The following is a 72,089-nucleotide window of genomic DNA, read 5'->3' as shown; positions in this document are numbered from 1 at the left end:
ACGGTTGAATTTTTTCATCTATGTCTTAAGAGTATATAGCAGAAGTGTGAAGGCGATTGGTGAAAAGGGCGACGGAGCATCACTCTCCAAACAACGTGTGCGAAAACCACTAAATCACGCACTTGGACCAAAATGGCCGACTTCCTGTGCGACTTTGCACTTGGCTCCAAGAGACTTTTTTGTAGGTCCTGAGACACCACATTAGTGTACCACATTTCGTAATCCTCAGTCAAAGCATGGCTTGGGGCTGTCAGTTTTAATGGTCCTAGGGGGCGCTATTTCAGCAAATAGACCACGCCCACCGGAATGTCACATCAGATTTTTTGGGGGGCCGGACTAGGATCACTCACAAGAAGTTTCGTGGCGATATCTCTAGAAATGACGAAATGGGAGGCAAACGTAAGGCCTAAGTGGTACGCCTGAGTTCGCCGCGCCGCCACAGCCCCGCCTTCTGCATAAAACTCCCATAAAGTGACGCCAAGCAACCCCAACTTGTCTTCAGTTACCTGATACAAATTTGGGATGATTATTTGAAAGGGCAAATTTTGGAAAATTTCCCAGTAAAACTTGACCTTTTAAGTCCTGAAGGGGCGGGGCTTATGTGACATCATCAATTGACCATTCATTTGTCTTCGGGGGGCGATGATGATTGTCCATAGAAAGTTACTTTAACTGTAATTCTTTCATTTATGAAATTATAGCAATTTGAATTTTTTTGGCGAGTGCTCGAACTTTGAGGCCTGGTCCCGCCCCTTCAGTATTTACGAAAAGTCAATTTTATTGTCTCATTTTAATCGTCCGTCGCTTCTGTTCGATCGCACACTATTTTTGAGACGATCATGCGAAAAATGACCAAACTGTTCAACCAAATATAGACCCAAGAAATGGCCGAAACAGGGTCAAAATGGCCACTTTAGTCCAAAATGGCCGACTTCCTGTTTGATATTGACCATGGATGCAAGAGGCTTTTCTGTGCGTATTGTTGAGTTCTACAAGTGTACCAAATTTCATAACTGTACGATAAACTAAGCTTTATGGAGAGGGGTATTTTTCACTTTCTAGGGGGCGCTGTTCAGCCATTCTTTTATGAACTTTCACATTGCCAGTGAAATACGTAAATTTCACGCACTTTCAATATTGGGCCAGAATTTGGTGACTTTTTGGATATGCTAAGACCCCCTAAAGGCCAGTCAAAGACGCGGAAGAAAAAAGAAAGAAAGAAAGCGTAATAATAAACGGAGCAGATACAATAGGCCTTCGCAGCTTCACTGCTCGGGCCTAATTAAAGCTGCAAGCAGCGGCGTTCGGCCCTCGCAGCTCCGCGCCGCTCCGGCCTGGCCGGCAGCCCGGGGCACCAGGGCACGTCCGCAGAACACAAACGTCGACCACCCCAACACCAGAAACTGCTAACGGCCACCTTGTCCGCAACTCACCCTGACTCAGCATCCCCTTTGAGCCCACCATTATATTTTATGTCTCACCACTAGGGAATCCTCTATCTTTACCACACTGGTGGTGTGATGACAGTGACCAACTTTAATGCTATTCTGACCATGTTTTTTAAAGTTATCGAAGGATAACGTTATCTAGGTGGCGCTGTGACCAACTACAGAAAAGTCCCATTGAGGTCAGCTTTGGTGACATTATATAACATTCACCAACCGTTTGTGCCTCATTGGCTAAAGGGCATGATTGTTCATTGCCATATTCAGTTTCGGGCAAATCGGAGGCCGTTTGTGGAAGTTACAGTCAAATGTAAGGTCATGGCGTCACGCCAGCATTCACCATGACATCAAAGCCCCTCCCTTTCTGGAAAGCTATCAGATCTGAATGGTCTTTAAAACATCATGAAGACACTGTATGACCTGAGTGTCATTTTCATTAAATTAGAGGGGACAAATATGGGCATTTCACCATAAAACAATAGACTTCCTGTTGTCAGGGGGCGGGGCTTAGGTGATGTCAGCTGTCCACATTGTCTTTGTCTTGAGATGTGGTCAGTGATCACACAGACAAAGTTTGAATTAGATCTGATCATGCACATGGGAGTTATTAAGTCAAGTAATGTCATGGCGAAAGGTCAAAGTTTGAGGCTTAGCCACGCCCACACCTTTATACTTATTTAAAATCCGACGGTTGAATTTTTTCCCCTTTGACTTAAAAGTACATAGCATAAGTTTGAAGGTGATCGGTGTAAAGGGCAACGGGCCATCAATGTCCAAACAACGTGTGCGAAAACCACTAAATCGAGTACTTGGACCAAAATGGCCGACCTCCTGTGCGAAATTGCGCTTGGCTCCAAGAGACTTTTTTGTAGGGCCAGAGACCCTACATGAGTGTACCAATTTTCGTAATCCTCAGTCAAACCTTGTCTTGGGGCTGACAGTTTTAATGGTCCTAGGGGGCGCTATTTCAGAATATAGGCCACGCCCACAAATCTCAGATGCCCATTTCTATTGGGGGTCAGACTAGGATCACTCACCAGACATTTTGTGGCGATGTCACGATAATTGAAGAAATGAGAGGCAAACGTATTGCCATGGCGTGATGGCGAATTTCGCCATGCTCCCAAAGCCCCGCCTTTTTTCAAAACCTGCCAGTACTGTAGACCAAGTGACCTCAACTTGTCAGCTGCTATTTACCAGAGATTCCAGGTGATTGGGTAAAAGGAGTCCAATAGGGAGCTGTGAAAAAAAGAGTGGCGTGGCGAAAGGTCAAAGTTTGAGGCTTAGCCACGCCCACACCTTTATACTTATTTAAAATCCGACGGTTGAATTTTTTCCTCTATGTCTTAAGAGTATATAGCAGAAGCTCGAAGGCGATTGGTGAAAAGGGCGACGGAGCATCACTCTCCAAACAACGTGTGTGAAAACCACTAAATCGAGTACTTGGACCAAAATGGCCGACTTCCTGTGCGACTTTGCACTTGGCTCCAAGAGACTTTTTTGTAGGTCCTGAGACACCACATTAGTGTACCAAATTTCGTAATCCTCAGTCAAAGCATGGCTTGGGGCTGACAGTTTTAATGGTCCTAGGGGGCGCTAATACAGAAAATAGGCCACGCCCACAAACTTAAGCTGACCTTTTCTATTGGGGGTCAGACTAGGATCACTCACAACAATGGTCGAGGTGATATCACGATAAATGAAGAAATGAGAGGCAAACGTATTTCCATGGCGTGATGGCGAATTTCGCCATGCTCCCAAAGCCCCGCCTTTTTTCAAAACCTTCCAGTACTGGAGACCAAGTGACCTCAACTTGCCTGCTGCTATTTACCAGAGATTCCTGGTGATTGGGTAAAAGGAGTCCAATAAGGAGCTGTGAAAAAAAGAGTGGCGTGGCGAAAGGTCAAAGTTTGAGGCTTAGCCACGCCCACACCTTTATACTTATTTAAAATCCGACGGTTGATTTTTTTCCTCTATGTCTTAAGACTATATAGCAGAAGTTTGAAAGTGATTGGTGAAAAGGGCGACGGAGTATCACTCTCCAAACAACGTGTGTGAAAACCACTAAATCACGCACTTGGACCAAAATGGCCGACTTCCTGTGCGACTTTGCACTTGGCTTCAAGAGACTTTTTTGTAGGTCCTGAGACACCACATTAGTGTACCAAATTTCGTAATCCTCAGTCAAAGCATGGCTTGGGGCTGACAGTTTTAATGGTCCTAGGGGGCGCTATTTCAGAAAATAGGCCACGCCCACCAGATGTTCACATCAGATCTTTTGGGGGGCCGGACTAGGATCACTCACAAGAAGTTTCGTGACGATATCTTTGGAAATGACGAAATGGGAGGCAAACGTAAGGCCAAGGCGGTACGCCTGAATTCGCCGCGCCGCCACAGCCCCGCCCTCTGCCGAAAACTCCCATAAAGTGACGCCAAGCAACCCCCACTTGTCTTGAGTTACCAGCTATAAATTTGTGGTGATTAAGTGAAATGGGGCAATTTGGGACCTTTCACAGTAAAACTTGATCTTTTTGGTCCTGAGGGGGCGGGGCTTGTGTGATGTCATCATCCGACCATTCAATTTACTTTGTGGGTGGATGACGAATGACCACAGAAAGTTTGGTAACTCTATTCCATTCAGTTATGAAGTTATAGCAATTTAAATATTTTTGGCGAGTAGTCAAACTTCGAGGCCTGGCTCCGCCCCTTCAACATATACGAAAACTCAGAATCCTTATCTCATTTTGTTCGCCCATCCCTTCTGAGCAATTTTACACAATTTTTGAGACGATCGTGCGAAAAATGATCGAGCAATCCAATCAGAAACGGACCCTAAAAACGGCAAAAACGGCAAAAAATCGCCATTTCAACCCAAAATGGCCGACTTCCTGTTTGATATTGACCATGCTTGCAAGAGACTTTTCTGTGCGGACTGTTGAGTACTACAAGTGTACCAAATTTCATAACTGTACGATAAACTAAGCTTTATGGAGAGGGGTTTTTTTCACTTTGTAGGGGGCGCTGTTCAGCCATTTTCTTTGTGATTTTTTTGGGACCTTTAAAATATCAAATTTTTCACCAGGCCTGACAAGTGTGCAAAATATTGTGAGTTTTGGGGTATGTTAAGGTCCCCAAAAAGCCGTTCAAAGGGGCACGAGAATAATAAAAAAAAAGAAAGAATAATTAAAGCTGCAAGCAGCGTCGTTCGGCCCTCGCAGCTCCGCGCCGCTCCGGTCTGCCGTCGCACCAGTGCACGTCTGACAGAACAGAAACGTCAACCACCCCGACACCAGAAACCGCGAATGGCCTCCTAGTCTGCACCTCACCCTGACTCAGCATCCCCTCTGAGCTCACCATTAAATTGAATATTAAGATTACGGCGTTACGCCAGAATTCGCCATGGCATCAAAGCCCCTCCCTTTCTGGAAAGCTATCAGATCTGAATGGTCATTACAGCATCATGAAGACAGTGCATGACCTTAGGGTCATGTTGACTAAATTAGAGGGGACAAATATGGGCATTTCAGCATAAAAAATAAATTCCTGTAGTCAGGGGGCGGGGCTTAGGTGATGTCAGCTGTCCACATTGTCATTGTTTACAGATATGGTCAATGATCACACAGACAAAGTTCGAAAAAGATCTGATCATGCACATGGGAGTTATTAAGTCAAGTAAAGTAATGGCGAAAGGTCAACGTTTGAGGCTTAGCCACGCCCACACCTTTCAACTTTTGAAAAATCCGACGGTTGAATTTTTTCCCCTATGTCTTAAGAGTGTATTGCAGAAGTTTGAAGGTGATTGGTGAAAAGGGCGACGGAGCATCACTCTCCAAACAATGTGTGCGAAAACCACTAAATCACGTACTTGCACCAAAATGGCCGACTTCCTGTGCGACTTTACGCTTGGCTCCAAGAGACTTTTTTGTAGGTCCTGAGACCCCACATTAGTGTACCAAATTTCGTAATCCTCAGTCAAAGCATGGCTTGGGGCTGAAAGTTTTAATGGCTCTAGGGGGCGCTATTTAAGAATATAGGCCACGCCCACAAACTTCAGCTGTCTATTTCTCTTGGAGCTCAGACTAGGATCACTCACCAGAAGTTTCGTAGCAATATCACGATAACTGAAGAAATGAGACAAACGTATTTCCATGGCGTGATGGCGATTTTCGCCATGGTCCCAAAGCCCCGCCTTTTTTCAAAACCTGCCAGTACTGGAGACCAAGTAACCTCAACTTGTCTACTGCTGTTTGCCACAGAATCCTGGTGATTGGGTAAAAGGAGTCCAGTAGGGAGCTGTGAAAAAAAGAGTAGCGTGGCGACAGGTCAAAGTTTGAGGCTTAGCCACGCCCACACCTTTCAACTTTTGAAAAATCCGACGGTTAAATTTTTTCCCCTATGTCTTAAGGGTATATAGCAGAAGTTTGAAGGAGATTGGTGAAAAGGGCGACGGAGCATCACTCTCCAAACAACGTGTGCGAAAACCACTAAATCGCGTACTTGATCCAAAATGGCCGACTTCCTGTGCGACTTTGAACTTGACTCCAAGAGACTTTTTTGTAGGTCCTGAGACACCACATTAGTGTACCAAATTTCGTAATCCTCAGTCAAAGCATGGCTTGGGGCTAATAGTTTAAATGGTCCTAGGGGGCGCTATTTCAAAACATAGGCCACGCCCACAAAATTCAGCTGTCTATTTCTCTTGGAGCTCAGACTAGGATCACTCACCAGAAGTTTCGTAGCAATATCACGATAACTGAAGAAATGAGAGACAAACGTATTTCCATGGCGTGATGGCGATTTTCGCCATGGTCCCAAAGCCCCGCCTTTTTTCAAAACCTGCCAGTACTGGAGACCAAGTAACCTCAACTTGTCTACTGCTGTTTGCCACAGAATCCTGGTGATTGGGTAAAAGGAGTCCAGTAGGGAGCTGTGAAAAAAAGAGTAGCGTGGCGACAGGTCAAAGTTTGAGGCTTAGCCACGCCCACACCTTTCAACTTTTGAAAAATCCGACGGTTGAATTTTTTCCCCTATGTCTTAAGGGTATATAGCAGAAGTTTGAAGGAGATTGGTGAAAAGGGCGACGGAGCATCACTCTCCAAACAACGTGTGCGAAAACCACTAAATCGCGTACTTGATCCAAAATGGCCGACTTCCTGTGCGACTTTGAACTTGACTCCAAGAGACTTTTTTGTAGGTCCTGAGACACCACATTAGTGTACCAAATTTCGTAATCCTCAGTCAAAGCATGGCTTGGGGCTAATAGTTTTAATGGTCCTAGGGGGCGCTATTTCAGAAAATAGGCCACGCCCACCAGATGTTCACATCAGATCTTTTGGGGGGCCGGACTAGGATCACTCACAAGAAGTTTCGTGACGATATCTTTGGAAATGACGAAATGGGAGGCAAACGTAAGGCCAAGGCGGTACGCCTGAATTCGCCGCGCCACCACAGCCCCGCCCTCTGCCGAAAACTCCCATAAAGTGACGCCAAGCAACCCCCACTTGTCTTGAGTTACCAGCTACAAATTTGTGGTGATTAAGTGAAATGGGGCAATTTGGGACCTTTCACAGTAAAACTTGATCTTTTTGGTCCTGAGGGGGCGGGGCTTGTGTGATGTCATCATCCGACCTTTCAATTTACTTTGTGGGTGGATGACGAATGACCACAGAAAGTTTGGTAACTCTATTCCATTCAGTTATGAAGTTATAGCAATTTAAATATTTTTGGCGAGTAGTCAAACTTCGAGGCCTGGCTCCGCCCCTTCAACATATACGAAAACTCAGAATCCTTATCTCATTTTGTTCGCCCATCCCTTCTGAGCAATTTTACACAATTTTTGAGACGATCGTGCGAAAAATGATCGAGCAATCCAATCAGAAACGGACCCTAAAAACGGCAAAAACGGCAAAAAATCGCCATTTCAACCCAAAATGGCCGACTTCCTGTTTGATATTGACCATGGTTGCAAGAGACTTTTCTGTGCGGACTGTTGAGTACTACAAGTGTACCAAATTTCATAACTGTACGATAAACTAAGCTTTATGGAGAGGGGTTTTTTTCACTTTGTAGGGGGCGCTGTTCAGCCATTTTCTTTGCGATTTTTTTGGGACCTTTAAAATATCAAATTTTTCACCAGGCCTGACAAGTGTGCAAAATATTGTGAGTTTTGGGGTATGTTAAGGTCCCCAAAAAGCTGTTCAAAGGGGGCACGGAATAACAAAAAATAATAATAATCAGAGCAAAAACAAGAGGCCTTCGCAGCGCTTTCGCTGCTCGGGCCTAATAAACAGAGCAAAAACAAGAGGCCTTCGCAGCGCTTTCGCTGCTCGGGCCTAATAATAAGAAGAAACGGAGCAGATACAATAGGCCTTCGCAGCTTCACTGCTCGGGCCTAATAAACAGAGCAAAAACAAGAGGCCTTCGCAGCGCTTTCGCTGCTCGGGCCTAATTAAAGCTTGGCTAAAGGGCATGATTGTTCATTGCCATATTCAGTTTCGGGCAAATCGGAGGCCGTTTGTGGACGTTACAGTCAAATGTAAGGTCATGGCGTCACGCCAGCATTCACCATGGCATCAAAGCCCCTCCCTTTCTGGAAAGCTATCAGATCTGAATGGTCTTTAAAACATCATGAAGACACTGTATGACCTGAGTGTCATTTTCATTAAATTAGAGGGGACAAATATGGGCATTTCACCATAAAACAATAGACTTCCTGTTGTCAGGGGGCGGGGCTTAGGTGATGTCAGCTGTCCACATTGTCGTTGTCTTGAGATGTGGTCAGTGATCACACAGACAAAGTTTGAATTAGATCTGATCATGCACATGGGAGTTATTAAGTCAAGTAATGTCATGGCGAAAGGTCAAAGTTTGAGGCTTAGCCACGCCCACACCTTTATACTTATTTAAAATCCGACGGTTGAATTTTTTCCGCTTTGACTTAAAAGTACATAGCATAAGTTTGAAGGTGATCGGTGTAAAGGGCAACGGGCCATCAATGTCCAAACAACGTGTGCGAAAACCACTAAATCGAGTACTTGGACCAAAATGGCCGACCTCCTGTGCGAAATTGCGCTTGGCTCCAAGAGACTTTTTTGTAGGGCCAGAGACCCTACATGAGTGTACCAAATTTCGTAATCCTCAGTCAAACCTTGTCTTGGGGCTGACAGTTTTAATGGTCCTAGGGGGCGCTATTTCAGAATATAGGCCACGCCCACAAATCTCAGATGCCCATTTCTATTGGGGGTCAGACTAGGATCACTCACCAGACATTTTGTGGCGATGTCACGATAATTGAAGAAATGAGAGGCAAACGTATTGCCATGGCGTGATGGCGAATTTCGCCATGCTCCCAAAGCCCCGCCTTTTTTCAAAACCTGCCAGTACTGTAGACCAAGTGACCTCAACTTGTCAGCTGCTATTTACCAGAGATTCCAGGTGATTGGGTAAAAGGAGTCCAATAGGGAGCAGTGAAAAAAAGAGTGGCGTGGCGAAAGGTCAAAGTTTGAGGCTTAGCCACGCCCACACCTTTATACTTATTTAAAATCCGATGGTTGAATTTTTTCCTCTATGTCTTAAGAGTATATAGCAGAAGCTCGAAGGCGATTGGTGAAAAGGGCGACGGAGCATCACTCTCCAAACAACGTGTGTGAAAACCACTAAATCGCGCACTTGGACCAAAATGGCCGACTTCCTGTGTGACTTTGCACTTGGCTCCAAGAGACTTTTTTGTAGGTCCTGAGACACCACATTAGTGTACCAAATTTCGTAATCCTCAGTCAAAGCATGGCTTGGGGCTGACAGTTTTAATGGTCCTAGGGGGCGCTAATACAGAAAATAGGCCACGCCCACAAACTTAAGCTGACCTTTTCTATTGGGGGTCAGACTAGGATCACTCACAACAATGGTCGAGGTGATATCACGATAAATGAAGAAATGAGAGGCAAACGTATTTCCATGGCGTGATGGCGAATTTCGCCATGCTCCCAAAGCCCCGCCTTTTTGCAAAACCTTCCAGTACTGGAGACCAAGTGACCTCAACTTGCCTGCTGCTATTTACCAGAGATTCCTGGTGATTGGGTAAAAAGAGTCCAATAAGGAGCTGTGAAAAAAAGAGTGGCGTGGCGAAAGGTCAAAGTTTGAGGCTTAGCCACGCCCACACCTTTATACTTATTTAAAATCCGACGGTTGAATTTTTTCCTCTATGTCTTAAGACTATATAGCAGAAGTTTGAAAGTGATTGGTGAAAAGGGCGACGGAGTATCACTCTCCAAACAACGTGTGTGAAAACCACTAAATCGCGCACTTGGACCAAAATGGCCGACTTCCTGTGCGACTTTGCACTTGGCTTCAAGAGACTTTTTTGTAGGTCCTGAGACACCACATTAGTGTACCAAATTTCGTAATCCTCAGTCAAAGCATGGCTTGGGGCTGACAGTTTTAATGGTCCTAGGGGGCGCTATTTCAGAAAATAGGCCACGCCCACCAGATGTTCACATCAGATCTTTTGGGGCGCCGGACTAGGATCACTCACAAGAAGTTTCGTGACGATATCTTTGGAAATGACGAAATGGGAGGCAAACGTAAGGCCAAGGCGGTACGCCTGAATTCGCCGCGCCGCCACAGCCCCGCCCTCTGCCGAAAACTCCCATAAAGTGACGCCAAGCAACCCCCACTTGTCTTGAGTTACCAGCTACAAATTTGTGGTGATTAAGTGAAATGGGGCAATTTGGGACCTTTCACAGTAAAACTTGATCTTTTTGGTTTTGAGGGGGCGGGGCTTGTGTGATGTCATCATCCGACCATTCAATTTACTTTGTGGGTGGATGACGAATGACCACAGAAAGTTTGGTAACTCTATTCCATTCAGTTATGAAGTTATAGCAATTTAAATATTTTTGGCGAGTAGTCAAACTTCGAGGCCTGGCTCCTTCCCTTCAACATATACGAAAACTCAGAATCCTTATCTCATTTTGTTCGCCCATCCCTTCTGAGCAATTTTACACAATTTTTGAGACGATCGTGCGAAAAATGATCGAGCAATCCAATCAGAAACGGACCCTAAAAACGGCAAAAACGGCAAAAAATCGCCATTTCAACCCAAAATGGCCGACTTCCTGTTTGATATTGACCATGGTTGCAAGAGACTTTTCTGTGCGGACTGTTGAGTACTACAAGTGTACCAAATTTCATAACTGTACGATAAACTAAGCTTTATGGAGAGGGTTTTTTTTCACTTTGTAGGGGGCGCTGTTCAGCCATTTTCTTTGCGATTTTTTTGGGACCTTTAAAATATCAAATTTTTCACCAGGCCTGACAAGTGTGCAAAATATTGTGAGTTTTGGGGTATGTTAAGGTCCCCAAAAAGCTGTTCAAAGGGGGCACGGAATAACAAAAAATAATTAAAGCTGCAAGCAGCGTCATTCGGCCCTCGCAGCTCCGCGCCGCTCCGGCCTGGCCGGCAGCCCGGGGCAATAGGGCACGTCCACGGAACAGAAACGTCGACCACCCCGACACCAGAAACCGCAAACGATCACCTCGTCCGCACCTCACCCTGACTCAGCATCCCCTCTGAGGACACCATTATATTACACGTCTCACAACTAGGGCATACTCTACCTTTACGACTCTCGTGGATCTGATGACACAGACCAACTGTAATGCTTTTCTGACCACGTTGTTTGAAGTTATTGTAGGTTAAACTTATCTAGGGCCGCTGGAAAGCTTTCAGATCATGACAAATATGGGCATTTCACCATAAAACAATAGACTTCCTGTAGTAGAGGGCGGGACTTAGGGGATGTCAGCTGTCCACATTGGCATTGTCTTCAGATGTGGTCAGTGATCACACAGACAAAGTTTGATATAGATTAGATCATGCACATGGGAGTTATTAAGCCAAGAAATGTAATGGCGAAAGGTCAAAGTTTGAGGGTTAGCCACGCCCACACCTTTCAACTTTTGAAAAATCCGACGGTTGAATTTTTTCCCCTATGTCTTAAGAGGATATAGCAGGAGTTTGAAGGCAATTGGTGAAAAGGACGATGGGGCATAATACTCCAAACAATGTCTGCGAAAACCACTAAATTGAGTACTTGGACCAAAATGGCCGACTTCCTGTACGATTTTGCACTTGGCTCCAAGAGACTTTTTTTCCTGAGACAACACATTAGTGTACCAAATTTCGTAATCCTCAGTCAAAGCATGGCTTGGGGCTATTAGTTTAAAAGGTCCTAGGGGGCGCTATTTAAGGAAATAGGCCACGCCCACAAACTTCAGCTGTCTATTTCTCTTGGGGTCAGACTAGGATCACTCACCAGAAGTTTCGTAGTGATATCACGATAACTGAAGAAATGAGAGGCAAACGTATTTCCATGGCGTGATGGCGATTTTCGCCATGCTCCCAAAGCCCCGCCTTTTTTTGAAACCTGCCAGTACTGGAGACCAAGTGACCTCACGTTGTCTACTGCTATTTGCCAGAGATTCCTGCTGATTGGGTAAAAGGAGTCCAGTAGGGAGCTGTGAAAAAAGAGTGGCGTGGCGACAGGTCAAAGTTTGAGGCTTAGCCACGCCCACACCTTTCAACTTTTGAAAAATCCGACGGTTGAATTTTTTCCCCTACGTCTTAAGAGTATATAGCAGAAGTGTGAAAGCGATTGGTGAAAAAAGCAACGGAGCATCACTCTCCAAACAACGTGTACCAAAACAACTAAATCGCGTACTTGTACCAAAATGGCCGACTTCCTGTGCGACTTTGGACTTGGCTCCAAGAGACTTTTTTGTAGGTCCTGAGACTCCACATTAGTTTACCAAATTTCGTAATCCTCAGTCAAAGCATGGCTAGGGGCTGGCAGTTTTAATGGTCCTAGAGGGCGCTATTTCAGAAAATTGGCCACGCCCACAAATTTTAGCTGTCCATTTCTATTGGGGGTCAGACTAGGATCACTCACAACAAATTTCGAGGTGATATCTCGATAACTTAAGGAATGAGAGGCAAACGTATTTCCATGGCGTGATGGTGATTTTCGCCATGCTCCCAAAGCCCCGCCTTTTTTCAAAACCTGCCAGTACTGGAGACCAAGTAACCTCAAGTTGTCTACTGCTGTTTGCCACAGAATCCTGGTGTTTGGGTAAAAGGAGTCCAGTAGGGAGCTGTGAAAAAAAGAGTGGCGTGGCGACAGTTCAAAGTTTGAGGCTTAGCCACGCCCACACCTTTCAACTTTTGAAAAATCCGACGGTTGAATTTTTTCCCCTATGTCTTAAGAGTATATAGCAGAAGTTTGAAGGAGATTGGTGAAAAGGGCGACGGAGCATCACTCTCCAAACAACGTGTGCGAAAACAACTAAATCGCGCACTTGGACCAAAATGGCCGACTTCCTGTGCGACTTTGCACTTGGCTCCAAGAGACTTTTTTGTAGGTCCTGAGACACCACATTAGTGTACCAAATTTCGTAATCCTCAGTCAAAGCATGGCTTGGGGCTGACAGTTTTAATGGTCCTAGGGGGCGCTATTTCAGAAAATTGGCCACGCCCACCGGATTTTCACGTCAGATTTTTTGGGGGGCCAGACTAGGATCACTCACAAGAAGTTTCGTGACGACATCTTTAGAAATAAAGAAATGGGAGGCAAACGTAAGGCCACGGCGGTACGCCTTACTTCGCCGCGCCGCCACAGCCCCGCCCTCTGCCGAAAACTCCCATAAAGTGACGCCAAGCAACCCCCACTTGCCTTGAGTTACCAGCTCCAAATTTGTGGTGATTAAGTGAAATGGGGCAATTTGGGACCTTTCACAGTAAAACTTGACCTTTTTGGTCCTGAGGGGGCGGGGCTTGTGTGATGTCATCAACCGACCATTCAATTTACTTTGTGGGTCAATGACAAATGACCACAGAAAGTTTGGTAACGCTATTCCATTCAATTATGAAGTTATAGCAATTTAAATTTTTTTGGCGAGTAGTCAAACTTTGAGGCCTGGCTCCGCCCCTTCAACATATACGAAAACTCAGAATCCTTATCTCATTTTGTTCGCCCATCCCTTCTGAGCAATTTTACACAATTTTTGAGACGATCGTGCGAAAAATGATCGAGCAATCCAATCAGAGACGGACCCTAAAAACGGCAAAAACGGCAAAAAATCGCCATTTCAACCCAAAATGGCCGACTTCCTGTTTGATATTGACCATGGTTGCAAGAGACTTTTCTGTGCGGACTGTTGAGTACTACAAGTGTACCAAATTTCATAACTGTACGATAAACTAAGCTTTATGGAGAGGGTTTTTTTTCACTTTGTAGGGGGCGCTGTTCAGCCATTTTCTTTGCGATTTTTTTGGGACCTTTAAAATATCAAATTTTTCACCAGGCCTGACAAGTGTGCAAAATATTGTGAGTTTTGGGGTATGTTAAGGTCCCCAAAAAGCTGTTCAAAGGGGGCACGGAATAACAAAAAATAATTAAAGCTGCAAGCAGCGTCGTTCGGCCCTCGCAGCTCCGCGCCGCTCCGGCCTGACCGGCAGCCCGGGGCACCAAGGCACGTCTGGCAGAACAGAAACGTCAACCACCCCGACACTAGAATCCGCGAATGGCCTCCTAGTCCGCACCTCACCCTGACTCAGCATCCCCTCTGAGCTCACCATTAAAATGATTTGTAAGGTTACGGCGTTACGCCAGAATTCACCAAGGCATCAAAGCCCCTCCCTTTCTGGAAAGCTATCAGATCTGAATGGTCAATACAGCATCATGAAGACAGTGCATGACCTTGGTGACTTGTTGACTAAATTAGAGGGGACAAATATGGGCATTTCAGCATAAAAAAATAGAATTCCTGTAGTCAGGGGGCGGGGCTTAGGTGATGTCAGCTGTCCACATTGTCATTTTTTACAGATATGGTCAATTATCACACAGACAAAGTTTGAAAAAGATCTGATCATGCTCATGGGAGTTATTAAGTCAAGTAAAGTAATGGCGAAAGGTCAAAGTTTGAGGCTTAGCCACGCCCACACCTTTCAACTTTTGAAAAATCCGACGGTTGAATTTTTTACCCTACGTCTTAAGAGTATACAGCAGAAGTTTGAAAGTGATTGGTGAAAAGGGCGACGGAGCATCACTCTCCAAACAACGTGTGCGAAAACCACTAAATCGCGTACTTGGACCAAAATGGCCGACTTCCTGTGCGACTTTGCGCTTGGCTCCAAGAGGCTTTTTTGTAGGTCCTGAGACACCACATTAGTGTACCAAATTTCGTAATCCTCAGTCAAAGCATGGCTTGGGGCTATTAGTTTAAATGGTCCTAGGGGGCGCTATTTAAGAGAATAGGCCACGCCCACAAACTTCAGCTGTCTATTTCTCTTGGGGGTCAGACTAGGATCACTCACCAGAAGTTTCGTAGCGATATCACGATAACTGAAGAAATGAGAGGCAAACGTATTTCCATGGCGTGATGGCGATTTTCGCCATGCTCCCAAAGCCCCGCCTTTTTTCAAAACCTGCCAGTACTGGAGACTAAGTAACCTCAAGCTGTCTACTGCTGTTTCCCACAGAATCCTGGTGATTGGGTAAAAGGAGTCCAGTAGGGAGCTGTGAAAAAAAGAGTGGCGTGGCGACAGGTCAACGTTTGAGGCTTAGGCACGCCCACACCTTTCAACTTTTGAAAAATCCGACGGTTGAATTTTTTCCCCTATGTCTTAAGAGTATATAGCAGAAGTTTGAAGGAGATTGGTGAAAAGGGCGACGAAGCATCACTCTCCAAACAACGTGTGCGAAAACCACTAAATCGCGTACGTGGACCAAAATGGCCGACTTCCTGTGCGACTTTGCACTTGGCTCCAAGAGACTTTTTTGTAGGTACTGAGACACCACATTAGTGTACCAAATTTCGTAATCCTCAGTCAAAGCTTGGCTTGGGGCTATTAGTTTAAATGGTCCTTGGGGGCGCTATTTAAGAGAATAGGCCACGCCCACAAACTTCAGCTGTCTATTTCTCTTGGGGGTCAGACTAGGATCACTCACCAGAAGTGTCGGAGCGATATCACGATAACTGAAGAAATGAGAGGCAAACGTATTTCCATGGCGTGATGGCGATTTTCGCCATGCTCCCAAAGCCCCGCCTTTTTTCAAAACCTGCCAGTACTGGAGACCAAGTAACCTCAAGTTGTCTACTGCTGTTTCCCACAGAATCCTGGTGATTAGGTAAAAGGAGTCCAGTAGGGAGCTGTGAAAAAAAGAGTGGCGTGGCGGCAGGTCAAAGTTTGAGGCTTAGCCACGCCCACACCTTTCAACTTTTGAAAAATCCGACGGTTGAATTTTTTCCCCTATGTCTTAAGATTATATAGCAGAAGTTTGAAGGAGATTGGTGAAAAGGGCGACGGAGCATCACTCTCCAAACAACGTGTGCGAAAACCACTAAATCGCGTACTTGGACCAAAATGGCCGACTTCCTGTGCGACTTTGCACTTGGCTTCAAGAGACTTTTTTGTAGGTCCTGAGACACCACATTAGTGTACCAAATTTCGTAATCCTCAGTCAAAGCATGGCTTGGGGCTGACAGTTTTAATGGTCCTAGGGGGCGCTATTTCAGAAAATAGGCCACGCCCACCAGATGTTCACATCAGATCTTTTGGGGGGCCGGACTAGGATCACTCACAAGAAGTTTCGTGACGATATCTTTGGAAATGACGAAATGGGAGGCAAACGTAAGGCCAAGGCGGTACGCCTGAATTCGCCGCGCCGCCACAGCCCCGCCCTCTGCCGAAAACTCCCATAAAGTGACGCCAAGCAACCCCCACTTGTCTTGAGTTACCAGCTACAAATTTGTGGTGATTAAGTGAAATGGGGCAATTTGGGACCTTTCACAGTAAAACTTGATCTTTTTGGTCCTGAGGGGGCGGGGCTTGTGTGATGTCATCATCCGACCATTCAATTTACTTTGTGGGTGGATGACGAATGACCACAGAAAGTTTGGTAACTCTATTCCATTCAGTTATGAAGTTATAGCAATTTAAATATTTTTGGCGAGTAGTCAAACTTCGAGGCCTGGCTCCGCCCCTTCAACATATACGAAAACTCAGAATCCTTATCTCATTTTGTTCGCCCATCCCTTCTGAGCAATTTTACACAATTTTTGAGACGATCGTGCGAAAAATGATCGAGCAATCCAATCAGAAACGGACCCTAAAAACGGCAAAAACGGCAAAAAATCGCCATTTCAACCCAAAATGGCCGACTTCCTGTTTGATATTGACCATGGTTGCAAGAGACTTTTCTGTGCGGACTGTTGAGTACTACAAGTGTACCAAATTTCATAACTGTACGATAAACTAAGCTTTATGGAGAGGGGTTTTTTTCACTTTGTAGGGGGCGCTGTTCAGCCATTTTCTTTGCGATTTTTTTGGTACCTTTAAAATATCAAATTTTTCACCAGGCCTGACAAGTGTGCAAAATATTGTGAGTTTTGGGGTATGTTAAGGTCCCCAAAAAGCTGTTCAAAGGGGGCACGGAATAACAAAAAATAATAATAATCAGAGCAAAAACAAGAGGCCTTCGCAGCGCTTTCGCTGCTCGGGCCTAATAATAATCAGAGCAAAAACAAGAGGCCTTCGCAGCGCTTTCGCTGCTCGGGCCTAATTAAAGCTGCAAGCAGCGTCGTTCGGCCCTCGCAGCTACGCGCCGCTCCGGCTTGGCCCGCAACCCGGGGCGCCAGGGCACGTCCGCGGAACAGAAACGTTGACCACCCCGACAAAAAGTAACCGCTAATGGTCACCTCGTCTGCACTTCACCCAGCCTCAGCATCCTCTCTGAGCCCACCATTAAATTACACATCTCACCACTAGGGCATGCTCTATCTTTATCTCACTAGTGGTGTGATGACACAGACCACCTTTAATGCTTTTCTGATCATGATTTTTGAAGTTATAGTAGGCTAAATTTATCCAGGGGGCATTGTGACCAATCACAGAATAATCCCATTGAGGTCAGCTTTGGTTGACAAAGATCGTTTTCTGTTATTTTGGCATCAATCAGACGTTGTGTGTTCTTTCTAGAGACAGTGAGCTAAAATGGGTGGAGCTACAGGGATTTGAACCAACAACCACATCAATGTGTTTGGTGAAGTCACGTGATGTCACAAGCCAAGTATAATGCCATTCTGACCTCAGCACAGCTTATCAGTTTGCAATTTAATAAATGGCAATTGCACCACAAGTTGGTCCAATGAGTGTTGTTCTATAAAATAATCATTAGTGTAAGTTTCAACCCAATAAATCTATGTGTTGTGCTAACATCATCAATATGTGTGACGTGATCTGGTAACATGTAGGGACTTACTGAATGGACTTCAGATACTGTAAACATGCTTCATGTCTTATCTGTATTTTTTGCCGGCACCCAGATCCTATGTCATTATTGTGGGCGAGCTCATGTACTAGAGGCGTGATCCATCCCTCTTCATAACTTGTTTTTTTGTTATTTCGTTTCTCACATTTGTCTCACACAGAAATACTAATGAACGTAGGTTAAACCAGAATCAGTTTTATTTAAATGTATGTAGTAGCTGGTTTCGTTTTATTTTACAGTGGGCTGAAAGGTGAATCAACAAGATTGTATAAACTCAGTTGACATTAGAAATTAATTCATAGGATTCTCCATCATAGCACTATACAAGCTCATTATGTCTTTTGTATGTTACATTTTAAAAACTGTGATTAGTTGAGATGTTATGCTTTTTTCAACAGATACCAGTCAGAGGGGACAAACAGGACATGTCAAGCTGCAAATCTGCAATCAAGCTCAGTCATGGAAAAGTCGTCCCTCCTGTGGTTATCTTCCAAAGTTATCATCCATGTTTCTGTACTCCAACACAGCTAATTCTGTTGTTGAATCATTGAGCAGAAGGTCATCAGGTTTTTCAAAAGCCTGTAAATCACCTGCTGATTGAAATAAGGTGTGTTGAAGCACAGTTAAAACTAAAACATGCTAGCTACTGCTTTTCCAGGACCAGGAGAGGGTATGGCTGTTGTGGTTTGAAAAGGGCAGTGTGGCATTATTAGCTTTTCCACTTGAAGGCCTCATCCTCTCCTCCTCATCACATAAGAAAAGGGGAGTTGAGCTTAACTGTGGCCAAATTAATGTTTAAATGAATATTAACCTATTTTATAGAGGACTCAAGAGTGAATTTTGATGATGGTAGGGAGGTTAAGTGACTGTAGCTGTGCAGCTGAAATGTCTGGTGTGGACAGGATAAGGGAAGGGCCATATTAAGTGCAGATATGTCTGGAGAGCAGATTAGGTGAAGTGAAGTAGGATGTAGCCTAGCCAAGCAACTATTGTAGTACTCAGTGGTGGGGTCTTGTGATGTCAGTTTGCTATTTAAGGTTGGGAAGAAAGCTAGAGGCTGTAGGGTCAGGTTCCTGTTATAGGAAGGCAACATGGATAGTGAATATGAATTTTAGGAGAGACCCTCTGTTTCCAGTTGTGGGGGAACATAATGCCATGTATGGAAGATGTCACTGTCCTGAGCCAGTGGATCGTGCCACTTGGAGCCAAGCTAAGAAAGCTTAGATGTGGGGATGGTGTATTGAACATCAAATAGAGCTAAGTGTTCTTTTATCTTTATTTTGCATTTTATTGGGTATGGGGATTGACCATTGTTGAGCTTTTATTTGTGCAGAATCAGTGTTAATCTAGGTTAAGACATCTGGAGTGAGGAGGAGGGTTTAGGCTTAGTAGACCATAGATATATATATACATAGATGCCCAATGGACTGGTGCCGCCTATTGGAGATGTTGTAGTGGCTGGTTGCCATTTGAGATGTTTCTCCATTTGCCCCTGTACATGCTGAGGAAGGTGCTGACCCAAGTTAAAAAACACATTTTATGAAGCTTTTTCACAAAAGCAGACACAAGGTATGGCATGACAATTAAATTATAGACACAAGGTATGGTATTATAATTAAAATATAAATGTGTTTAACCACGATATGTAATAATTTTTAATAGAAATATCTAACTGATAGGGTAGAAAAGCAAGTAGTAATCTCATATGATATTTTGTCAATAGTACGACGGTTGTTGTAACCAACGGCTGCACATAAACGGGCATTGCTGCTCAGTCTGCTTTGATTTTGGAGAGTGAGGAGACCCATCCAATATGGCGGCGTTGTTTTTACGTTCTCCAGCGTCAAATGTGGCGTCTACATAATCATGTCTATAGACCCTTTTACTACTTACGTCATCAAAAGTTGCGTGCGCAGCCTGGCAACGAGAGTGAAGGGTTCCTCATTCACACTCGATACTAAAACAGCGTTTTAAACCCTTTGTTTTGAAGTTCTGAGTACATAAAAATGTCGGGTTGTTGCGTGTATGGATGCCAGAATCACTTCTCTTCAAGCAGTGGACTGAAACTTTACAGAATTCCGAAGGGAGCAAATCCATTTCAACAAAATCGGAGGCGTCTGTGGCTGCAGGCCATCAAAAGGGTTGATGAAAACTGGACTGAAAACACGATCCAAAATGCTCGAGTTTGTAGCGCCCATTTTATATCAGGTAAGGTTATTATGTACTAAGATTACACCAGAAAGCTGGTTAACTTGTGTTCTATAAAATAAAGTAAGTTGTGTTTGCTGGTTTGCTTTTAAGCAGTCTATTTATTTACAGGCGAGGTGTCATTGGACTCCTCGAGTCCTGATTTTGTGCCTTCTGTGTTTACGTACACAAAGCGAAGTCCAAACCCCCATGCAAAGATGGACAGGTAATGTTTACACCTTCCCATCACAGATATATTTAATATTTAGAAATTCTTGCTATTCATGATGTTCAGTGTTATTATATCTTGGCTCTTGACTTGTGTAACTGTTAAGTAATTTAGACCTGTTACATTAAGGTATCAACGGAAAAGGAGAAGGGATGAAACGTCTTGCATGCCATCAAATCAGCTGGCTGCTTCAGAGAATACAGATCAGCAACCATCATTGGCTCACCATGCCGGTAAGGATTTTGTATTTTCTGTTACAATAAAAATATTTGTGTGGACTTGTTGCTGCATTTGATAACTTTTCATATTTCTGTGTTAAAGCTGAAGAGGACCTCCCTGTTCCAAGGAGAGAATAAGATGGCCTACAACAAAGATATGCTGTGCTTCATAAAAACCATGTCAACCTGCAGCTGGAGTTTGAAAAACTTAAGGCAGAAAATTGCAAGCTTAAAGAGGAGCTGACAAATTAAGCGTTTTCCAATGCAAATATTAGGTGCAACAGGGGAGCACTGTTTTTTTCACAGGACTTACAACTCTTGTCTTTGATTGGCTCCTAACAAAAGTAACAGATAGTGTGGAGATAATTTGCCAAAAACTAACCGCTCAAGATCATCTATTGGTTGTACTAATGAAATTAACACTGGGTCTAAGCAACATGGATTTGGCATACAGATTTAATGTTTCTAAAACAACTATATCAAATATTTGTCGAAGCTGGATACCTGCCGTGTCTGTAATACTTAAACCACTCATTAAATGGCCAAGTAAGGGAGCCGTACTAAAGAGCATGCCCAAAGTTTTCAGACGGAATTTCAAACGATGTCGGTGCATAATAGACTGTACAGAAATGTTCATTTCTAGACCTAGCAATCTAACTGCTAGGGCCCAGACATGGTCAAATTACAAACACAGCAACACAATTAAATATTTGATTGGCATCACCCCAGTTGGAGCAATTTCCTTTCTGTCACCTGGATGGGGTGTAAGGGTTTCAGACAAACAAATAACAAAAGAGTCGGGGTTGGTCTTTTAGAACACAATGATGAGATTGTAGCTGATAGAGGATTTCAAATCCGAGATGAACTTGCCGCTTGTGGAGCCACTCTCCGTATACGTCATTTCACAAAAGGGAAAAGCAACTCTCTGCTCAGGAGGTAGACTCATCAAGACAACTGTCTCGTGTCAGGATACACATTGAATGAGTAATAGGACGCTGGAAGAAATGTAAGATTTTTCAAACAGTAATTCCTGTGTCACAACTCAACATTCTAGATGTGATTGTGTGTGCTGCTCTAACAAACCTCTGTAAGAGCGTTGTAAAACACACCAAAAATTATCAACTTCCATGATCCCATGCAGACAAGAAACAGTGCTACTGTCATTTGCTAGAATATGTAAAACTGATTTTGCATTAGTGTACGAAAAAAATGTAAATCTGCTGTTTTTTTGTACTAAATAATAAATTTTAAATTTTATTTGTATGTGATTGTCAGAAACAATTCGATTGTGCACTAATTAAATCTTTGTAGTTTCAACATTAGATGCAAACTAAAATACACACATACAAACACCGTTGAATCCTAAAGAATTGTTTATTTGAAAATAGTTTGAGCATCAACACCATTCTTTTAAATCTAAGAATTAGCCAGAAGGCTTTTTATTTTAAAAAATAAATAAATACAATTAACAATAATCACATATTCTAAGTTAATTGTGTGTTTTGTAACAAAAATAAATCATATATATATATTTCTATTTTGGTCTCTGCCGGTCTCTGCCGAGCTCTGCCGAGCGGTGGAGGCTGTGTGTTGTGTTTCAATCGGCCAAACGGGACGAGACCAGTCGTCCAATTGCTGACAAGAAAATCAAAGGGTAGGAATGGGAATGTATCCAATCAGCGTCGACGTTGTTTCAGAAGCATGACGGGCGATAGAGCTACCGCCAAAGGCTTTCGCTAGTGCTCGGTAGAACTCGGAGATCTACTCCAGCACGTTTTTGGTCGTGACTCGTGATGGTCGTGACGCATACGGAATAAACATGGAAGCCAGTGCGCCTACAACCAGCAGCAGCATGGATACCGGATCTCAGCAGCCACTGAATTCAGTTCGGTCTCTTCTCCAGTTCGAGAGGAGAACTATGGTGGAAAAACTTAATGTCAAAGAGCTTGGACCAGATCAGCCCGACGTAAAGATAAGCCAGCAGGAGGAGGAGAGAGGTAAACTGTACACACGAGGCTTCTGGGAAGGCTTGGCTAGCTGGATGCAATCACGCTAATGCGTTATTTTGCTTTCCAAACATATGTGACAGATGAGGCATGGATTGAGTCAGGAGTTACGGACATGAAACATTTTTCTGAGAAGGTGAAGAAACATGAGTTATCCCGGGCGCACATGGACAACACGGTGAAGCTAGCTATGCTAGGCAGAGCTAACATAGCCATGCAGCTCGAGACGAGGGACGCGGGCTTGCAGTGAAGAAACACAATGAAGAAGTGGATCAGAACCGGCACATTTTGTCCAAGAGAGAGATGTCAACACAGTGTATGAGCACAAGGATGACCTCCTCAGATTTTTCCAGATCAGAGACTCGGATGACTTTGATCCAATCACTGAGAGAGAGGCAGGAGGCTTTGTGAGAATGCTGGAGGAAGAAGATTTCAGCTTTCTGCTGGCATTGTTTCACAAGATTATGCCACATGTGGACATGCTGTTCAACCAGCTGCAGAAGAGGAACATTGACTCTGTCTCCATCACAAGGGTCATCCAGAGCTTCACCAACAGCATGCAAAAGATCAGGTACATACTTGTTTATTTAATATTATTGTGATGAAATTCTCCAGTATGTTAGTTTCACAAACGGTAATGTGGATGTGGACCATATATGGTCATGTTATTTTATGTGCAATTTAATGCAGTATTTTTCAGCCTTGGTCCGCAAGGCAGCGTGCCAATAGTCAGACACACGTGGATTAATCCCTTTGTCCAATAATGTAAGACAGGAAATAAAAGAGCTGTGCTTAATTCAGGAAATAGTGAAGTTGTGCACAAAGCTCAGAAAGCATAAGTTTGGTAAAAAAAATAGCACAGCCCCACCAAAAATATTTTTCACCAGCCGCCACTGTTCTCTTATACTGATATAATAAATATTTTCGGTAAGTATCGTACTTTATGTTTGCATTTAGTAATTTAGCATACATTGAGACTTTTGTGACATTTTTTGCCATGTTTGTTTTTGTTTTACCACCCGTATTTTTTTTTTCAGATGCATTTTTCACGGAGGCTTTTTATTGTTTTATGTTAGATTCGTTTTTGTAAATAATGAAAGAAATCAGGAAATCTTCTAGAAATAGGAAATGTTCCTCAAGATCTGTTGATGAGGAGCAAGATGTGCCCTCATCGTTTTTCCGTCACAAACGCAGTAAGTTTCTCTGCACTAAATATTTCCACTAAAGACGTTCCAGTTTTTGTTGTCCAGTATTTGTGCTAATACTATTACTATTCTATTATACTACTACTGCTACTTCCAGGAAAACAAAACCTCCATATACATCTGTGGTTGAGGATTCAGGTGCGAGTGAAGATGATTTCCCATCACAGCTGCAGTAAGTTTATCTACAGTTCAAAAATATTTTTAACTTTAGTTCTGTGTTTAATTTTATTTTATTCAGTTTTCATTTACCAGTATTTACTGCTTGAAAATTTAAATGTTATATGATTTGATATATTTTTAATTTTAGAGATTCTTCTGATGAGCCATTCACCAGCAATGGGCAGTGTCAGAGGAAGGATCTTGCTGGAGATGCTCCACATCTTCTAGACTCCTGGACAACAAAGTCAAACCCAGGTACTGTCAACCCACGCCACCCAGATTTATCCCCAGAAGAACTCCTGGCTATCAGCTTCCCGTCATGGATAAACCAGGTACACGCAGTGCAAAAAAGCACTCCCTGGATGTGCTAAGAATGCAAGAAAGTATTTTGTCTGCAGCAGGACAGGAATTGCTCTGCAGAAGACCACAGCAGCTAAAAACGCCTGAACACTGACAGACAATATCACCTGAAAGTCAGACACTGAAAGTTGTAAATGTAAAAAGATCAATACAAGGTTGTAATCCATGTTAGGTTTGATTTTTGGTATTTCAGATTTTTTATTCATGTACATCTGTATTTTCTCTTCATACATATCTGAAGAAAAATGAAATCAGTTTTTTTCTGTTATTAAATTTTTTTTTTTGGGTAATTTCAAACAAAATAGCTGCAAAATCTTTACAGATACGGAAAGCTAAGCTTGTCCTGAAAATGTTTTGTGCAGATACGACCTTTTTTGACGAATTTATTCAAAGATAAAGATAAACAAGGCCAGGCAGAGTTGAACAATGGCAGAACTAAAAGGTTTTAAGAGCTGGAATTACAGTAACATGAAGCTGAGCTCACAGCTGGTAATGGGGCTCAGGAGGTGACCGTGCTCATTACGTGCTTTATGAGAATACCTTTGATGAGCAATCAAATCACAGGTATGACGTAGAGGCTGCTAGAGCACGCAGAGAGAGTCGGGAGATGAAGAATCCAGCAGGAGATGGTCCGTTATGTAGGAAGGAAGAAAAATAGCGCGGCAGAGAAACAAAACACGACGTGTAAGTTCACCCTATTAAACACGTTGATTGTATGCATTTGTATGATTATACATTTTAACTGTATTCTATTGTTTTTCTGCTGTAGTTTAAAAACAGCTGCTGTGTGCTTCCTAACCTCAGTGAGCGTCCAGAGAAGAGTGAAAACAGCCAACATCCACAGCTATGTTGGATGTTTATCAGAGAGAACATATGTGTTGATATGAATTCACACTATTAAAGGTAAAATGTTCCTTTGGAAGTAAAGTGATGTTTACATGCTAAATACATATCCCATTACCTGACTAAGCTTGGTGTGAACATTCAAGTCACTATGAAATCTGCTGCAAGCCTCTAAGGTGACAGAGCTTCATTGCAAGTGCTATATGTGACTGATGGGTTAGAAAACATGTGAGAGTTTCTAAAATGTGTCACATGTGAGGTTAAAATGTAGAAAGTGGTGTGTGTGCTTTAAGCTGCCCAACATTTTTGAGTGTGTGACCTTTGTTAAATGTGATCCACTTCCTGCTGTAATGTGGACTTTTATAGAGCTGAGTAACTGGAGTAGATTACACACCTAAGTAGCTGTAGTACATTACACACCTGAGTAACTGGAGTAGATTACACACCTGAGGATGAGAGCCAGTAGTTTATATTTAATGTGAGTAAACTGCATCTACCTGACATCACTCAGAGACAAAGTACTTCTGACTCTTAAAGTCATTTATTAAAAGCATGCCTGCTACAAACTCAAGTATTTCAGTGTAAAAATAACTTCACATGTGTGATATGCACGTGGAGTCACAAGTTAACTTTTATCTGCTAAGGTGTTCACTGCAGTCAAAACACCCTCCATGCTTCTGCTGGTTGGCTGCTTTGTCCAGGTGAGCTGTGTGTTTTTAGACTGCCTGTCTGTCAGTTCACAGAAGAACTGCATCATGGTATTAAACTGTTCATCTGCCCTGTTTTCAGCCTCTGACCCAAGCATCTGTACTGTCTTGTGGTTTCTGTGTACAGTGAGTTTGCAGCGCTGCAGTGCTCTTGTTCAGGCTTGGTGTGGAGGCCTTTTACACCTGTTGATTTACTGTGATCTTGTCATGGCTCTGCTTTTCCTCTGCTGCTGTGCTCTTAACCCCTTCTTTCCACAGGAGCCGTCAGCAGCACGTTACTGCAGCAGCACGTCATAGCTGCTGATAGGAGCCGCTGTGGTCAACAGAACCTTTTCCACCGGAGCCGTCAGCAGTGCGAGTCGGCCGCGTCTCAGGAGCAGCATGTCGCGGCCTTTACGCTCCGGTTCTATTTTCTACGCGCGACGCCTCTGAAATGGGTCAAGTTCGACATTTTTGGGGAAGGAAAGACAGGAAATCGGACGCGGAAATGGAGAGAAGCTCCCGAGATTTTCAGAATAAAGAAACGTACTGCCTTCTGGTTGCTTTACTTTTAAAAAAGGTTACTAACTGCAGCCCCGTGAGAAGTTATCACCTAGCTAGCGGTCTCCTTTGTCTTTCAGGTCCGTATTGGCGATTATAAAACGGACAGAACATAAAACACAAACCATGTTGTAGTTTTCTCCTGCTTGTTGTTGTGTTTACTGACGAAGTCACTCGTGTGACTTCGTGCTCGGTCGGTGACAGCTGCTCCCCTGCTGCTTCGCGTCTCGTGGGAAGGGCCAAGCAGCAGCTTGACGTGCTGCTGCAGTAACGTGCTGCTGACGGCTCCAGTGGAAAGAAGGGGTAAGTGTTTGCAGGTGAGCAGGTTGGAGAGCCCCAGCTGCAGCTGATGACCATCAGCCAGGCCAGAGGATATAAGGAGCAGTGTTGCCACACTTCAGCGCCAGTTGATACTCTATTGTTGGGTACTGTAGCTCTCCTCGTTCCTGTTTAAATCTAGCCTCGTGTTTTTTCTCCCCCGTGCTTAGTTTTATTCTCCTTGTCTGCTGCAGTACCAGCCCTGGATTCTTACCTCAGCTTCCTGCTGTCTGAAGTGGATTTTTCACCCAACGCCGCTCAACTCCTCTGGTCTCCCGCTCTCCACCTCTCACCTGTCCTGGATTACTTCACTGCCTGCTACTCCTCTCCACCAGACCATCTCCAGCTCAGACCTGACTTGCCTCCCTCTCCTGCTCAAAATCCCACTTCACACAGTAAGACTATGCCACCATTACTCCGGTGTTTGCCTGGTTGTCAGTATTCATTTTGTTATCTTCTATTTTAGGATTGGAATACTCCCCCTGGCCCAGTTTGGATCAGCGCTTTTTGTTATTATTTTTCTTTATAATAAAACATGTATAATTTTACTCACCTCTCTCTCCGTGTGTGATTCTTTCATGTGGGTTAAAAGACTGCAGCCCTACATGACAAATCTGGATGAGCTTGTTGTGTCCTTAGTGTTCCCTGTGTGTAGCCTAGTTTGTAACTGAATAAATGTTGTGATTTCTGGTAGTGATTGAGTCCTTGTTGTTTGAGATATTCTCAGGTACCAACACAAACCTGGGTTTAATCGTGATGGTTATTACCATAAGTGAGGCTCGTAATTCCATAGACAAAGGATGGTTAAATGGTTAAAAATGTTAGAAAGACAAATGTTAATTTTACAGCACTGTAATTTGACATCAATGATGTATTGTGATGTAATTACAGTTGACATTTTGTGTAATTTACAGAAATTGAACAGAAACATGAAAATCAAATCATATTCAGTAGGTGTAACATGGCTACAATCTTCATTAAATAATAGCTAACAGAAGTTATTTGACAAATGTTTGTTTTCAAAAGGGTTATGTAATGCAAATGTTCCTTATTTTCTTGTTGTCATTGGGGTCTTCATTATTACATGTAGCAAAAATTATGTATTTCAGTGTGGAGAAAGCAAAGTTGTGGGCAGGTGAGAAGATCCATATGGAATCAGGAAGTGTACATGAGCAACAGTCTATAAGAGAATGGTGATGATGCATGTAGGAAACAGCTTACAGTGTTTATTTGGAGTGTGGACAGGACATGCACTGAAGACCAGATGATTTAAGTAAGGGAGGCCATCCATGGAGCCAGGGAACAGATTCAAACGTGGTTCTGGAGGAGAGGATGGTAGCTATTAAGGCGTCATGAGTTGCTGGAGTTTTGCAATCCTACGGAATGAACAAAGGCAGATGAAGAGGTAAAGTTTCAAAAAGATAAACTGACTGGATGCTACCCCTTAGGAATACAATCTGGTGGTGAGGAGCTGTTGATCTGATTCCTTTATTCCTCCTATCTGATAGGTGGGCCAGCCCCCTGTGTGGAATTACCATCCAACAGCCTACAGGACAAAATGAAAAGTTCACATGGGTTACAGACTACATTTTGACATGTGTGTTATTCTTCTGGTATTATTTAATGTGTATATATTACTGATATTAGTACATTTTTCATTTTAAAGGTAATGTCATATGCAAGGATCAACTCCTTTATATGTGATGTACGTTAAAAACGGTATAAATAATTAAACTCTAATGCAAGATATGAGAGTACTGTAGAATGTTGTAAAAGCTGAATGTCAGGCTCTATCATGGAGAATGAAATGACTATATATTAAGCGTTCTTGCAAGAAGAGGCAAAGCACAGTAGACTGATATCCTAGTATAAAATTACTCACATAAAATAACTGTCACATATTTTAGCATGTGCAAATGGGGTAGGAACCTGCAGCGTGCTGATATGATCATTTGTGCAGCTGATTCCTTTTTCTAGTAAAAAATCACGTGTAAAACATACACAGCATTGTAATTTAAAGAGATGGGGAAAAAAATCAAATTTATGTTTAATGCTCAGTTAATCATTACAGTGTTTGAATTGAAACATGATGTCAAAGTATTCGGTAAAACCAGTAGGAAAATGGCTGCAAGTTCAGCGAACTTATAATTGTTTATTCGACAGGAAAAAAGAACACCATAAATCTGGCGATGTGGTAAGTAGCACCTATGCTATGGGAGACGTTTCTACGTGCTGATTTTCGATTTGTAGTGTTTTTTTTTCAAAACTTTATTGAACAAGGTGAAACCGGTTTGTAGCGTTACTAATTGTGAAAAAAGTAAAGTGACGTCAAGTCCCGGAGTTCTATTGGTTGTTTGGTTTCAAAAACCGTCTTCCGCCCCACTGATTGGTTGAGACAACCTTTAACTGAAATAGGCGCCCAAAACGCTTCAGTCTTTTACAGACCCGCTTTGAGTGTACCTCGTGTATATTCAGAGTTCTCCCTAACCCTCGTTTTCCAAGTTGGTATCAACCATATTTGGAGAGCTTCCTTCACCTCTGTTCCTCTGTTTGCATTTAACGCAGCGCATCGTCTTCTGTTGAGGTGAGTCAAATTTGCTTGTTTTTTGGCGGTGTTTAAACATGATAAGATTTGGCTGTTGTAAGTTAGCTTCTCTGCTATTCTGCTGGCTCTAAATCCATGTTAATAGCCTGTGTGTGCAAATTTATTTCAGTGGGGTGTTTGTGTAGGCTTGTAAATTAGACCGCTAGTTTTGCTGTAATTGTCAGGGAAAGCATTCTTTGGAAGCTGCGGAGGTCTGGTTTAGCAATGTTCGGTGACTGGGATCAAGGCCGGATTAAACATATGGGCAAGTGGGCAATTGCCCAGGGCCAGAGGTGGAAAGTAATGAATTACATTTACTCACGTTACTGTAATTGAGTAGCTTTTTTGTATATTTATACTTTTTAAGTCGTTTTTAAAAGCTGTACTTTTACTTTTCCTTGAGTAAGTTTTTAAAAAAGAATTGTAATTCGCTACATTTTAAATCATATCCGTTACTGAGTAAAAATAAATTATAGGCTAAATAAATTACAAATATTACGTGAAGCAGCGTCGGAACGGAAAGAGACACCTGCATGAGCGCCACGTCTAAACCGTTGGGGGTGTGTGGGTGTACACTTTTGCTCAAAGACATAAGTTCAGTCGATCAACTTGCTGTTCACCTCCTCTCTCCCTCCTGTGGGTTGGAACCCGCACTTTCGCGCACCGGTGTGACGTCATCGGAATTCTGCTCGGTTCGGTAGCCGGACTCGGTTCCGTGTTTGAAATGTGTTTCCCTACCGCTCCGCACGGCAGCGGCAAAATAACGTTTAGCGCTCATAACAAGCGGATTATCAGCGCTCTGCTCATAAAACAGAAGACCTGCAGGCCTCTGTGAGTTAATCCTGATATTGTTCAGGTGTAAACATTGTGCTCCATCGCTGTGTTTGAACTCAGAAGATGCTTCTTGATGCCACAGATATGTGATGATTTAGCTTGTTTCTTTATTTTAGTCCAGAATAAGAGATTAAATTATTACAAAAGCAGTTCAGTGTAGTTAAATTAGTCATTCAAATGATTCGAACATGCTGCAGTGTGTGTGTGTGTGCGCGCGCGCTTGCGTGTGCATGTGCGGGCGTGCATGTGTGTGTGTGTGTGTGTGTTACACATGTAGAACTGCTTGAGACAGCGTGGTTTCATTAAATGCATCTTATATCTTGGGTGAAGTAATGGCTCAGGAAAATAACTTATATTTCATAAATAATGACATCTTAATAGTGTCTATGATAATGTTTTATCTTATCTTTGGTCTGGGAGGTGTAACTTATCATGATACATGCCTTTTAAAACATGTTAATGTGCTACAAGAGGAGATGAATGCAGTGTGTGTGTGTGCGCGCTTGCGTGTGCGCGCGTGCATGTGTGTGTGTGTGTGTTACACATATAGAACTGCATGAGACAGCGTGGTTTCATCAAATCCATGCATCTTATATCTTGGCTGAAGTAATGGCTCAGGAAAATAACTTATATTTCATAAATAATGACATCTTAATAGTGTTTATGATAATGTTTTATCTTATCTTTGGTCTGGGAGGTGTAACATATCATGATACATGCCTTTTAAAACATGTTAATGTGCTACAAGAGGAGATGAATGCATTAATTTAAAGTTCATGTTTGGAGTCCAACTTTCACAGACTGGCTCACGCTGGTGAGGAGACACCATTAGTTCTAGTAACACCTGGGCTCCCAAGGCCTGTTCTGACAGGATGGACGTTACGGGACCCTTAAGGATTCCAGTTGGTTGATTGGATGATTATTTAGGAGGACTGGAATGAACAAACTGATTTCAGTGGTGAAGGGTTAAATGAGTGAGTGAACCCACTACCAAGGATGAACTCTGCTAACTTTAAAAATCAGCTACTCTAAATAAGCATGAAGGTCAGAGAGGAGCTCTAGGATGGACATGGATAAAGGAACTGTAATGTAGAGGTAAAGTAGGGCAGAGCCAACGTTAACAGCTGTCATACGGTCCATCTGAAATATTTGACTTTCATTTAGCTTGTTATGTGACAGGTTAGAGCACAGTCTCATGTTAGAGTTTTGTCATGAAAACATTGAGATAGCTCACATACTGATGGCATCTAAAAAATATATTTTTTTCTCAAAATAAAGAATAATGTTAATCACAATTGAAACTAACCATCCTAGAAAAACCTCGTCCAGTCAGTGTGCACGTCCTGTTCTCACTGATTGAATAGAAATCCCTCCTTCAAGCCTTGCGGGTTTGAGTGTGTGTGTGAGCGCACACACGAGCGCATTGTGAACTGGCGTTGTGATTTAGCACTACTTAGATGTAGCCATTTTTACGCTTACAAAAATGTAACTAAGTAACTTTTACTTTGAGTACATTTTGTTTACGATACTTTTTACTTTTACTTGAGTAAAAATTTAGGCAAGTGCTTTTACTTGTAATTGAGTAAAAAATTATCAAAGTATTGGTACTCGTCATTAAGTAGGAAATTTTAGTAGTCTTTCCACCTCTGCCCAGGGCGCACGATCTCTAAAGGGCCCAGAACAGCAAGGGCACGAGCAAAATAGTGTAGGCCTATGTGTAATCTCCCGCTTTATATTAAACTAGGGTGACCGTACGTCCGGTTTTCCCCGGACATGTCCACTTTTCACTCTGTCCGGGCAGATAGGACAAGAAAATAGTTAAATAAAGACAAGAAAACAAAACAAAGTGTTGAAAAGTAAAATGTAGGTAGATTTATCTCCACTACACGTTTTTACCTGTACAAAACAATAAGTTCTACACATGTCATATTTATACATCTGATACAATTCAGATCACCTTCAAAACTCAGTCACACACCCAGGGCCGTTTCAAGACATTTTGGGGGCCAAGGCAAAATGACCCCGCCCACCCCCACCCCCACCCCCCATAACTGGGCTCCCCAGAAGCCTCTGTGTAATTCATACCCTCTCTAGGAGTGTTAGTTATACAGTGTTTATAAAAGCTCCTCAGACATCGCTGACATGTTATCAGATGAAAAACTAAATTATCAGACACGCTGTCTCATCTGCTGCTTTTCTGAACCTGCAAAAAGTAACAAAACCATTTGAAAGCCACTATTTGTGGATTCTCTGAAAGTTTCCGTGGAGTGTGGGACAACTTATTTTTTCATTGATCCTATCGTCTAATCTCACAGCTGAAACAAGCATCCTTAATAATCTGTGCACAGGAAGCTTACCGTTGCTGTAGTAAAACAAAAGGTATAATAATTTATTATTAATAAAACCTTGTCGCAGCACTAAAGCAGAAAAATTAGATTTTGCAATAAATATGCTAAATATTTACATATGAATTGTTTTGGAGCCCTTTTATTGGCAGAATTTGATATTAATTTAGTTCTTACAAAAAATGGGTCCCAACGTGGTTTGTGTGGCGTTGCCATAGTGTGATGTCATAGGCACAGATCCCCTGTCCTCTTGTTTGGAAATGGAAATATGGTCACCCTATATTCAACTAACTCTCCACCTGGGCTTTTGCGCTGCACAGAGACGCTTCGCTGCCTATGACTTTGAACGTCAGTTGAGAGTCAGTCTCATGCAGACTGACCAATGAAGAGAGGGCCTCAAGTTAAGACCCTCTCCTCATTGGTCAGTCCACACGAGGTGGGTCAAAGGTTACCCTGAGCGGGTTACGTGATGTCAGGCATTCAAGTATTGAGTATATTTACTGCATATTACAGTAAAATATTCTGTATGTGACCATATTGTGGTGATCCTTGGGTCGTGATGATGGGGCCCTTGAATATTGTTGCCCAGGGTACAACAAAGTGTTAATCTGGCCCTAACTGGGATGACAGGCTGAAATAAAATGGCGGCTTGTTTAAAGACAGTGTTGGCTGGCAGCCCTGTAACAGTGCTAACCACCGTGCTGCCGTAATAATAACATTAAATAACATTCATGATGGCATTTAAAGGGGCATGCCAGTAGGTGTGTATTAGGTATTTTGAGCCAATAAGTTGGTTGTGGATCACTGACTACCATGTTTCTTAACATTACCTTACTCCATCTAGAGTGCTACCAGCAGAGTATGTGGTAAAATGGTAATGGTTGTTAAAACATTAACCTAATATGTGAACTGTAGCTTTTAAGTCAAATGCTACTGGCATAGCTCACCTTCAGTCTGCTGTTGAACAAGGGCTAAACCTTCTAGAATTACCATGTCAAAGACCAATCAAAAGTCCTGATCCATCTCCAACAGCATTTAAAACAGATTCATCTGGAAAGCAACTTTGCACAGGGACGGTTTGTCACAGTTACAGCCTGAGAGAGCTTGTATGGATTGACACAGACCTTGGAAAATGCTCAACAGAAACTTTGGGGCACCGTTTACACAGTCCAAAAAAGGTTTTGCTTATTGAATTCCCATCCACTCTGCTACTTCAAGGAGAGAAATTCACACTGAAAGCAGTCATTACATTTCAGGAGGGCCCAACACCATAAACACTCGGGCATTATGTGACGTTCTGTAACAGGACCTCGTACAGTAGCGGCGTTTAAAACAAAGCTAAAGACCCACTTTTATGGTTTTGCTTTTAATTCTGCAGGTTAGATGTTTATATATATATATATTTACATGAGTTTATTCTGCTTTTAAATGATAGTTTTTATTTTTAGTCTCTCAGTCTTACTGTGACACACACAGAAAGATGTGGTCACATTTTTCGTATTGATGCTTTAACCATCTGATGTAATTTATTCCTGTGTGAAAAAAAAATATATATTTAATGGATTCAGGCTAAAAGGAAAAGAAAAAAAACTTAGAGTCTCTAAGGACATTGTCTTTGTAAACTGTTCTGTAAAGGTAATGCACCTTAATGCCAGTAGAGGGCAGTATGATACTTGGCAGCTGACCGGGACAGTTTGGTGCGGACATTGGCGCAGCCGTTAGCTTTTCCTCATTCTGCAATGAAGAGCTAACGCAGCAACACCATACTGATGTCCTGTCTGCTCATTTGACTGTTTTTAACAGGTTAGTGTCCTCATATAAGAGCGATAAACAGGTGAAAATGGGAGAAAACCGTGTCAAGATGTGTTTGTCAAGCACCTGTTAATCGGTTTGGGAGGAAGTTTTGTTCTTAATGTGTGGTTTAAATGTGCTGTACGCCTGGCGCCCCCCGATGGTGAAGTTGATATGGCGGCACAATAACGGCTTCATGTTTACTTGGATTTTATCCTGTGTGCTCCATGTAAAATGAATGGCATTGCTGAGAAAGAAGTGTTATTTTGTTCATGTAGGTGAAATAGTGAAAATAAGCAAGGTAGTTGATGAGAAAGAGTTATTTAAACTGGTTTGCATTTATATTATTTTAAAGCTCAAGTGGGGTAGAAATATTAAGTTTGTTCCATGAGTGTCTTATTATATTATGAACATGTAGTGATGAACCAGTATTGCAAGAAAATGTCAAATGCGGTAAAATAAGTGTCTGACTATTCAGAATTTGTCAAAAGGGAACTGCTTAAACAAGGTGAATGGTAGAAAATGTGCTGCTTGACATGGTTGAAAGTGTTAATAAAATTCTGCAATGAAGAGCTAACGCAGCAACACCATACTGATGTCCTGTCTGCTCATTTGACTGTTTTTAACAGAATCACCTGTTGCATGGTCACATACCTGGGACCTGTAACATTACTTTACTGTGCAGCACATTGGTGGCATGCCTCATGCTTGTAAGAGGCTCCATAAATGAAGGTTGATGATAATGCAGGGTATTCGCGGGTTCTTAAAGTCTTAAAAAGGCTTAAATGAGCTTTTCCAAATTTAAGGCCTTAAAAATCCTTAAAAATTACAAATAATCCTTAAATACAGTTTCCAAAGGTCTTAAATTACCAAGGACCCAATAAACAAGACTATTTTATTTCTATAAAAATTCCATGAATTTCTAGTTGGTGTTCAGCATTTTTTGTGTATGATATTGGCATAAGCGGAACCGTACACATTCACTCTGTTGTGAAAGGGGGCTATTTTTAGATTAGCATATTCAGGGTTTTACCTGGCTCAAATTGAGGCAGAGGTGGAACCATCTTGACCACGCGCCAACACATGCATACTCTGTGCATTCAACAGCATCACTTTTTGAAAGGCCAAATATTTTTTCGTTAAGTGTTCTAATCTAAGCTTCTGTTGATTAATTGAATATTCCATTTGACAACATTTCAAGTGAAACAAAACAGGTTTGCTGCTAAAAAAATATGAAATAAAACAAACAAAATTGTCAGGCTGAAATAATGGACTTTTATTATGAAAGGCCCAATAATATGCACTAGATTGGTGTTTAGTTCCTTTTTTCCCATCTGATATTTATAGTTAAAATATTTTTAAATATTTGACCTACATTTCAGTAACATTTTAGGTTTGTATTAAAAACACTCATCTCAGTCTAAATGACACATAAATATATACAGTAAAATATCATTAACATGCATTTGTATTGGAAATGGTAATAACATTTAATTTCTGCTGCTAACAATGTAACAGTGGCGTGTCTGTTATGTACGGCTTGTGAATAATCCAGTTCAAATTATGTTCAAAGATGGAAGCGTTTGTGAATTATATACTACAATGGCTTGCCGTAGACTTGTAGCAGTAATGTGACTCGTATCTGCAGCGGTTCTGATATGTACTGCTGCAGGATGCAGAATAAACAAGATGGTGGGGACTTTTCATCCGCTTGTAGAGTTTAGTCTTTCTTAATTTTACGATCATCATGTATTTTTCTGTGTGCCACTTGATAATGAGACTGCTACCTGTTAGCTTTAGCATTAGCCAGTCTGCGTGTAGCTGCACTTTTGATCCCAAACTTTGGACCGGTTCTGCCTTTGTACCTTTGCTGGTTCCTTTATTTTCCTCCACTGCATCCAGATTTCCACACTGTGTGCCAGCAAAAAGCATTTTTCTTACACATAACTTACTTTTGTTCAATAACGTTCTGGGGAAAATAGAAATTCAAAGATGTTGCACCAGTGCTTTGTTTAAAAATAGACAGACACGCACAGACAGTTTTTGTCGTCGCACTGTACAGCTCTGCTATGGAAGAGCCTGGGTGAAATCAGGACGTCAATAGCACCAACCATAGATATGTACCAACTAGTGAGAAAAGCAAGTTTTCATCTTTGTCTGCTGCGGTTTTGGCGCTTTTCGGTGAACCGCTGCTCATACAACGCCCTAGTGGCGCAATGCTGCATCTGCTGTTAAAATAACATCAATATAGCTGGGGGCAGAGTGAAATCAGGCTGGGGCGGCACAAAATTAGCTGGAGGCAGCCGCCACACAAATTGGAATGCAGGAAAAACCCTGCCGCATTAGTTGGTTAAGCTAGTGGGAGCTTGCGCCATGGAGAAGTGCAAGTTTTATGGTAACTGGATGGCTAATCCCACGTTCGTGACGTGGTTAACACCGGTTCCAGGCAATAGCTGGAAATTATAGCTTAAATTTAATTTTAAAAATAGCTTACATTTGGTCAAAGTGGCCTTAAAAAAGGTCTTAAAAAGTCTTAAATTTGGCTCCCTTAAATCTGCAGATACCTTGTAATGAAGACGAGTATTAGAATTTGTCTTAAACCCGAAATTGCATTCTTTTAATTATTATTACACTCTTCAAAGGGTAGAACCAGAAAAATGCCTTTTTCAGCAGGTTGGCATGGCAGCTTGTTAGCAGTCAGAGAGGAGAGTCTGACACATGAGACATATGAAGATTTGTTTAATTTCTACAGCAGCATTGTTGTATCAGCTCAGCCATAATAGAAGTTGGTGTTTTGGAATAAATGATTAATAAAGTCTCATTTTGCATTTGCTTTCAGGGCAACTAGCAGTGAGCATGTAGCTAATGTTGGCTGACTAGGAGGTGCTGCTGGTGAACATAAATGTAGTATAGCAATGTTATATTTACTAAATAGAAACAACAAACATGATCAAATGTACTTGTGAAAAGTAATCCCTGAGCTATGCAACTTCAGAGTATTCAGGCTGGTCCCTGTTCATCTCAGTAAAGTGTAGCTGACATGATGGAGCTTGAGTCTGCTTCCATTGCATGTTGCCTACATGTCTTCAATGTTGAACACAGTTCATTTGTTTGATATAGTGAAACTGCTCCTGTACAAACTAATGAAGGCTGAGGACACATTTTTGCAGTTAGATGAAGGTGTTAAAAAGACAAACGCACAGCAAGAAGTTAAGTAGCATTTCTGCTTGTTAAACAGTCAATTACTTACAAACTTTAGGGGGTGCTAAAAGCAAGCAGGAACTGCATTGTTTCCCTTTTAAGGTACAAAACTGGTTATTTTGTATGTTTACAACTTTACTTAAAGAGCAAGTCAACCCCTACCAGAGTCTAACCCCACTCTCACTTCATGTTTGAAAAATGCAACAAATGCTGTTGCCTGGCAGACCGGGAAGGCGGAGCTGCTAACAAATACACACACAGGCTCACAACATCATTGTGACATCATAATGTACCAGTTTACATCATAGCATACCTCTTAGCCAATAGCGGTGGCAGATTTAAATTAAAATACAGTGCAGAGTTTTTACCTGACAACGGCACAACACTGCCAGTTTTAGGCAGAATATTTAAATTTGAACTAAGATGCACTGAAGTGCCAAGTTATTGACTACACGTGTCTGCCTCACGATTAGACACTCGTTTATTTAGTTTATCAGCAAAAAATAGTTTAGTTGGGGGTGACTTGCTCTTTAATGTTTAACAAGTGACAGGCAACTTGTGTGACAGTCAGTTGTGTAGTGCTTGGAGCTAATGTGGGGTTGCCTTCTAAATAATTAACTTACTTTATTTGTTTCAAACAGCATTCACCATGCCTGGCAAAGTGTCCAAACGCAAGGCGGATGCTGCCAAGCGCAGCAAACGTCCACCTCCGCCCCTGCGTATTGGGATTCCAACGCCTAGCAGTGACGACGTTCATCGTATGTATTTAGTAGAACAAATTATTGTAGTGTTATGCAATTCATTTAATTTATACTGTATTTATGTAAGGTGAAAAAATTATTGGACAAAAAAAGATTGAAATTTGTTTTGTTTTTTTCTTTAAAGTCTCTGGTACCGGCTGGCGCCATAGAGTTCGTCGTTGGCCAACTAGTGCAGTGTCCAACAAATCTCACAAGTTGGTCCTTCCGGGTGGGATTCCTGACAAGAAAGTGAGTGTAATGTTCACAAATATTTAAAATGTAAATATAGATTTCCTTCCAATACTATGTAGCAGTACTATGGGATCCTAGGGAAACAGTCAGATGGTGTTGAAGCTGCTGTCAGTTACAGTGCTGCAAACGGATTGAATCGGCTTCTTTTAGACTTGTGCCCCAAGTCTACCAACTTTTGAATCTTAATAGAAAACCTAGTTGTAACCATCTTCCTTTTTATTCAGTGCTTCTCAATCTGTGATTTAGAACTTAAACTGCTCAGTTATTTTTACATGTCTTTATTTTTATTTACATGTCATTATGTTGGTGTATTTTGTAATTGGTTTTACCATTTCATGTTTTATTGTTTGTAAACTTTGACTGTTGTTATCTCATTCTTCCTGAAAAGCTTATTACATTGTCTTTTGTATGAAATGTCATTTAATACAGATTGTTTTATATGAAAATGTATTTATTTCTTTTTCTAATTTAGTTCGTCCTACTTGTTGGGGACTCCCACTTGAGGTCCGTGGCAGACGGCATAGTCCCTATGCCGGATGGCGGCCTCGCTTTTGGAGTGATGTCCACTCCAGGAGCTTGTGCAGATCTTCTGCGCCTTGAGGTTTCACAGGCTGTGTTACCTCGGGAGCCTGATGCTGTTTGCGTCATGGCTCCTTCTAACAACCTTACGGCCAGCAGAACAGTTGAAGAGGCAGGGGATGCTTTTGAGCGGTACCTTTTGGCTATTCTCAGTCGCTGGCCTAAGGTGAGGAGCTGATTTGTGTAATTTTGGAGGTATAGGAAGCGACTGTAAACGTACATTAAAAAAAATTATTTCCTTATTTTTTTAGGTTTTCTGTACCGCCATGATTCCCCGTTTAGTTGGATCCTGGGAGCGTCAAGACCTGTTTCAGCAGGAGTACCACCGCAGATCGGCTAAGCTACGTAAGTTGCAACATAATTAGATAAAAGGTAGTATTGACGACAAGTGATATTGCTATATACTCTTAGGCATCAAACAATCACATTTTATAACTTTACATAAATTTTTTCCTTCTGCTTCGAAGGTGTAAGTTACGTGCCGATCCACGATGACCTACCCAGGTACCGTCGCGAACTGTGGTGCCGTGATGGTGTAAGTATATTGCTTGGAAGAAAACGAGGTAAAGATTCTTAAATTTGAGGTAATAAATTTGTATTTTCTTTTGTTTGTGTTTGTGGTTGCAGATCCACCTCAGTGATGACCACGGGATGCCTATACTCACGCAACTGATGTGGAATGCTTCCTATCAGTTCTTGGAGACACCCGCACCAAAGCCACTGGTGCAGCACCAGGTGTCTCGTCCGCTGAAAGCGAGTATTGTGCCCCGTGTGGTTGTGAAGGGTGTGGAACGCATTCCACCTCCACGCCCTTCCGAATGGACGTTCGTGAGACCTAGCGGGAAGGTGAGACACTTTATAAAGTATAAATATTGTAAAATGTTTATAATTTTAAGCAGCTGTGCCACTAATGCTTCTAAATGTGTTTTCTTTTATTTACCATTGCAGAGGAACCATTCAGGGGAATTTGAAAAGGCTTCTAATTCCCCCAAGAAACGAGTGGTTCTTTCTGAGGTTTGTGAATGTTTTTGATTTATCTTTTTCAAAGAATTTTGATTAGATGATAATATGTCTTCAATAGACTGATGACACTTCAGTGGCCTTCAAGGAGTGTTTCATCCCCCTGAATCCCGTTAGGTTCTCACCTACAATTCTGGCTGCCATGGACACGCTAGCTCCATCGGCTCTTGGTGATGTCCCCACAGACATCCAGGTATCTTTAGACAAAGGGTTTATTATCTCTTAATGTACAGTGTAATGGTGTTCCTGATGGTTGTAATATGGGCTGTCGGTATGTCATTTTTAAAAGTATTACACTAAACTAAAAAATAATACTTTTGTGTTTGTAGACTACGTCTGTGGGACATCGCAAGAAGCCTGCTGTCTTGAAGCCCAGGCCAGTAAAGCAGCGGGTAAATAATTGTTTGATTAATTAAAGACTCTTGCACACAAATACATTATGGTGTCAGTGATCATACAACTGTTGTGAATTACTTCAGTTCTTGGAGACATCCTCACCAAAGCCACTGGTGCAGCGCCAGGTGTCTCATCCAGTTACGGCAAGTAATGTGCCACGCGTTGTTGCGAAGGTTGTGGAAACCACTACACCTCCACCCCCTTCCCAATGGACACCCGTGAGACCTGATGGGATGGTAAGATACTTTGTAAAGTATAAATATTCTTAAAAGTGTATGACTTTAGGTGACACTGCTAGTAATGCCTTTCAATGTGCTTATTATTATTATTATTTTTAATCATTACAGAGGAACCATTCAGGGGAGTCTGAACACGCTTCTGATTCCCCCAAGAAAGGAGTGGTTCTTGGTGAAGTTAGTGAATGTTTTTGATTACATTTTTTTAGATTATTTCCATATAGATGGTAATATCTGGTCATTCTTGTTCAATAGATTGGCACTCCAGTGGCTGTGACGGAGTGTTCCATCCCACAGTTCTCACCTGACAATGTGGTTGCCATGGACACACTTGCTCCATCGGCTGGTTCAGATGGTCCCACAGACATACAGGTAACTTCAAAGTAAATGTTTATTATTATCTTCTAATGTTAAGTGTAATGTACTTCCTGATGTTTGTAATATGGGCTGTCTGTATGGTATATTTGAAAGTATTGTACTTAAACGTATTATTTTCTGTTTGTAGACTACGTCTGTGCGACATTTTAAGAAAGCAGCTAGGCGTGTCCAGCAGGAGGTTGATTCATTAAATTATCTGCCATACAAATACATTGTGGTGTTATTTTTGTTAACTGTTGTTGTTCTTGAATTATAGGTTGCATTCCCACCTTGCATAAATCCTCTTGCAGACGTGGAGTCTGTTCATTTTAGGAAGGAGGTAAGAAGTGTGTGTTTCAAACATAAAAACTAAACAAATCTTGATGGTGTTTAGGATGTATTGCCCTTTAATTTCTTTTATATAGGTGTTGGACTGTGACCAGCTGCCTTTACCCCACCATCAGGAGGCATCTGGTTGTCCTGGGTCTGTCTCTGGGTCTGGTGCTGCTCATGCTGTGATGCCTCCTTCTGGCCAGAAGGGTGATTGCCATCACGTGCATGCATCACCCAGAGGTCAGTCCACTAACACCCCTTCTTGCATGCGTTCACAGATTTTGCTTTCATCTCTAGTTCCAGAGACAACTGTTCAGGAACCTTCAAGCAGTTCTGTTGTAAATAATTTTGATGAAGATGATACAATCTTACACAAGGATGATACACGTTTAGACTCTATCCTAGGATCATTTCACCAGGGCGATAGGCGTTTTAAATATGGGGGAGTTCAGTGTGCAGCTATTACTGTTGTTGCTTTAACAAAGCACAAACAGAAGAGTGTTTTTTCTTGGGACTTTGCCGTGTTGGATAACGTTGTTGAGTTAGGAAATGAGCTGTACACAGATTTGCGCGACAACAAAAAGATTAGAGGTGGACATGAGTTTCTCTCTGTTCCAGACTTGCCAAAGGAAATTGACATAGAAGAACAGCGTTTTAAGCTTGTTTACGGGGATTTTGTTTCAGGAGATGTAGATGTAGTTGAAGGCGAGTTAATAGATGCTGGTGTGTACACTCCTCTCCTGGATGGATTGCAGAAGATGTGCACACAGCATGAAACTTGCATTATGACATTAAGTGGCAATACTTGCGCTATCATTTGTGATAATGGACGTTATGCTGTAGTAGATTCCCATGCACGCTCTGCAGACGGCATGGTAGACCCGACAGGACAGAGTGTAGTTGTGTACTTTGCAAACCTTGATAATGTTTTTCAACATTTTCAGAGGTTTGCTAGTAAACTAGTGGGATCTCAGAAGTCATTTGAGATCACTGGAGTGGATATTGTTCAGATGGACACATTTAAAAATGTATCTGAACAAACAAGCGCAGTTCCCACGAAGGCCAAAGGGGAGAAGCGCAAAAGGTCATCCACATCCACAGCATGCAAAAGGACGAAGATTGATGATGTTAAGGATATGGACTCTGTTGTTTTTGTTAGTGATGTTGCGACAAAGGTTTTGCAGTTTGATCCCATCTCTAGTGATGTGTCAGAGGTTCTGTGTAAACGGTTGAATGTGGAGTATGAAAAGTGTGATTATGCTTGTTGTGGTGTTGGTGAGTTGGGTGTACCATGTGTGAATGAGGAAATAGTGGGTGATGGAAACTGTTTTTTCAGGGCAGTAAGTCGAGCTGTTACTGGCACCCAGAAACATCATAGAAAATTTCGGCTCGCTGTGGTAAACCAGTTAAAAAGGAATCCTCAAACATATCAAAGTATTTTAAGAAGTGAGTATTCCTCGGTTCCACACTATCTTAACTCGTCTAGGATGCAATATGTAGGAAACTGGGCAACTGAGGTAGAAATTCAAGCTGCCGCTGATTATTTTGGCATTAACATTTTCACTTACTGTAATGATAAATGGCTTGAATACAGCTCCTACAGCAGCATATCTAATCAAGGTGTTTATTTACAAAATTGTAATGGTAACCATTATGAGACCGTCGTTTGTGTTAAACAGCCTAACATGGAAACATGTTATGGGTATTGCAAGACTGTAGATGATGATTCTGGAAAATATAACACTCGACAAGCTGCAACTGAACCTTTAAAGGATCGGTTAGAGACCATAAAACCTGTGTCTGCTTCTATAGAAGCACATGATGCCCGTGTCTTTGATCATGCCAATGCTTTTACTCCTCTGTCTGCAGATGTTTGTAAAACTCTTTGTAACATGTTGAAAATAGATTATGACAAACACACATCCCAAGACTCTACACCATGTGGGACTTTAGGAAATGTGTGTAAGACAGAGGATATTGTAGAAGATGGTAATAGTTTTTTCAGAGCTGTAGCTCATTCAATTAGTGGGTCACAGAAAGGCCATCGTAAGGTCCGACTTTCTGTTGTTTCATACATGTTAAAAAATACTGAACAGTGTCAACAGTTCCTGGGAAAACATGCTTCTGTGTCACAATATATTGAAAACTCCCAGATGAAGTATGTAGGTCACTGTGCTACAGAAGTAGAATTTAGGGCTGCAGCTAATATGTTAGGCGTGCACATATTTATTAATAATGGCACTGAGTGGATCAAATATAGCCCTAAATCCAGTAATTTCATCATTGAGGGACTTTATTTGTCAAACTATAATAATATTTTTAAACCTATTATTTGCACTAAGCAGGGTGACAAAGAAACATGTTTGGGTTTTTGTAGAGTTGAGTCTTTGTCAGACACTGTAAACAGGTGCAGAAGATCAACAAAAAAGCAGTTAAATGCTGACCCAAACATTAAAAGTATCAAAATGAATAAAGTTTTGTCTAAATATAAAAAACAAAAAAGGTATTTCACAAAAGCCTTTCTATATAGAAATGACAATACATTTAATGAAAAAGTTAAAACTCAGTACCAACAATTATATAAGACAAGTTTTGAATACAGGATGACAAAAATCAACTCCAGCAAATTTAAATACAAATTTGTTTCTGCACATAAACAGAAAGTTAAACAGATGAGTTCATATAACTATCGTCATAAATTGTCTTACAGAGAAAACGTTAAACAGAGGAGTATTCATGAATACCACCATAATTTGCTTTATCAAGAAAGACTTAAACAGAGGAGTATTCATGAATACCACCATAATTTGCCTCATCAAGAAAGAGTTAAACGGAGGAGTATTCATGAATACCACCATAATTTATCTCATCAACAAAAAGTAAGAGAGTTGAGTAGAAGGCAGTATCTTAAAGTTGAACATAAAACCCGATTAATAGAAAGTACAAAGCACAAACGAGAGCTGATTAAATTAAAGTCACAACACTTTGATTTTGTCACTGAGCAATTTTTGGAGAAGGTAAAAGATGGACCTGATTTTGTGTGTTGTGTGTGCTCTCGATTGTTATTTAAACATCAGGTCTTAAATTGTCGCAAAGAGTATTATAAAAAAACCAAAGAAATGTCACTTATAGCAGATAAATGTATAAGTGAAGATTATGTGCATAGATGCACCAGTGCCTGCAAGTCACCATGTGAGTTTTTCAATACATCTAGAAATTCATTGTATATCTGTTACACCTGCCATTATAAAATTAACAAATGTCAAATACCTCCACAGAGTTCAATCAACAAACTGACTGTTGATCCCATCCCACCTCAGTTGGCACGATTAAATACATTAGAGCAACATTTGATAGCTTTAAATATACCATTTATGAAAATGTTGGCTCTGCCTAAAGGTGGTCAGAATGGAATTCATGGTCCTGTAACTTGTGTACCAGCAAATATAGTTGAAACGTGCAGTTTGTTACCACGCACCAACATGGAGGGGTCTTTATTACCTGTAAAGTTAAAACGTAAATTAACATATAAAGGCCATTATGATTATCAGTATGTTGACGCAGTGCATGTCCAGGAAGCTCTTCAGTATTTAAAACATCATAATTTACATTACAAAGATGTACAGTTCAATGAAGCGTGGATTAATGAATTTTCTCGTGTGGATGACCATTCTGTATCGGAAAAGGATAGTGTTGCTGATAAAGATGAGGGTGCGTGCATAGAAGAGGATGAAGACGAACTGCTGCATGATCGACAGCAACACTGTATGTTTCAGGACACCTGTCTCATGCCAGTGGATATAGGACAAGAAGCATTAGATCAGTATGTTGACAACGTGTTAAATGTAGCTCCTGGTGAAGGTAATAATCCGGTGAAATTGCTATCTGATATTACAAATGAGGCAAAATGTTTCCCTGTATTATTTCCTTCAGGATCAAAAACATACCACGAAAGCCGGCAATATAATTTGACATTGAATCGTTATTTTAACACTAGACTTCTTCACGCTGATGGGCGATTTGCTCATAATGTCGAATATATCTTTTTTGCGCAGTACATGTCTGAACTGGAGCAGGTTGTGTCTAAAGTTTCTATAGCTCTGCGTAAAGGTAAAAGTGGTGAATCCCATGACTTGCGTAATTTGGTAAAGGATCAGGATTCCTTAAATAAGCTGTTGGAGTTTGATGATGGGTATCGTTTCCTCAAACCCATTCGGGGCACACCTGCATTTTGGCAGACTGCACAACGCGACCTGCTGGCATGTGTTAGAATGCTGGGCAAACCTACATGGTTTGCATCATTTTCGTCAGCAGATATGAGATGGACTAATCTCCTGTACAGTATTTTGAGACAGGAAGGCAGAACACAGACAGTGGAACAGCTGGAGTGGGCTGATAAATGTGAACTGCTGCGTAGAAATCCTGTCACTGCTGCTCGAATGTTTGATTTTCGATGGCACGTCTTCTTAAGAGAAGTTCTTATGTCTCCTGCCAATCCCATCGGTAAGATTGTAGATTACTATTATCGTGTTGAGTTCCAGCAGCGTGGTTCTCCACATTGTCATTGTCTGTTTTGGGTTTCTGGTGCTCCAGTTTTAGACAAGAACACAGATGAGGAGGTCACTGCATTCATTGACAAATATGTGACATGTGAACTCCCTCCTGAAGAAGATTCACTGTCTGAAGTAGTCTCATCTGTGCAGCAACATTCAAAACGACATTCAAAGACTTGTAAAAAGAAAAATACTGTTTGTCGTTTTAATTTTCCACGACCTGCATCTACTAGAACTTTTATTAGCCGTGGTGAAAAGTATCAAGATGCAGCAAAGACTTGTAAATGCGATAAAACCGATTCTACTGTGCAGTGTCCCTGTTTGTGTCAAGATAAATCACGTAAACAAGAAATGGACAAAGATGTAGCTAGTGCCATTTTAACTAAAGTAAAGACTGCAATTTCTAGTGACGACTGTCCATATACCAGTGTGGAAGATCTGTTTAGAGGCCTGGGGATTAGCCAGGAATTATTTGAAACGGCTTATAAACGATTTTGTAGAAATACACATGTTGTTTTGAAGAGGCAAGTTGATGAGATATGGATTAATCAGTATAGCAGGTTGCTGTTAAAAGCTTGGAATGCTAATATTGATATCCAATATTGTGTAGATGCTTATGCGTGTTGTGTTTATATAGTATCTTATATGTCCAAAAGCGAGCGGGAAATTGGCCTTCTGCTTGCTAATTCTCAAAGAGAAGCAGCTAAAGATAATGTTAGTGCTAAAGAGGCTTTGAAGACACTCGGAAATGTTTATCTTCATAACCGAGATGTTTGTGCACAGGAAGCTGTGTACAGACTAACCAACATGCATCTAAAAGAGTGTTCTAGAAAAGTAGTTTTTGTTCCCACTGGTGATAATGTAGTGAAAATGAGTCTACCCATTGCTGTTTTGAGACAAAAGGCAATGTCACAGGATCTCAGTACCGACGACATGTGGATGTGCGGCATAGCTGACCGTTATAAGAACAGACCTAATGATGATACATTTAATGACATGTGCCTTGCGACGTTTGCTTCAGAATATCGTGTTTTGAGTAAAAACGAGAAATGTAAAAACCCCGTACAGTTGAGTAGTGATTTCGGATTTGTCGCAAAAAGAACTCGGACTAAGCCAGCCGTTGTTCGTTACGCCCGTTTTTCTGAAACCAGAGAACCAGAGAAGTTTTATCAAAGCATGTTGCAGTTGTTTCTGCCACATCGCTTTGATACTGAACTTAAGCCTTCAACCTGTGAAACATTTGAGGAGTTTTACCGAACCGGTTTTATTAGATTTGTTGATGGAGCAAACCGTTCTGTAAAGTCTGTTGTAGATTTAAATCGGGGTAAATATGAAATGGAATCTGATCGTTTGGAGGCTGTGGACAATATTGTTGGTGATGCAATGTTAGAGAATGCTTGGTGTGAGTTGTGTCCAGAGTTGGAGGTTGAGCGTTTGGAATGTGTGGAAATATTAAAAGAGAGCTCACAAACGGTAAACGATGACCCAGAAATCATCCCAGATTTAGCTCCGTCATCTAAAGACATTGGACGATTAGAGAAGAGAAACGTCATGAGTAGAACTGAAGGCCTGGCATTAATTAGATCTTTGAATGAGAAACAGTTTTCTGTTTTTAATCAGATCCGGCAGTGGTGTATAGATAAAGTTAATGGCGTTAATCCTGAACCACTGCATATTTTTGTTACTGGCGGTGCGGGCACAGGGAAAAGTCACTTGATTCGCGCGATAGAGTATGAAGTTAAAAGATTACTCTCACCTACTTGTAAACATCCCGACAACACGTGTGTGCTCTTAACAGCTCCCACAGGTATAGCAGCATATAATTTGGAGGCCACAACAATCCACTCAACATTTTCTATAGGAAAGGATGTACGCTTACCGTACACTCCTTTGGGTGAAGAGAAGCTCAATTCTTTGCGTTCTCGATTTTGCGATCTCCAGCTTCTCATTATAGATGAAATATCAATGGTAGATCACAACCTCTTATCCTATGTCCATGGTAGATTGCGGCAGATTAAACAAACGGGGAACTTTTCACCTTATGGAAACGTCAGTGTTGTGGCTGTTGGAGATTTTTTCCAGCTACCTCCTGTTAAAGGGAAACCACTCTATTCTGATGGTGTAGGTAGCAGCATATGGACTGATCTATTTAAGGTTGTTGAATTAACAGAGATAGTTAGACAAAAAGATGCAGTGTTTTCCCAGCTGTTAAATAGGATTAGGACTCATTCCAAAGGTCAACCGCTGTTACCTGAGGATTTAAAGATTCTAAAAACTTGTGAAACAGGTGAGGTGAGCTCAGCCTTGCACATATTTGCGACGAATAAACAAGTAAATGAGCACAATATTATTCAATTATGTCAGACTTGTCCTGATTATATATCATTTAAAGCCAAAGATTATGTTAATGATAAAAAAACTGGCAAACTGAAGTTGTTGGAAGGTAATCATGCTAGAGCTTCGAACACAAATTTGGCTGAAGAGTTGTTGTTGGGTAAGGGTGCGCGTGTGATGTTGTGCAAAAATGTGGATGTTGCCGATGGTTTGGTAAACGGGGTCTGTGGTATTGTGACGGAGATTATAATGCAGGAAAATGACACCTTTCCTAAAAAGGTTTATGTTCAATTTGATGACCATCGTGTAGGCTTGCAGAGGAGGAAAACCTCCCAGTCTTTGTCATCAAATTTAGCTGGTTCCACACCTATTGAACCAGAAGAGGAAAAAGCCACTGTTAAAGGTGGATTACGACGTCAATTTCCTCTCAAACTGGCATGGGCATGTACTGTCCACAAAGTACAGGGCTTGACTGTTAACACAGCTGTGGTCAGTCTCAGTAAAATATTTGCGCCTGGCCAAGCGTATGTTGCCCTTAGTCGTGTCACGACTCTTTCTGGGCTCACGATTCAGAAGTTTGATGCAAAAAGAATCTACTGTAAAGATGACATCACGGTTGCTGTCAGTAGGATGGCGCCACTTCTGAGTGGACATACACAGTGGGACAGATTTAACACATCTGTCTTTACTTTCTTTTTAATGAATGTCCAAAGTTTGAATAGACATGTTAAAGACTTGGCTTTCTGCACACGGCATTTGCAACCAAGTTGTATTGCTGTCACAGAAACATGGCTGACTACAGCCTGTTCAGATACGGTAAAGATTGATGGGTACAGTTTTTACAACTGTCCACGACATTTATCGTATACTAGTAATCAAGCGGCATTGGCGGCGTTGCAAGACCAACAACGTGGTGGTGTTGGCATCTATACTGCACAAGGAGTGGCCTTTGAACTTTTAAAGCTTCAAGACGTGAACTTGGAGTGTTTAACTTACAAATTTGTTAGTTTAAACCTACTAATGGCTGTAATTTATCGGCCCCCTTTGTATCCTCTATCTGTATTCCAAGCAAATTTAGTAAAGTTGCTTGATTGGTTGGAGCCTCAAAGTGAGAACGTATTGCTGATGGGGGATTTTAATGATGACATTTTAAAGTCATCTGTGGTGTTGAAAATTGTGACTGACAGAGGCTATGCCCAAATAGTCACAGATCCAACCACAGAAAGGGGCACTTTAATAGATCACGTTTATATAAAATCAAAGGTTTATGAAATGGAGGCAGTTGTTATGCCAACATATTTTAGTGACCATCAGGGAATTTTTTGTGGATTTAAACAGTTGTAGCTTTTTTTCCTGATCGGGTCATCATGTATGTCGTAAAATGGTTTTAGTACTTTGTGGTGATAATAGTTATGTGTCATTGGAAATGGCTGTAGTGACTTTTATAGGTAAACTGGGAATCATGTGTGGTGTTAAATGGCTGTAGGGATTTTTATAGGTAATCTTGGAATCATGTGTGGTGTTAAATGGCTGTAGGGATTTTTATAGGTAATCTGGGCATCATGTGTGGTGTTGAATGGCTGTAGGGATTTTTATAGGTAATCTGGGCATCATGTGTGGTGTTAAATGGCTGTAGGGATTTATATAGGTAATCTGGGCATCATGTGTGGTGTTGAATGGCTGTAGGGATTTTTATAGGTAATCTGGGCATCATGTGTGGTGTTGAATGGCTGTAGGGATTTTTATAGGTAATCTGGGCATCATGTGTGGTGTTGAATGGCTGTAGGGATTTTTATAGGTAATCTGGGCATCATGTGTGGTGTTGAATGGCTGTAGGGATTTTTATAGGTAATCTGGGCATCGTGTGGTGTTGAATGGCTGTAGGGATTTTTATAGGTAATCTGGGCATCATGCGTGGTGTTAAATGGCCGTAGGGATTTTTATAGGTAATCTGGGCATCATGCGTGGTGTTAAATGGCCGTAGTGATTTTTATAGGTAATCTGGGTATCATGTGTGGTGTTAAATGGCTGTAGTGATTTTTATAGGTAATCTGGGCATCATGCGTGGTGTTAAATGGCCGTAGTGATTTTTATAGGTAATCTGGGCATCATGTGTGGTGTTAAATGGCTGTAGGGATTTTTAAATCATATAGTGCTTTTTACTGTGTGTTGTGTATATATATAGTTGTTGTATACTGTATTCATATACATTATACAAACATGTACCATATGTTCTGAAATGTAAAAAAAAAAAAAAAAAAAAAAACAAAAAAACCAAAAAAAATATTGTTTATGGTTTCGTTACTTGCAATAAGACAGCATTGCATAACATAACAAGTTAGATAATATACGTAAACGTATTGAACACATATTTTAACACAAATTGAATTGCAATTGGACTGTCATTAAATTTTTTCACAACTAATAAAGTGTAGTGGTTAAAGCTTCAGCGGCTTACTGTGATGCTGTTCTTAATGCAGGGTTTGCTTTACCTGGTCATATTGCACAAAAAAAGCAAAGGCAATGGTACAGGTACTCCCACTTGTTGGGACGGGGTTCGACTCCCTGTGTTGCCCTGCTGATAGTGCAGACTACTTTATCAAGTATGATTTTACAAGAAGACAAACCTTATATTATTTAAATATGTCATTACACATAAAATTCCAAATAGCCTATTAGTCATATACAATTTAGGTAAAACCTGTTAGTGTTTTAATTGTTACAACTATAAATTACATAAAATAACAGTGTAATGTATAATGCTTGAACTTGAACATGATGGAGAAAGTACAAACAGTGGCAGCTTATCCAAAAGAGGTTCAGGGCGAAACCCAAAATGAAACTATATTGGTGTGTGCTTGTGTATATTTTTTGTGTCTGTATTTACAATATAGCTGTCAAGTATATATTAATAATGTGTTACATGCAATCATAATAATATTAACTGGCTGTCTCTCGTTAAAGACTGAATGTCCCCCAGAAAATGCATATTGACACATTAAGTCACGTATGATTGCTAGAGAGAATGGGAGAATGGTTGACAATTGGGAGTTTAATGTTGATGGTCTGTAATAATTTGTTGTGTAGAGAAGATGGCACAGTGGAAGGGGCTTAATTTTCCTCTTATGTGACTCCCTCATTCCCTCACAAATATTAGACAGAAATAAACTTTAGTTTGCTGCTTTTTGGCTGCATCCTGCAATACGTGTGTCTTGTCCCTTTATCTGGGGAACAACTATTTGTCCTCTGCCACCATTGAATATGAGCAGGTCAGCTGGAATAATAATTGGCAGTAGCTATGACTTAGTGATTTTGTTGCAGCTGTCTTAGATACTGCTCCGTCTGTTGCTGCCTCAACTACATGTCTCGCTCGCATGCTTGCTCATCCCATAGCAGCACCACATTGCAGTACTGATGTCGTCTAAGGTAGGCAATGATGGCTTTGTGTTAGTTTGGCGTAAATCAGATGTTTCGTGTGGTATGTAGAGCTAAAGGCCTAAAAGGTGGAAGATCTAAAGGTCTTTGAATCAACGATGACCTATAACTGTTACAGTGAAGTGATGACACAAACCAAGTTTAATTCAATTATGGCCTTTATCTTTGAATGTATTGAAGAATGATGTTAGGTTTGGCTGCTGTAACCGATTACATTCATTTCCCATTTAGGGCATCTTTGGTTGACAAAGATGGTTTTCTGTTAATTTGGGATCAATCAGACGTTTGTATTACCTAGAACCAGGGAGCTGAAAGGAAGTGGAGCTAAAGGGGTTTGATTCAACAACCACATCAATGTGTTCGGTGCAGTCACGTGATGACACAAGCCAAGTTTAGTGCCATTCTGACCTTGTATTAGGAAGTTATTAACTTTTAGTCTTATCTAGGGGGTGCTGTGACCAATTACATAAAAATCCCATTGAGGTTATCTTTGCTCATGAAAGATGGTTTTCTGTTAATTTGGCATCAATCAAACATTGCATGGGTCATCTAGAGACAAAACGTTGTAAGTGGGTGGAGTTAAAGTGATTTGAATGAGTGAGCACATACATGTGTTGATTGCAGTTGTGTGATGACTCCCACCATGTTTGATATAGCTTAGAGCTTTTTTTCTAGAAGTTACAAAGGTTTTATTGCATCTAGAGGGCGCTGTCCCAAATTTAGGAAAATATCCCATGGAGCAGTTTGTAGGTTGACAACAACAATTTGCATGCAGTTTGGTGTGAATTGCATTATGCATGTATTATTCAGGGCCTAATATCTGTCAGGGGGCGGAGCTAAAGTGATATTAACCAATTACCTCAGGATTGTGTTGAGTGCCTTTGTGTGATGACACATAGCAAGTTTGGTGCAGTTACGACCTCATCTGTAGGAGTTATTGCTGTTTAAATGGTGTGTAGGGGGCACTGTGGTGACATTATACAAATCTCACCACCCGTTTGTGTCTCATTGGCTAAAGGGCATGATTGTTGATTGCCATGTTCAGTCTCGTGCAGATGGGAGGCTGTTTGTGGAAGTTATGATCAAATGTAAGGTCACGGCGTCATGCCAGAATTCACCATGGCATCAAAGCCCCTCCCTATCTGGAAAGCTATCAGATCTGAATGGTCATTACAGCATCATGAAGACAGTGCATGACCTTAGTGTCATGTTGACTAAATTAGAGGGGACAAATATGGGCAGTTAACCATAAAACAATAGGCTTACTGTAGTCAGGGGGCGGGGCTTAGGTGATGTCAGCTGTCCACATTGTCCTTGTCTTCAGATGTGGTCAGTAATCACACAGACAAAGTTTGATATAGATCTGATCATGCACATGGGAGTTATTAAGTCAAGTAATGTAATGGCGAAAGGTCAAAGTTTGAGGCTTAGCCACGCCCACACCTTTCAACTTTTGAAAAATCCGACGGTTGACTTTTTCCCCCTATGTCTGAAGAGTATATAGCAGAAGATTGAAGGCAATTGGTGAAAAGGACGACGGGGCATCATTCTCCAAGCAATGTGTGCGAAAACCACTAAATTGAGTACTTGGACCAAAATGGCCGACCTGTTTGACTTTGCACTTGGCTCCAAGAGACTTTTTTGTAGGTCATGACACACTACATTAGTGTACAGAATTTCGTAATCCTCAGTCAAAGCATGGCTTGGGGCTGACAGTTTTAATGGCTCTAGGGGGCGCTAGTTAAGAAAATAGGCCACGCCCACAATCTTCAGGTGGCTATTTCTATTGGGGGTGAGACTAGGATCACTCACCAGAAGTTTCGTAGCGATATCACGATAACTGAAGAAATGAGAGTTAAACGTATTTCCTTGGCGTGATGGCGATTTTTGCCATGATCCCAAAGCCCCGCCTTTTTAAGAAAACCTACCTGTATTGGATACCAAGTAACCTCAACTTGTCTACTGCTACTTGCCAGAGATTCCTGGTGATTGGGTAAAAGGAGTCCAATACGGAGCTGTGAAAACAAGAGTGGCGTGGCGAAAGGTGAAAGTTTGAGGCTTAGCCACGCCCACACCTTTCAACTTTTGAAAAATCCGACGGTTGAATTTTTTCCCCTATGTCTTAAGAGTATATAGCAGAAGTGTGAAAGCGATTGGTGAAAAGAGCAACGGAGCATCACTCTCCAAACAACGTGTGCGAAAACCACTAAATTGCGTACTTGGACCAAAATGGCCGACTTCCTGTGCGACTTTGCGCTTGGCTCCAAGAGACTTTTTTGTAGGTCCTGAGACAACACATTAGGTTACCAAATTTCGTAATCCTCAGTCAAAGCATGGCTTGGGGCTGTTAGTTTTAATAGTCCTAGGGGGCGCTATTTCAGAAAATAGGCCCCGCCCACAAACTGCATCTCTCAATTTCTATTGGGGGTCAGACTAGGATCACTCACCAGAAGTTTCGTAGCGATGTCACGATAACTGAAGAAATGAGAGGCAAACGTATTTCCATGGCGTGATGGCGAATTTCGCCATGCTCTCAAAGCCCCACCTTTTTTCAAAACCTAACAGGACTGGATACCAAGTGACCTCAAGTTGTCTACTCGTATTTGCCAGAGATTCCTGGTAATTGGGTAAAAGGAGTCCAATAGGGAGCTGTGAAAAAAAGAGTGGCGTGGCGACAGGTCAAAGTTTGAGGCTTAGCCACGCCCACACCTTTCAACTTTTGAAAAATCCGACGGTTGAATTTTTTCCCCTATGTCTTAACAGTATAAAGCAGAAGTTTGAAGGAGATCGGTGAAAAGGGCGACGGAGCATCACTCTCCAAACAACGTGTGCGAAAACCACTAAATCGCGTACTTGGACCAAAATGGCCGACTTCCTGTGCGACTTTGCACTTGGCTCCAAGAGACTTTTTTGTAGGTCCTGAGACACCACATTAGTGTACCAAATTTCGTAATCCTCAGTCAAAGCATGGCTTGGGGCTGACAGTTTTAATGGTCCTAGGGGGCGCTATTTCAGAAAATTGGCCACGCCCAAGAAATGTTCACGTCAGATTTTTTGGGGGGCCGGACTAGGATCACTCACAACAAGTTTCGTGACGACATCTTTAGAAATAAAGAAATGGGAGGCAAACGTAAGGCCACGGCAGTACGCCTTACTTCGCCGCGCCGCCACAGCCCCGCCCTCTGCCGAAAACTCCCATAAAGTGACGCCAAGCAACCCCCACTTGCCTTGAGTTACCAGCTCCAAATTTGTGGTGATTAAGTGAAATGGGGCAATTTGGGACCTTTCACAGTAAAACTTGACCTTTTTGGTCCTGAGGGGGCGGGGCTTGTGTGATGTCATCAACCGACCATTCAATTTACTTTGTGGGTCAATGACAAATTACCACAGAAAGTTTGGTAACTCTATTCCGTTCAATTATGAAGTTATAGCAATTTAAATTTTTTTGGCGAGTAGTCAAACTTCGAGGCCTGGCTCCGCCCCTTCAACATATACGAAAACTCAGAATCCTTATCTCATTTTGTTCGCCCATCCCTTCTGAGCAATTTTACACAATTTTTGAGACGATCGTGCGAAAAATGATCGAGCAATCCAATCAGAGACGGACCCTAAAAACGGCAAAAAAGGCAAAAAATCGCCATTTCAACCCAAAATGGCCGACTTCCTGTTTGATATTGACCATGGTTGCAAGAGACTTTTCTGTGCGGACTGTTGAGTACTACAAGTATACCAAATTTCATAACTGTACGATAAACTAAGCTTTATGGAGAGGGGTTTTTTTCACTTTGTAGGGGGCGCTGTTCAGCCATTTTCTTTGCGATTTTTTTGGGACCTTTAAAATATCAAATTTTTCACCAGGCCTGACAAGTGTGCAAAATATTGTGAGTTTTGGGGTATGTTAAGGTCCCCAAAAAGCTGTTCAAAGGGGGCACGGAATAACAAAAAATAATAATAATTAAAGCTGCAAGCAGCGTCGTTCGGCCCTCGCAGCTCCGCGCCGCTCCGGTCTGGACGGCAGCCCGGGGCACCAGTGCACGTCTGACAGAACAGAAACGTCAACCACCCCGACACCAGAAACCGCGAATGGCCTCCTAGTCTGCACCTCACCCTGACTCAGCATCCCCTCTGAGCTCACCATTAAATTGAATATTAAGATTACGGCGTTACGCCAGAATTCGCCATGGCATCAAAGCCCCTCCCTTTCTGGAAAGCTATCAGATCTGAATGGTCATTACAGCATCATGAAGACAGTGCATGACCTTAGGGTCATGTTGACTAAATTAGAGGGGACAAATATGGGCATTTCAGCATAAAAAATAAATTCCTGTAGTCAGGGGGCGGGGCTTAGGTGATGTCAGCTGTCCACATTGTCATTGTTTACAGATATGGTCAATGATCACACAGACAAAGTTCGAAAAAGATCTGATCATGCACATGGGAGTTATTAAGTCAAGTAAAGTAATGGCGAAAGGTCAACGTTTGAGGCTTAGCCACGCCCACACCTTTCAACTTTTGAAAAATCCGACGGTTGAATTTTTTCCCCTATGTCTTAAGAGTGTATTGCAGAAGTTTGAAGGTGATTGGTGAAAAGGGCGACGGAGCATCACTCTCCAAACAATGTGTGCGAAAACCACTAAATCACGTACTTGCACCAAAATGGCCGACTTCCTGTGCGACTTTACGCTTGGCTCCAAGAGACTTTTTTGTAGGTCCTGAGACCCCACATTAGTGTACCAAATTTCGTAATCCTCAGTCAAAGCATGGCTTGGGGCTGAAAGTTTTAATGGCTCTAGGGGGCGCTATTTAAGAATATAGGCCACGCCCACAAACTTCAGCTGTCTATTTCTCTTGGAGCTCAGACTAGGATCACTCACCAGAAGTTTCGTAGCAATATCACGATAACTGAAGAAATGAGACAAACGTATTTCCATGGCGTGATGGCGATTTTCGCCATGGTCCCAAAGCCCCGCCTTTTTTCAAAACCTGCCAGTACTGGAGACCAAGTAACCTCAACTTGTCTACTGCTGTTTGCCACAGAATCCTGGTGATTGGGTAAAAGGAGTCCAGTAGGGAGCTGTGAAAAAAAGAGTAGCGTGGCGACAGGTCAAAGTTTGAGGCTTAGCCACGCCCACACCTTTCAACTTTTGAAAAATCCGACGGTTAAATTTTTTCCCCTATGTCTTAAGGGTATATAGCAGAAGTTTGAAGGAGATTGGTGAAAAGGGCGACGGAGCATCACTCTCCAAACAACGTGTGCGAAAACCACTAAATCGCGTACTTGATCCAAAATGGCCGACTTCCTGTGCGACTTTGAACTTGACTCCAAGAGACTTTTTTGTAGGTCCTGAGACACCACATTAGTGTACCAAATTTCGTAATCCTCAGTCAAAGCATGGCTTGGGGCTAATAGTTTAAATGGTCCTAGGGGGCGCTATTTCAAAACATAGGCCACGCCCACAAAATTCAGCTGTCTATTTCTCTTGGAGCTCAGACTAGGATCACTCACCAGAAGTTTCGTAGCAATATCACGATAACTGAAGAAATGAGAGACAAACGTATTTCCATGGCGTGATGGCGATTTTCGCCATGGTCCCAAAGCCCCGCCTTTTTTCAAAACCTGCCAGTACTGGAGACCAAGTAACCTCAACTTGTCTACTGCTGTTTGCCACAGAATCCTGGTGATTGGGTAAAAGGAGTCCAGTAGGGAGCTGTGAAAAAAAGAGTAGCGTGGCGACAGGTCAAAGTTTGAGGCTTAGCCACGCCCACACCTTTCAACTTTTGAAAAATCCGACGGTTGAATTTTTTCCCCTATGTCTTAAGGGTATATAGCAGAAGTTTGAAGGAGATTGGTGAAAAGGGCGACGGAGCATCACTCTCCAAACAACGTGTGCGAAAACCACTAAATCGCGTACTTGATCCAAAATGGCCGACTTCCTGTGCGACTTTGAACTTGACTCCAAGAGACTTTTTTGTAGGTCCTGAGACACCACATTAGTGTACCAAATTTCGTAATCCTCAGTCAAAGCATGGCTTGGGGCTAATAGTTTTAATGGTCCTAGGGGGCGCTATTTCAGAAAATAGGCCACGCCCACCAGATGTTCACATCAGATCTTTTGGGGGGCCGGACTAGGATCACTCACAAGAAGTTTCGTGACGATATCTTTGGAAATGACGAAATGGGAGGCAAACGTAAGGCCAAGGCGGTACGCCTGAATTCGCCGCGCCACCACAGCCCCGCCCTCTGCCGAAAACTCCCATAAAGTGACGCCAAGCAACCCCCACTTGTCTTGAGTTACCAGCTACAAATTTGTGGTGATTAAGTGAAATGGGGCAATTTGGGACCTTTCACAGTAAAACTTGATCTTTTTGGTCCTGAGGGGGCGGGGCTTGTGTGATGTCATCATCCGACCTTTCAATTTACTTTGTGGGTGGATGACGAATGACCACAGAAAGTTTGGTAACTCTATTCCATTCAGTTATGAAGTTATAGCAATTTAAATATTTTTGGCGAGTAGTCAAACTTCGAGGCCTGGCTCCGCCCCTTCAACATATACGAAAACTCAGAATCCTTATCTCATTTTGTTCGCCCATCCCTTCTTAGCAATTTTACACAATTTTTGAGACGATCGTGCGAAAAATGATCGAGCAATCCAATCAGAAACGGACCCTAAAAACGGCAAAAACGGCAAAAAATCGCCATTTCAACCCAAAATGGCCGACTTCCTGTTTGATATTGACCATGGTTGCAAGAGACTTTTCTGTGCGGACTGTTGAGTACTACAAGTGTACCAAATTTCATAACTGTACGATAAACTAAGCTTTATGGAGAGGGGTTTTTTTCACTTTGTAGGGGGCGCTGTTCAGCCATTTTCTTTGCGATTTTTTTGGGACCTTTAAAATATCAAATTTTTCACCAGGCCTGACAAGTGTGCAAAATATTGTGAGTTTTGGGGTATGTTAAGGTCCCCAAAAAGCTGTTCAAAGGGGGCACGGAATAACAAAAAATAATTAAAGCTGCAAGCAGCGTCGTTCGGCCCTCGCAGCTCCGCGCCGCTCCGGCCTGGCCGGCAGCCCGGGGCACCAGGGCACGTCCGCAGAACACAAACGTCGACCACCCCAACACCAGAAACTGCTAACGGCCACCTTGTCCGCAACTCACCCTGACTCAGCATCCCCTTTGAGCCCACCATTATATTTTATGTCTCACCACTAGGGAATCCTCTATCTTTACCACACTGGTGGTGTGATGACAGTGACCAACTTTAATGCTATTCTGACCATGTTTTTTAAAGTTATCGAAGGATAACGTTATCTAGGTGGCGCTGTGACCAACTACAGAAAAGTCCCATTGAGGTCAGCTTTGGTGACATTATATAACATTCACCAACCGTTTGTGCCTCATTGGCTAAAGGGCATGATTGTTCATTGCCATATTCAGTTTCGGGCAAATCGGAGGCCGTTTGTGGAAGTTACAGTCAAATGTAAGGTCATGGCGTCACGCCAGCATTCACCATGACATCAAAGCCCCTCCCTTTCTGGAAAGCTATCAGATCTGAATGGTCTTTAAAACATCATGAAGACACTGTATGACCTGAGTGTCATTTTCATTAAATTAGAGGGGACAAATATGGGCATTTCACCATAAAACAATAGACTTCCTGTTGTCAGGGGGCGGGGCTTAGGTGATGTCAGCTGTCCACATTGTCTTTGTCTTGAGATGTGGTCAGTGATCACACAGACAAAGTTTGAATTAGATCTGATCATGCACATGGGAGTTATTAAGTCAAGTAATGTCATGGCGAAAGGTCAAAGTTTGAGGCTTAGCCACGCCCACACCTTTATACTTATTTAAAATCCGACGGTTGAATTTTTTCCCCTTTGACTTAAAAGTACATAGCATAAGTTTGAAGGTGATCGGTGTAAAGGGCAACGGGCTATCAATGTCCAAACAACGTGTGCGAAAACCACTAAATCGAGTACTTGGACCAAAATGGCCGACCTCCTGTGCGAAATTGCGCTTGGCTCCAAGAGACTTTTTTGTAGGGCCAGAGACCCTACATGAGTGTACCAATTTTCGTAATCCTCAGTCAAACCTTGTCTTGGGGCTGACAGTTTTAATGGTCCTAGGGGGCGCTATTTCAGAATATAGGCCACGCCCACAAATCTCAGATGCCCATTTCTATTGGGGGTCAGACTAGGATCACTCACCAGACATTTTGTGGCGATGTCACGATAATTGAAGAAATGAGAGGCAAACGTATTGCCATGGCGTGATGGCGAATTTCGCCATGCTCCCAAAGCCCCGCCTTTTTTCAAAACCTGCCAGTACTGTAGACCAAGTGACCTCAACTTGTCAGCTGCTATTTACCAGAGATTCCAGGTGATTGGGTAAAAGGAGTCCAATAGGGAGCTGTGAAAAAAAGAGTGGCGTGGCGAAAGGTCAAAGTTTGAGGCTTAGCCACGCCCACACCTTTATACTTATTTAAAATCCGACGGTTGAATTTTTTCCTCTATGTCTTAAGAGTATATAGCAGAAGCTCGAAGGCGATTGGTGAAAAGGGCGACGGAGCATCACTCTCCAAACAACGTGTGTGAAAACCACTAAATCGCGCACTTGGACCAAAATGGCCGACTTCCTGTGCGACTTTGCACTTGGCTCCAAGAGACTTTTTTGTAGGTCCTGAGACACCACATTAGTGTACCAAATTTCGTAATCCTCAGTCAAAGCATGGCTTGGGGCTGACAGTTTTAATGGTCCTAGGGGGCGCTAATACAGAAAATAGGCCACGCCCACAAACTTAAGCTGACCTTTTCTATTGGGGGTCAGACTAGGATCACTCACAACAATGGTCGAGGTGATATCACGATAAATGAAGAAATGAGAGGCAAACGTATTTCCATGGCGTGATGGCGAATTTCGCCATGCTCCCAAAGCCCCGCCTTTTTGCAAAACCTTCCAGTACTGGAGACCAAGTGACCTTAACTTGCCTGCTGCTATTTACCAGAGATTCCTGGTGATTGGGTAAAAGGAGTCCAATAAGGAGCTGTGAAAAAAAGAGTGGCGTGGCGAAAGGTCAAAGTTTGAGGCTTAGCCACGCCCACACCTTTATACTTATTTAAAATCCGACGGTTGAATTTTTTCCTCTATGTCTTAAGACTATATAGCAGAAGTTTGAAAGTGATTGGTGAAAAGGGTGACGGAGTATCACTCTCCAAACAACGTGTGTGAAAACCACTAAATCGCGCACTTGGACCAAAATGGCCAACTTCCTGTGCGACTTTGCACTTGGCTTCAAGAGACTTTTTTGTAGGTCCTTAGACACCACATTAGTGTACCAAATTTCGTAATCCTCAGTCAAAGCATGGCTTGGGGCTGACAGTTTTAATGGTCCTAGGGGGCGCTATTTCAGAAAATAGGCCACGCCCACCAGATGTTCACATCAGATCTTTTGGGGGGCCGGACTAGGATCACTCACAAGAAGTTTCGTGACGATATCTTTGGAAATGACGAAATGGGAGGCAAACGTAAGGCCAAGGCGGTACGCCTGAATTCGCCGCGCCGCCACAGCCCCGCCCTCTGCCGAAAACTCCCATAAAGTGACGCCAAGCAACCCCCACTTGTCTTGAGTTACCAGCTACAAATTTGTGGTGATTAAGTGAAATGGGGCAATTTGGGACCTTTCACAGTAAAACTTGATCTTTTTGGTCCTGAGGGGGCGGGGCTTGTGTGATGTCATCATCCGACCTTTTAATTTACTTTGTGGGTGGATGACGAATGACCACAGAAAGTTTGGTAACTCTATTCCATTCAGTTATGAAGTTATAGCAATTTAAATATTTTTGGCGAGTAGTCAAACTTCGAGGCCTGGCTCCGCCCCTTCAACATATACGAAAACTCAGAATCCTTATCTCATTTTGTTCGCCCATCCCTTCTGAGCAATTTTACACAATTTTTGAGACGATCGTGCGAAAAATGATCGAGCAATCCAATCAGAAACGGACCCTAAAAACGGCAAAAACGGCAAAAAATCGCCATTTCAACCCAAAATGGCCGACTTCCTGTTTGATATTGACCATGGTTGCAAGAGACTTTTCTGTGCGGACTGTTGAGTACTACAAGTGTACCAAATTTCATAACTGTACGATAAACTAAGCTTTATGGAGAGGGGTTTTTTTCACTTTGTAGGGGGCGCTGTTCAGCCATTTTCTTTGCGATTTTTTTGGGACCTTTAAAATATCAAATTTTTCACCAGGCCTGACAAGTGTGCAAAATATTGTGAGTTTTGGGGTATGTTAAGGTCCCCAAAAAGCTGTTCAAAGGGGGCACGGAATAACAAAAAATAATAATAATCAGAGCAAAAACAAGAGGCCTTCGCAGCGCTTTCGCTGCTCGGGCCTAATAATAATCAGAGCAAAAACAAGAGGCCTTCGCAGCGCTTTCGCTGCTCGGGCCTAATCAGAGCAAAAACAAGAGGCCTTCGCAGCGCTTTCGCTGCTCGGGCCTAATTAAAGCTGCAAGCAGCGTCGTTCGGCCCTCGCAGCTCCGCGCCGCTCCGGTCTGCCGTCGCACCAGTGCACGTCTGACAGAACAGAAACGTCAACCACCCCGACACCAGAAACCGCGAATGGCCTCCTAGTCTGCACCTCACCCTGACTCAGCATCCCCTCTGAGCTCACCATTAAATTGAATATTAAGATTACGGCGTTACGCCAGAATTCGCCATGGCATCAAAGCCCCTCCCTTTCTGGAAAGCTATCAGATCTGAATGGTCATTACAGCATCATGAAGACAGTGCATGACCTTAGGGTCATGTTGACTAAATTAGAGGGGACAAATATGGGCATTTCAGCATAAAAAATAAATTCCTGTAGTCAGGGGGCGGGGCTTAGGTGATGTCAGCTGTCCACATTGTCATTGTTTACAGATATGGTCAATGATCACACAGACAAAGTTCGAAAAAGATCTGATCATGCACATGGGAGTTATTAAGTCAAGTAAAGTAATGGCGAAAGGTCAACGTTTGAGGCTTAGCCACGCCCACACCTTTCAACTTTTGAAAAATCCGACGGTTGAATTTTTTCCCCTATGTCTTAAGAGTGTATTGCAGAAGTTTGAAGGTGATTGGTGAAAAGGGCGACGGAGCATCACTCTCCAAACAATGTGTGCGAAAACCACTAAATCACGTACTTGCACCAAAATGGCCGACTTCCTGTGCGACTTTACGCTTGGCTCCAAGAGACTTTTTTGTAGGTCCTGAGACCCCACATTAGTGTACCAAATTTCGTAATCCTCAGTCAAAGCATGGCTTGGGGCTGAAAGTTTTAATGGCTCTAGGGGGCGCTATTTAAGAATATAGGCCACGCCCACAAACTTCAGCTGTCTATTTCTCTTGGAGCTCAGACTAGGATCACTCACCAGAAGTTTCGTAGCAATATCACGATAACTGAAGAAATGAGACAAACGTATTTCCATGGCGTGATGGCGATTTTCGCCATGGTCCCAAAGCCCCGCCTTTTTTCAAAACCTGCCAGTACTGGAGACCAAGTAACCTCAACTTGTCTACTGCTGTTTGCCACAGAATCCTGGTGATTGGGTAAAAGGAGTCCAGTAGGGAGCTGTGAAAAAAAGAGTAGCGTGGCGACAGGTCAAAGTTTGAGGCTTAGCCACGCCCACACCTTTCAACTTTTGAAAAATCCGACGGTTAAATTTTTTCCCCTATGTCTTAAGGGTATATAGCAGAAGTTTGAAGGAGATTGGTGAAAAGGGCGACGGAGCATCACTCTCCAAACAACGTGTGCGAAAACCACTAAATCGCGTACTTGATCCAAAATGGCCGACTTCCTGTGCGACTTTGAACTTGACTCCAAGAGACTTTTTTGTAGGTCCTGAGACACCACATTAGTGTACCAAATTTCGTAATCCTCAGTCAAAGCATGGCTTGGGGCTAATAGTTTAAATGGTCCTAGGGGGCGCTATTTCAAAACATAGGCCACGCCCACAAAATTCAGCTGTCTATTTCTCTTGGAGCTCAGACTAGGATCACTCACCAGAAGTTTCGTAGCAATATCACGATAACTGAAGAAATGAGAGACAAACGTATTTCCATGGCGTGATGGCGATTTTCGCCATGGTCCCAAAGCCCCGCCTTTTTTCAAAACCTGCCAGTACTGGAGACCAAGTAACCTCAACTTGTCTACTGCTGTTTGCCACAGAATCCTGGTGATTGGGTAAAAGGAGTCCAGTAGGGAGCTGTGAAAAAAAGAGTAGCGTGGCGACAGGTCAAAGTTTGAGGCTTAGCCACGCCCACACCTTTCAACTTTTGAAAAATCCGACGGTTGAATTTTTTCCCCTATGTCTTAAGGGTATATAGCAGAAGTTTGAAGGAGATTGGTGAAAAGGGCGACGGAGCATCACTCTCCAAACAACGTGTGCGAAAACCACTAAATCGCGTACTTGATCCAAAATGGCCGACTTCCTGTGCGACTTTGAACTTGACTCCAAGAGACTTTTTTGTAGGTCCTGAGACACCACATTAGTGTACCAAATTTCGTAATCCTCAGTCAAAGCATGGCTTGGGGCTAATAGTTTTAATGGTCCTAGGGGGCGCTATTTCAGAAAATAGGCCACGCCCACCAGATGTTCACATCAGATCTTTTGGGGGGCCGGACTAGGATCACTCACAAGAAGTTTCGTGACGATATCTTTGGAAATGACGAAATGGGAGGCAAACGTAAGGCCAAGGCGGTACGCCTGAATTCGCCGCGCCACCACAGCCCCGCCCTCTGCCGAAAACTCCCATAAAGTGACGCCAAGCAACCCCCACTTGTCTTGAGTTACCAGCTACAAATTTGTGGTGATTAAGTGAAATGGGGCAATTTGGGACCTTTCACAGTAAAACTTGATCTTTTTGGTCCTGAGGGGGCGGGGCTTGTGTGATGTCATCATCCGACCTTTCAATTTACTTTGTGGGTGGATGACGAATGACCACAGAAAGTTTGGTAACTCTATTCCATTCAGTTATGAAGTTATAGCAATTTAAATATTTTTGGCGAGTAGTCAAACTTCGAGGCCTGGCTCCGCCCCTTCAACATATACGAAAACTCAGAATCCTTATCTCATTTTGTTCGCCCATCCCTTCTGAGCAATTTTACACAATTTTTGAGACGATCGTGCGAAAAATGATCGAGCAATCCAATCAGAAACGGACCCTAAAAACGGCAAAAACGGCAAAAAATCGCCATTTCAACCCAAAATGGCCGACTTCCTGTTTGATATTGACCATGGTTGCAAGAGACTTTTCTGTGCGGACTGTTGAGTACTACAAGTGTACCAAATTTCATAACTGTACGATAAACTAAGCTTTATGGAGAGGGGTTTTTTTCACTTTGTAGGGGGCGCTGTTCAGCCATTTTCTTTGCGATTTTTTTGGGACCTTTAAAATATCAAATTTTTCACCAGGCCTGACAAGTGTGCAAAATATTGTGAGTTTTGGGGTATGTTAAGGTCCCCAAAAAGCTGTTCAAAGGGGGCACGGAATAACAAAAAATAATAATAATTAAAGCTGCAAGCAGCGTCGTTCGGCCCTCGCAGCTCCGCGCCGCTCCGGTCTGGACGGCAGCCCGGGGCACCAGTGCACGTCTGACAGAACAGAAACGTCAACCACCCCGACACCAGAAACCGCGAATGGCCTCCTAGTCTGCACCTCACCCTGACTCAGCATCCCCTCTGAGCTCACCATTAAATTGAATATTAAGATTACGGCGTTACGCCAGAATTCACCATGGCATCAAAGCCCCTCCCTTTCTGGAAAGCTATCAGATCTGAATGGTCATTACAGCATCATGAAGACAGTGCATGACCTTAGGGTCATGTTGACTAAATTAGAGGGGACAAATATGGGCATTTCAGCATAAAAAATAAATTCCTGTAGTCAGGGGGCGGGGCTTAGGTGATGTCAGCTGTCCACATTGTCATTGTTTACAGATATGGTCAATGATCACACAGACAAAGTTCGAAAAAGATCTGATCATGCACATGGGAGTTATTAAGTCAAGTAAAGTAATGGCGAAAGGTCAACGTTTGAGGCTTAGCCACGCCCACACCTTTCAACTTTTGAAAAATCCGACGGTTGAATTTTTTCCCCTATGTCTTAAGAGTGTATTGCAGAAGTTTGAAGGTGATTGGTGAAAAGGGCGACGGAGCATCACTCTCCAAACAATGTGTGCGAAAACCACTAAATCACGTACTTGCACCAAAATGGCCGACTTCCTGTGCGACTTTACGCTTGGCTCCAAGAGACTTTTTTGTAGGTCCTGAGACCCCACATTAGTGTACCAAATTTCGTAATCCTCAGTCAAAGCATGGCTTGGGGCTGAAAGTTTTAATGGCTCTAGGGGGCGCTATTTAAGAATATAGGCCACGCCCACAAACTTCAGCTGTCTATTTCTCTTGGAGCTCAGACTAGGATCACTCACCAGAAGTTTCGTAGCAATATCACGATAACTGAAGAAATGAGACAAACGTATTTCCATGGCGTGATGGCGATTTTCGCCATGGTCCCAAAGCCCCGCCTTTTTTCAAAACCTGCCAGTACTGGAGACCAAGTAACCTCAACTTGTCTACTGCTGTTTGCCACAGAATCCTGGTGATTGGGTAAAAGGAGTCCAGTAGGGAGCTGTGAAAAAAAGAGTAGCGTGGCGACAGGTCAAAGTTTGAGGCTTAGCCACGCCCACACCTTTCAACTTTTGAAAAATCCGACGGTTAAATTTTTTCCCCTATGTCTTAAGGGTATATAGCAGAAGTTTGAAGGAGATTGGTGAAAAGGGCGACGGAGCATCACTCTCCAAACAACGTGTGCGAAAACCACTAAATCGCGTACTTGATCCAAAATGGCCGACTTCCTGTGCGACTTTGAACTTGACTCCAAGAGACTTTTTTGTAGGTCCTGAGACACCACATTAGTGTACCAAATTTCGTAATCCTCAGTCAAAGCATGGCTTGGGGCTAATAGTTTAAATGGTCCTAGGGGGCGCTATTTCAAAACATAGGCCACGCCCACAAAATTCAGCTGTCTATTTCTCTTGGAGCTCAGACTAGGATCACTCACCAGAAGTTTCGTAGCAATATCACGATAACTGAAGAAATGAGAGACAAACGTATTTCCATGGTGTGATGGCGATTTTCGCCATGGTCCCAAAGCCCCACCTTTTTTCAAAACCTGCCAGTACTGGAGACCAAGTAACCTCAACTTGTCTACTGCTGTTTGCCACAGAATCCTGGTGATTGGGTAAAAGGAGTCCAGTAGGGAGCTGTGAAAAAAAGAGTAGCGTGGCGACAGGTCAAAGTTTGAGGCTTAGCCACGCCCACACCTTTCAACTTTTGAAAAATCCGACGGTTGAATTTTTTCCCCTATGTCTTAAGGGTATATAGCAGAAGTTTGAAGGAGATTGGTGAAAAGGGCGACGGAGCATCACTCTCCAAACAACGTGTGCGAAAACCACTAAATCGCGTACTTGATCCAAAATGGCCGACTTCCTGTGCGACTTTGAACTTGACTCCAAGAGACTTTTTTGTAGGTCCTGAGACACCACATTAGTGTACCAAATTTCGTAATCCTCAGTCAAAGCATGGCTTGGGGCTAATAGTTTTAATGGTCCTAGGGGGCGCTATTTCAGAAAATAGGCCACGCCCACCAGATGTTCACATCAGATCTTTTGGGGGGCCGGACTAGGATCACTCACAAGAAGTTTCGTGACGATATCTTTGGAAATGACGAAATGGGAGGCAAACGTAAGGCCAAGGCGGTACGCCTGAATTCGCCGCGCCACCACAGCCCCGCCCTCTGCCGAAAACTCCCATAAAGTGACGCCAAGCAACCCCCACTTGTCTTGAGTTACCAGCTACAAATTTGTGGTGATTAAGTGAAATGGGGCAATTTGGGACCTTTCACAGTAAAACTTGATCTTTTTGGTCCTGAGGGGGCGGGGCTTGTGTGATGTCATCATCCGACCTTTCAATTTACTTTGTGGGTGGATGACGAATGACCACAGAAAGTTTGGTAACTCTATTCCATTCAGTTATGAAGTTATAGCAATTTAAATATTTTTGGCGAGTAGTCAAACTTCGAGGCCTGGCTCCGCCCCTTCAACATATACGAAAACTCAGAATCCTTATCTCATTTTGTTCGCCCATCCCTTCTGAGCAATTTTACACAATTTTTGAGACGATCGTGCGAAAAATGATCGAGCAATCCAATCAGAAACGGACCCTAAAAACGGCAAAAACGGCAAAAAATCGCCATTTCAACCCAAAATGGCCGACTTCCTGTTTGATATTGACCATGGTTGCAAGAGACTTTTCTGTGCGGACTGTGGAGTACTACAAGTGTACCAAATTTCATAACTGTACGATAAACTAAGCTTTATGGAGAGGGGTTTTTTTCACTTTGTAGGGGGCGCTGTTCAGCCATTTTCTTTGCGATTTTTTTGGGACCTTTAAAATATCAAATTTTTCACCAGGCCTGACAAGTGTGCAAAATATTGTGAGTTTTGGGGTATGTTAAGGTCCCCAAAAAGCTGTTCAAAGGGGGCACGGAATAACAAAAAATAATAATAATCAGAGCAAAAACAAGAGGCCTTCGCAGCGCTTTCGCTGCTCGGGCCTAATTAAAGCTGCAAGCAGCGTCGTTCGGCCCTCGCAGCTCCGCGCCGCTCCGGCCTGGCCGGCAGCCCGGGGCACCAGGCTACGTCTGCGAAACAGAAACATCGACCACCCCGACACCCGAAACTGCTAACGGCCACCTCGTCCGCACCTCACCCTGACTCAGCATCCCCTTTGAGCCCACCATTATATTTTATGTCTCACCACTAGGGAATCCTCTATCTTAACCACACTGGTGATGTGATGACAGTGACCAACTTTAATGCTATTCTGACCATGTTTTTTAAAGTTTTTGAAGGATAACGTTATCTAGGGGGCGCTGTGACCAACTACAGAAAAGTCCCATTGAGGTCAGCTTTGGTGACATTATATAACATTCACCAACCGTTTGTGCCTCATTGGCTAAAGGGCATGATTGTTCATTGCCATGTTCAGTCTCGGGCAAATCGGAGGCCGTTTGTGGAAGTTACAGTCAAATATACGGTCATGGCGTCATGCCAGCATTCACCATGGCATCAAATCCCCTCCCTTTCTGGAAAGCTATCAGATCTGAATGGTCATTACAACATCATGAAGACAGTGTATGACCTTAGTGTCATGTTCACTAAATTAGATGGGACAAATATGGGTATTTCACCATAAAACAATATACTTCCTGTTGTCAGGGGGCGTGGCTTAGGTGATGTCAGCTGTCCACATTGTCGTTGTCTTGAGATGTGGTCAGTGATCACACAGACAAAGTTTGAAATAGATCTGTTCATGCACTTGGGAGTTATTAAGTCATGTAATGTAATGGCGAAAGGTTAAAGTTTGAGGCTTAGCCACGCCCACACCTTTCAACTTTTGAAAAATCCGACGGTTGAATTTTTTCCTCTATGTCTTAAGAGTATATAGCAGAAATTTGAAGGAGATTGGTGAAAAGGACGATGGAGCATCACTGTCCATACAATGTGATAGAAAACCACTAAATCGAGTATTTGGACCAAAATGGCCGACTTCCTGTGCGACTTTGCGCTTGACTCCAGGAGACTTTTTTGTAGGTCCTGAGACACCACATTAGTGTACCAAATTTCGTAAACCTCAGTCAAAGCTTGGCTTGGGGCTGACAGTTTTAATGGCTCTAGTGGGCGCTATTTGAGAAAATAGGCCACGCCCACAAACACAGCTGTGAATTTCTCTTGGGGGTCAGAATAGGATCACTCACCAGAAGTTTAGTAGCAATATCACGATAACTGAAGAAATGAGAGGCAAACGTATTGCCATGGCGTGATGGCGATTTTCGCCATGCTCCCAAAGCCCCGCCTTTTTTCGAAACCTGCCAGTACTGCATACCAAGTGATCTCAAGTGGTCTACTGCTATTTGCCTGAGATTCCTGGTGATTGGGTAAAAGGAGTCCAATAGGGAGCTGTGAAAATAAGAGTGGCATGGCGAAAGGTCAAAGTTTGAGGCTTAGCCACGCCCACACCTTTCAACTTTTGAAAAATCCGACGGTTGCATTTTTTCCCCTACGTCTTAAGAGTATATAGCAGAAGTTTGAAGGAGATTGGTGAAAAGGGCGACGGAGTATCACTCTCCAAACAACGTGTGTGAAAACCACTAAATCGCGCACTTGGACCAAAATGGCCGACTTCCTGTGCGACTTTGCACTTGGCTTCAAGAGACTTTTTTGTAGGTCCTGAGACACCACATTAGTGTACCAAATTTCGTAATCCTCAGTCAAAGCATGGCTTGGGGCTGACAGTTTCAATGGTCCTAGGGGGCGCTATTTCAGAAAATAGGCCACGCCCACCAGATGTTCACATCAGATCTTTTGGGGGGCCGGACTAGGATCACTCACAAGAAGTTTCGTGACGATATCTTTGGAAATGACGAAATGGGAGGCAAACGTAAGGCCAAGGCGGTACGCCTGAATTCGCCGCGCCGCCACAGCCCCGCCCTCTGCCGAAAACTCCCATAAAGTGACGCCAAGCAACCCCCACTTGCCTTGAGTTACCAGCTACAATTTTGTGGTGATTAAGTGAAATGGGGCAATTTGGGACCTTTCACAGTAAAACTTGATCTTTTTGGTCCTGAGGGGGCGGGGCTTGTGTGATGTCATCATCCGACCATTCAATTTACTTTGTGGGTGGATGACGAATGACCACAGAAAGTTTGGTAACTCTATTCCATTCAGTTATGAAGTTATAGGAATTTAAATATTTTTGGCGAGTAGTCAAACTTCGAGGCCTGGCTCCGCCCCTTCAACATATACGAAAACTCAGAATCCTTATCTCATTTTGTTCGCCCATCCCTTCTGAGCAATTTTACACAATTTTTGAGACGATCGTGCGAAAAATGATCGAGCAATCCAATCAGAAACGGACCCTAAAAACGGCAAAAACGGCAAAAAATCGCCATTTCATCCCAAAATGGCCGACTTCCTGTTTGATATTGACCATGGTTGCAAGAGACTTTTCTGTGCGGACTGTTGAGTACTACAAGTGTACCAAATTTCATAACTGTACGATAAACTAAGCTTTATGGAGAGGGGTTTTTTTCACTTTGTAGGGGGCGCTGTTCAGCCATTTTCTTTGCGATTTTTTTGGGACCTTTAAAATATCAAATTTTTCACCAGGCCTGACAAGTGTGCAAAATATTGTGAGTTTTGGGGTATGTTAAGGTCCCCAAAAAGCTGTTCAAAGGGGGCACGGAATAACAAAAAATAATAATAATTAAAGCTGCAAGCAGCGTCGTTCGGCCCTCGCAGCTCTGCGCCGCTCCGGCCTGGCCAGCAGCCCGGGGCACCAGGGCACGTCTGGCAGAACAGAATCGTCAACCACCCCGACGCCAGAATCTGCAAATGGCTTCCTAGTCCGCACCTCACCCTGACTCAGCATCCCCTCTGAGCTCACCATTAAATTGAATTGTAAGGTTACGGCGTTACGCCAGAATTCGCCATGGCATAAAAGCCCCTCCCTTTCTGGAAAGCAATCAGATCTGAATGGTCATTACAACATCATGAAGACAGTGTATGACCTTAGTGTCATGTTCACTAAATTAGAGGGGACAAATATGGGTATTTCAGAATAAAAAATAGACTTCCTGTAGTCAGGGGGCGGGGCTTAGGTGATGTCAGCTGTCCACATTGTCATTTTTTACAGATATGGTCAATGATCACACAGACAAAGTTTGAAAAAGATCTGATCATGCACATGGGAGTTATTAAGTCAAGTAAAGTAATGGCGAAAGGTCAAAGTTTGAGGCTTAGCCACGCCCACACCTTTCAACTTTTGAAAAATCCGACGGTTGAATTTTTTCCCCTACGTCGTATGAGTATACAGCAGAAGTTTGAAAGTGATTGGTGAAAAGGGCGACAGAGCATCACTCTCCAAACAACGTGTGCGAAAACCACTAAATCGCGTACTTGGACCAAAATGGCCGACTTCCTGTGCGACTTTGTCCTGGCTCCAAGAGACTTTTTTGTAGGTCCTGAGACACCACATTAGTGTACCAAATTTCGTAATCCTCAGTCAAAGCATGGCTTGGGGCTATTAGTTTAAATGGTCCTAGGGGGCGCTATTTAAGAGAATAGGCCACGCCCACAAACTTCAGCTGTCTATTTCTCTTGGGGGTCAGACTAGGATCACTCACCAGAAGTTTCGTAGCGATATCACGATAACTGAAGAAATGAGAGGCAAACGTATTTCCATGGCGTGATGGCGATTTTCGCCATGCTCCCAAAGCCCCGCCTTTTTTCAAAACCTGCCAGTACTGGAGACTAAGTAACCTCAAGTTGTCTACTGCTGTTTCCCACAGAATCCTGGTGATTGGGTAAAAGGAGTCCAGTAGGGAGCTGTGAAAAAAAGAGTGGCGTGGCGACAGGTCAAAGTTTGAGGCTTAGCCACGCCCACACCTTT

General features: G+C 42.6%; 1 protein-coding gene across 4 annotated transcripts; it reads left to right on the top strand.

Annotated features, from left to right (window-relative positions):
- The first annotated feature begins 21,859 nt into the window (after nucleotides 1-21,859).
- Nucleotides 21,860-54,552, top strand: LOC107373244 (uncharacterized). Of its 4 annotated transcripts, XM_070551622.1 has the most exons (24): nucleotides 21,860-22,981; nucleotides 23,448-23,603; nucleotides 23,713-23,787; nucleotides 23,923-24,818; nucleotides 24,904-25,037; nucleotides 25,622-25,678; nucleotides 25,812-26,649; nucleotides 26,737-26,937; nucleotides 27,009-29,126; nucleotides 37,939-38,055; nucleotides 38,183-38,286; nucleotides 38,762-39,034; nucleotides 39,120-39,213; nucleotides 39,336-39,403; nucleotides 39,496-39,714; nucleotides 39,817-39,882; nucleotides 39,950-40,081; nucleotides 40,218-40,280; nucleotides 40,368-40,520; nucleotides 40,632-40,697; nucleotides 40,776-40,892; nucleotides 41,026-41,076; nucleotides 41,155-41,217; nucleotides 41,303-54,552. In XM_070551622.1, the coding sequence occupies exons 10-24, from the start codon at nucleotides 37,947-37,949 to the stop codon at nucleotides 49,439-49,441; spliced, it is 9,717 nt and encodes a 3,238-aa protein (XP_070407723.1). In that variant the 5' UTR covers nucleotides 21,860-22,981; nucleotides 23,448-23,603; nucleotides 23,713-23,787; nucleotides 23,923-24,818; nucleotides 24,904-25,037; nucleotides 25,622-25,678; nucleotides 25,812-26,649; nucleotides 26,737-26,937; nucleotides 27,009-29,126; nucleotides 37,939-37,946; the 3' UTR covers nucleotides 49,442-54,552. The 4 variants fall into 4 exon arrangements, with proteins under 4 accessions (XP_070407723.1, XP_070407721.1, XP_070407722.1 ...); XM_070551620.1 differs by having other exon boundaries at nucleotides 21,860-22,401; nucleotides 22,494-22,981; nucleotides 24,904-26,649; XM_070551621.1 differs by having other exon boundaries at nucleotides 23,923-26,649.
- The last annotated feature ends 17,537 nt before the right edge of the window (nucleotides 54,553-72,089 follow it).

This window comes from Nothobranchius furzeri, chromosome 5 (assembly GCF_043380555.1).
Source record: "Nothobranchius furzeri strain GRZ-AD chromosome 5, NfurGRZ-RIMD1, whole genome shotgun sequence".
In the NCBI taxonomy this organism is placed as follows: Eukaryota; Metazoa; Chordata; class Actinopteri; order Cyprinodontiformes; family Nothobranchiidae; genus Nothobranchius; species Nothobranchius furzeri.
Note: the sequence above shows the minus strand (reverse complement) of the source record. Positions and strands in the feature narration are given on the sequence as shown.

Bases quoted from the DNA above. Each gene is read 5' to 3' on its own strand.
- LOC107373244 (XM_070551620.1), top strand. From the start codon at position 37,947: ATGCCTGGCAAAGTGTCCAAACGCAAGGCGGATGCTGCCAAGCGCAGC. The intron at 38,287-38,761 runs GTGAGTGTAATG...TTTCTAATTTAG, and splicing joins GTGGGATTCCTGACAAGAAA to TTCGTCCTACTTGTTGGGGA. The intron at 39,404-39,495 runs GTAAGTATATTG...TTGTGGTTGCAG, and splicing joins AACTGTGGTGCCGTGATGGT to ATCCACCTCAGTGATGACCA.